Source organism: Nelumbo lutea, chromosome 7 (assembly GCF_056320005.1).
Source record: "Nelumbo lutea isolate HS-2025 chromosome 7, American lotus-T2T, whole genome shotgun sequence".
Taxonomy (NCBI): domain Eukaryota; kingdom Viridiplantae; phylum Streptophyta; class Magnoliopsida; order Proteales; family Nelumbonaceae; genus Nelumbo; species Nelumbo lutea.
Window position 1 is genome coordinate 60,451,228 of NC_142690.1, and position 71,172 is coordinate 60,522,399.

The 71,172-nt window shown below is 34.1% G+C and overlaps 3 protein-coding genes across 3 annotated transcripts; 1 reads left to right on the top strand and 2 right to left on the bottom strand.

The window, feature by feature from the left end:
* Positions 1-12,559: 12,559 nt before the first annotated feature.
* On the top strand, positions 12,560-14,987 carry OCT3 (organic cation/carnitine transporter 3). Its single transcript, XM_088953274.1, has one exon. It carries the CDS (start codon positions 13,280-13,282, stop codon positions 14,849-14,851), a length of 1,572 nt encoding a protein of 523 aa, XP_088809400.1. The 5' UTR covers positions 12,560-13,279; the 3' UTR covers positions 14,852-14,987.
* Positions 14,988-37,372: 22,385 nt separating this feature from the next.
* VSR7 (VACUOLAR SORTING RECEPTOR 7) lies at positions 37,373-46,660 on the bottom strand. The gene is made up of 12 exons (XM_088955987.1): positions 46,030-46,660; positions 44,648-45,340; positions 44,464-44,552; positions 44,172-44,241; positions 42,409-42,492; positions 42,227-42,303; positions 41,727-41,808; positions 39,206-39,288; positions 38,895-39,065; positions 38,128-38,253; positions 37,903-38,008; positions 37,373-37,774 (listed from the first exon to the last, which is right to left on the bottom strand). Exons 1-11 carry the CDS (start codon positions 46,322-46,324, stop codon positions 37,907-37,909), a joined length of 1,872 nt encoding a protein of 623 aa, XP_088812113.1. The 5' UTR covers positions 46,325-46,660; the 3' UTR covers positions 37,373-37,774; positions 37,903-37,906.
* Positions 46,661-58,430: 11,770 nt separating this feature from the next.
* Positions 58,431-59,726, bottom strand: LOC148846630 (uncharacterized). Its single transcript, XM_088956228.1, has 2 exons — positions 58,957-59,726; positions 58,431-58,731 (listed from the first exon to the last, which is right to left on the bottom strand). The coding sequence occupies exons 1-2, from the start codon at positions 59,656-59,658 to the stop codon at positions 58,585-58,587; spliced, it is 849 nt and encodes a 282-aa protein (XP_088812354.1). The 5' UTR covers positions 59,659-59,726; the 3' UTR covers positions 58,431-58,584.
* Between the last annotated feature and the right edge of the window lie 11,446 nt (positions 59,727-71,172).

Sequence of the window (71,172 nt, forward strand, 5' to 3'; positions counted from 1 at the left end):
CCCCCTCTTGACAAGTATGATGGGTCGTTTGACCCAAATGATCACGTAGATGTCTTTCAGTCACAGATGCACCTGGCGCGAGCTAGTGAGTCGTGCATGTGTGTGGCCTTCTCCACTACTTTTAGGGGAGCAGCCCGTACATGGTACCAGAACTTGGCACCCGGGTTGATAAGAAGTTGGGCGCAGTTCGCACAAACCTTCTTGTCCCACTTCGTTACCAGCAAGTGGTGTCCGTGAACTGATGAAAGTCTCCTCAGCATAGTACAGAGAGAGGGAGAATCCATCCGAAGCTATATTAAGCGGTTCAACGATGCCTGTATGTAGATACCGCGCTTGGACCCCGCCGTACGCCTTGTAGCAGCTAAGAAGGGCGTGACACACAAAGAGTTTAAATGACACATGGTCATCAACCAACCAGCGACCATAACCGAGTTCCTGAAGCTTGCGGACAGGTTCATAACCACCGAAGAGGAGACCAACCAAAAGGGCGAGGGTGCGCCCAAAAAAAAGAAAGAGGGAAGGAGAGCTCTCCAGTCAAGGAGACAGCCGAAAGAAAAAGGACACAGCTCGGGGGCAAGGCTGGGTCAATTATTCTGACCTTCTGTAGCGGACCAAGCCGATTACACCCCACTGAACGCGAAGAGGGCTGAAATTCTGATGGCGATCAAGGATGCCCCGTACGTGAAGTGGCCACCCCGTCTGAGGGGGAATCCCAATGAAAGAAATAAGAAGCTGTATTGCAGTTTTCACAAAGATCACGGTCATAGTACTGAGAGTTGTAAAAACCTCCGCGATGAGATAGAGGAGCTCATCCGTCGTGGGTATCTAAGAAACTTTGTACAGAATAATAATAATAGTAGTAAAACGGGTCGGCAAGGAAAGCACGGTAAGGATGCTCCCGAGTCCAGCAGCAGGCCGGCCAAATAGCCGTAGAGTCAGCCTCTAGAGGAGAGGCCAGTCCGGGGAACCATCCACATGATTGTGGGAGGTTCTATCGTCGTGGGTTGCACTTCAGCACCAGTTCGGACTTCGGTTCGTGAAGCCACTCGGGAGGAGCAGAACCTCCCAAAGTAGTTGAGGACAAAAGAGTCAATTTTCTTCATAGAAGATGATGCGCGGGGAGTCCACTACCCCCACGACGACGCACTCGTAATAAAGCTAAGAATCGACGACTTTGAGGTCAGGCGTGTACTCGTCAACTCAGGCATCTCAGCCGACATCCTCTTCAAAGCTGCGTTTGACCAGCTCCAGTTGCTAAGAAGCGACCTGAAGCCCGCAGACACTCCTTTGGTGGGCTTCAGTGGAGAAGAAGTCCGGCCCCTTGGGAAAATAATAGTACCTATGGAAGTTGGCACGTGGCCTTGTGTGGTCAGATTCAAGCACGACTTCTTGGTGGTCGCGACCCCCTCCCCCTACAATGCCATAGTAGGTCGACCGATCACCCATGTCCTATGGGTGGTGGTCTCCACCTACCATCTGGCTATGAAGTTCCCTACAGATTTCGGTGTGGGGGTAGTGCGGGGTGACCAGCTCGAGTCCCGCAAGTGCTATGTTGTTGCCCTGAAGGGAAAGACCAAGGTAGCCAACGACCTAGAACTGGAGCGACCTACGGAGCAAGGCGAAGAACGAGCCGCGCCCACAGAAGAAACTGTCGCAATCCCTACCTCAGTGGCAGACCCAACTCGGACGCTTCAAATCGACGCTTCCGTCCAGGAACCTTTACGATCTGAACTGGTAAGCTTCTTACTTCAAAATTTAGATATTTTTGCATGGTCCGCGACAGAGATGCCCGATATAGACCCCAAACTCATAACTCACAAGCTGAATATTGATCCTGTAGTTAGGCCCGTTAGACAGAAGAAACGCAACCTAGCCCTGGAGCTGTGGGAAGCGGTCGACGAGGAGGTCGAGAAGCTCATCGTAGCTGACTTCATAAGAGAAGTCCATTACCCGAGCTGGATAGTCAACCCCATTCTGGTAAAGAAGGCTAACAGCAAGTGGCGCATGTGCGTCGACTACATTGACCTAAACCGAGCCTGCCCGAAAGACTGCTTCCCGCTCACTAGAATTGACCATTTGGTGGATGCGACCTCAGAGCACGAGTAGTTGAGTTTCTTAGATGCCTATTTAGGCTATAACCAAATCAAGATGGACCCGGTGAACGAAGAAAAGACTGCCTTCATCACGGAGTTCGGCCTATACTATTACAAGGTTATGCCCTTCGGGTTGAAAAACACAGGGGCAACCTTTCAAAGGCTTGTAAATAAGTTGTTTGCACCGTTAATCGATAGAAAAGTAGAATGCTATGTAGACGACATGGTCATCAAAACTCAATTCTCACATGAATTAATATAAGATTTGCATTCTATTTTTGAAATTCTGCGTAAGTTTAATATGAGACTGAACCCAAACAAGTGTGTGTTTGGTGTGATCTCGGGCAAGTTCCTAGGATACATCGTTAACCGGCGCGTCATTGTAGCCAACCCGGATAAAATTAAGGCCATTTTAGATATGACACCACCTCGGAAGTTGAAGCAGGTTCAAAGGTTGAATGGCTGCATAGCCGCCCTGAGCCGCTTCATGTCTAAATCGGCGGACCGCTGTCTACCGTTCTTTAACGCAATCAAGAGTAGAGGGTTCGAAACCCAAGACTGCTAGCTCGCGTTTGACGAGCTCAAGAAATACCTCACTATTGTGCTGACCTTAACCCGGCCCAATAAGGGCATTGTTTTAGAACTGTACCTCTCAGCGAGCGACGAAGTGGTCGGTTCAGTACTAATAAAGGAAGTAGATCGAGTCCAATGACCCATCAATTATGTTAGTAAAGTATTGCAGGGAGCAGAAACGAGATACCGGAGATGGAAAAGCTAGCATATACACTGATAATCGCAGCTTGGAAGCTCCGCCCGTACTTCCAAGCTCATACTATTATCGTCCTCACTAACAAACCTCTGAGGCAAGTGTTGCTTAAACCCGCGGTCTCTAGTCGGTTGACGAAGTGGGCCGTTGAGCACGAGGCTTTAGCAGATTTTATAGCCAAATGTACATTCAACTCCAAAGTTCCCAGGCCGGTTGAGCACGAGGCTCCCAACTCGGATGAGCCCGAAGCTCCCAGGCCGGTCGAGTCCGAACCCTGTGAAGTAGCAGCCAGTGTGGCATCTCTCCTAGCTCGGCCAATCGCGAGCTGGGATGAGGAGCCCTGAATCCTTCACGTAGATGGCTCCTCGAACCAACAGGGCAGCGGAGCCGGAATTGTTCTACATGGCCCAAGCGGCACGAAACTGGAATACGCGCTATGCTTCGAGTTCGCGGCGTCTAACAATGAAACAGAGTACGAGGCGTTGATAGCTGGACTAGCCCTAGCTAGAGAAGTAAAAGCAAAGCACATTGTTATCTGCAGCGACTCCCAACTTGTGGTTAACCAGGCCACCGACGAATATGAAGCTCGCGAGCCAACCATGATTGCCTACTTGACCAAGGTTAGAGAGGCCCTGCTTGACTTTCAGTCACACTTCATCAGACAGATCCCTAGGTCGAAGAACGCTGAGGCTGACACCCTGTCCAAGTTCGCCAGCACTAGCGACATCACCATGAGAACCGTGTACATAGAGGACCTGTCTTGGCCTAGCATTCTCAGGGGGGCAGAGGAGGTCGCTCCCGTCGTTCAGGAAGAGCCTAGCTGGATTGAACCGCTTGCGAGCTTCTTGCTACACGGGACCCTCCCTGCAGATCGCAATGCAGCCAGAAGGGTGCAGTGCCAGGCAGCCAAATACGTCATCATAGACGAGCGATTGTACAGAAGATCCTACACGCTCCCCTATCTGCGTTGCTTGTGGCCTATCAAAGCTGAACTCGTACTCCGCGACACTCATGAGGGGTTGTGCGGCGGGCACTTGGGGGCAGAGCTCTTACCCAGAAAGCGCTTCGACAAGGGTATTATTGGCCAACAATGAAGGCATATGCCATTGAACTCGTTAGAAAATGTGACAAATGCCAGAGACATGCCAATATTCACCACCAACCTGCTGCCAACCTCAAGTATCTCACCAATCCGTGGCCCTTTACACAATGAGGGATTGATCTACTCAGGCCATTCCTGCCAGCAACAGGTGGAAGGAAGTTCTTAGTAGTGGCAGTGGAATATTTTACCAAGTGGGTAGAAGCCGAACCCCTCATGACGATCACAACCCGAAATGTCCAAAACTTCTTTTGGAAGAACATCGTGTGCCGCTTCGGAGACATCAAATTCCAAGACATCAAATTCCAAGACTGGTGCCAAGACATCAAATTCCAAGACAACGGCAAACAGTTCGAAGACATCAAATTCCAAGACTGGTGCCAAGACATGGGAATCCGATAGAACTTTACTTCAGTCTCACACCCTCAGGCAAACGGTCAGGCAGAAGTAACGAATAGAGCCATCCTTCGCGGATTAAAGCACGGTTGGACCGAGCTAATGAATTGTGGGCAGATGACTGCTACGGGAGAAACACCCTTCAATCTCACCTACGACACCGAAGTAGTAATCCCTGCAGAGATCGAAGTGCCTATGCTGTGACTAGAAGCATACAGTGATCAAACGAACGAAGATGAGCTGTGCATCAACCTCGATCTACTCGATGAAGTAAAGGACCTCGTGTACATCAGGACCGCAACCTACCAACAGAGAGTAGCTCGGTACTATAATGCCAAGGTCAAGAGGCGGAACCTCCGTGTCGGCAACTTGGTCCTTTGTAAAGTTATGGTACCCGAGCCTGGCGCTGGCAAGCTCGGGTCCAACTGGGAAGGTCCCTACCGAGTGAAGCAAGTGCTCGAGGAAGGAACTTACGAGCTCGAGACCCTCGAAGGGAAACAAGTACCTCGGGCATGGAATATTGTCAACTTAAGACAATACTATCTGTAGCAACCGAGTAGGCTATGAGCCGCTCCCAAAGCCCAAGGGCAAAAATGCCGAGCTAACATGACCTCGACACAATAAGACCCGGTTGCCTTTGAGGCACGGGCAAACCTCAAAAATAGACTATAAGTCACCCCTAGAGCCTAAGGGCAAAGAACGCCGAGCTGACATGACTTTGGCACAACAAGACCCAGCCGCCTCTATGGCATGGGCAGACTCTAAGAGTGGGCCACGATCCACTTCTCCAGCCTAAGGGCTAGAACACTGAGATAATGAAAAGACCTCGGCAGCATACAATATCTAGTTCTCATTGGCATAGGCAAAATGCTTGCAAAACCTAAGGCACAGGCACTTCGGCCAAGAACCCTGTGACGGATAGCCCGTCCTGGCATGCGACAAGTTAAACCCGTAAGAGACAACCAAATGCCAACTTAACCCGAGTGTAGACAGGTCGGGCATGTACCCTACTATGTCACTCACCTCGGTGTACACAAGGCTACCCCTACTAAGTGTCTGAATACAGTTCGGGACCACGATGGTTGAGGAACCCACACTCCGGGTAATTAGCCTAGTAGCCTAACAGTTCAGAGTAAGACAACCACTTCGGCAAGTAAAAGAAAATTACGCAAGTATTTGGTGAAAAATATTCTCCATTATATAGGCTCCATTACACTACATAAATACATTCAATACAAAAGAGAGGGAAACCAAGCTCGCAGGCCCAGAATACAAGGAGCGCCTGACTACTAGGGAGGCTCATCGGCCTTACTCGGGGTTTCATCAGGGGTTTCCTTAGAAGAATTAGTCAGATCGGTGGCATCAGCCTCCCCGTTGCCGCCGTCGTCTTCAGAGTCTGGGTCATCCGCGGCCTGGCGTGCCATGTCATCTGTGATGTTGAAAGAAGTGAAGGCACTTATATCCAAATCGGGGTAGGTATGCCTTATCCACCATCGGCCAAGCTTGAACCCCCTGCGGTAGGCCTTTAACATCACGTTGTCGAACCTCGAGGACTTGACGTAGTCGACGACGGAATGAACCTTTGTCTGTTCCAGAGCATCGTGAAAGATTTTCGTCTTCTCCTCGATATCGGCCTTGAAAGACTCCACCTCGTGCTCTGGGGCCTCCTTGGTTCCCTTGAGGGTCTGCATCTCGAGTTGTGAAGCCTTCTGGGCCATTTTGAGGCTTTCCACCTCAAACTTTAGGGCTTCCTGACCAACTCGAAGCCCGTTCACCTCTGCCTTCAGCCTGTCTCGTTCCCGGGCCAGCTCCTCCCTCTCTTGTCCCAAGGTGTCATTCAGATCTTTCTGGGCAGCGGCAACACTCTCCAATTGATGGACCTTGTCCTGTGTTGCCTTTAGCTCAGCATGGGCCACACGGGATGACTCCTCAGCAGCCAAAGCATGCCTCAGGTGTTTATCAGATTGGAAAGTTAAGGCATGCACCAGTGTTTGCCTAACAGAAGGAAACTAGTCAGCTAAAAAAAAAAGAACTTACCACCATGATGTGGGTTGTCGCGCGACCTCCGAGCTGACCTGGGGTGAGTTCGGCCTAGCTCATGACTTCTGCATTGATGACACCCCTCTTGCTTCGGTCGAGGCTGACCTCGGGATCGAAGATGGACTCCTCCTCTTCGGTCCCCGAGCTGGACGCCGTGGCGTTTGTAGTATGCTGAGTCAATCCCTCTGTAGCCTCAGCGGCCGCCCTAGCTGAGCTCGGAGCCTCAGTAGTAACCCTTGCTGGCTCGTTCTCCAACCCCCTCGCAGCCTCAGGCCTTTGGGGTGGAAAGTCACCCTCCAGATCTATTACCGGAGGGGCGCTGTTGAGTCCGGTCTCAGGGGCAGGAGCCCGGGAATGATCCAATTCGGGGGAGGAAAACCTCATTGACTCCACATGAGCCCTTTTGGCGACCTTCTTCGCGGTCTGCTTCTTCCTCCTCTTCATTTGGTTAAGGAGCCGGGTGGCCGTGATTCTCTCTTCTTCGTCCATGGGGCCTACAACAAAGTTGACCCACTCGAGCTCAAATCGGCCTGAGTGAGCTTCTCTTCAGTGATGTACTCCCGATGATCAAGCTCAGCTTGAGCCCACGAGTGGAAGGCCTCCCATGTCTACTGGTCGAGGGCAATGTTGTTCGCCTGGGTAGCCACCCTCCAACTGGTAAGGAAGGGCCATCTTGTGTTGGCCCAGACCACAAAGTAGTCCCGCTTCCAAGCCGATACCTTGCTCGGGAACTTATGCAGTAACTTAAAACCTGGGCGAGGAGATAAGTAGTAGACCTGCCTGTGCTCACGGGGAGCGCTAGATGCACTCTTTTTTATCAGCAATATGGAGCAGAGTATGTCCGCGTCCAAAGAGAACCGCTTTTCATGACAAAGAGAAATGGTCCCCACTAAATTCTGAATGGAGTTGGGGTGGAGCTGATCCAGCGTGATATTTAAACGCCTTAACACCTCAGGGATAAGGGGTAAAGAGGGAGACGAAGCCCGCCGATGAGCTATTCCCTGAAAATCACGACCTCATCCGGACCGTGCTCCCAGGGGAAGTTACCGGTGGGAAGGTTGTAGTTGTACTCAGAAGGAAGGTTGAACTGCTGGATGAAGTATCGAAGCCTCTCTGGTGTCAGAGTAGAGGGATCGAACTGGTCCGGCACCCGACCACGATGGGAGGTGGACGCCAACTTACCTAAAGCTGCCCGTGCTTCGCGGGCAAGTCGGGCTGGGGAAGGGTCACCATGACCCGAAGTACCAACCTCGGGATCATCGATGAGACTGTCCACACTAGACGACATACCGAACTAAAAGAAAGAAACAAACTAGAAGGTAAAAGGAAGCTCGGGAGGACTCACCAAAGAAACGCAACCGGACTGGAAGAACAAAACGAATTGGGGGACCCGAGCTAAGAGACCCCTGGCACGAGCTCAAACTCTAATGACGACTGCTTTGTGGTGAAGAAAATGGCCAAGGGACCCCCTATTTATAGCCGCGACCGCGGGTTCTTCAAGGCGAAAACGATTTAGCACATTTTTGATGTCCGCGAAGTCCAAGTCGCGTGAAGTCCGCACGTAATCTGGACGCGACTCGAATCTCTTTTCGGTCGAGCTGGGCATTAGACCGGTACAGTTAGACGGAACACGCGACAACGCAGCTTAAATACCGACGCCAAATCCACCCAGCGCGTCATGACCTCCCCACGCTGGGTCACCGCTGCCAGCGCAGGGAGTGGGGGGCAATTGATGGAGGGTGATTTGGCCCGACCTTATAGTTCAGGTACACGTGGGCGTGACCTTACTCAAACAGTGACTTTACATGACAGCGCAACGGACATGAGCACAACTCGGAGGGAAAATCCCGCCGAGTTCAGCACAACAACTCGGTAGGCAAACTACTTGTCGAAAGCCACCTTGCCCGCACCTCCTCCCCGGGGTTAAGGCATTTCGAGGGGTCCTGAGTTTAGGGCACCCTAACTTCTTTTGAGGCCCGAGCTCCTCCCAACGGACCTCGGGCCACTCCCAAGCAAGAACGCACCGATTCTTCTCCAAACGCCCTGAGGCACAAACACTTCAGGTTGGCTAGCTCGGCATAACCGGCTACAGGCAACCCGTCACTCAAAGGACAACCCAGTTCAGGGTAATTCACAGGAGAACAGTTTGGTATACCATAGGAGAGCTTCCTGCCCGACCGCCGTACCCGACAAACATGTGGACAGCAGGCATGTCCCCCTCGCCGCGCCTGCCACGTTTAGAAAGGCGTCCCACACCTGACAGGCATGTACCTTGCACGACGGCCCCGCGCGTGCCACCTCAGCCCTTCCTGTAACGATTGTGGCAGACTGACAGTGGTAGTTATACCTGCCCTGTCAGAGGTTAGAGGGCCTGAAGCAAAGGAATTTAGTTATAAGGGGCTCAAGGAAAAAGGTATCTTCAAATCACTTGCGTAACTTGCACTCTTAGCCTTCGTTCTCCTTTCGCTTCTTGCACTCAATACTAACTTAAGCATCGGAGTGTTCCCGCCGAAAAACCCCCCGGGAGTTCTTCCTCTTTCCTCTCGTCTCAGGTACCTCTTAGGAGCCACGCGAGCGCCAATTAGGAGTGATTGGATTGCACTACATCATTTTATATTAGGGAAAATTTTTAATCAGTTGGCTCCATCGATAATTTGGTCCTCTAACTTTAAAATGCGAGAATCCAATACCCGAATTTTTAAAATGTGATAATCCAGTATCCGGATTTTCAAAATGTGACAATCTAATACTTGTCGTTAATCAGTCTATTAATCAGCCGTTAAGTGACATTTGGAAAGTAAAAAATACTCTAAGAATGCAATTTAATTCTCTTTATCAAGCATCTAAACATTGACAATAAAATGAACAGTCCTGAATTCTAGATTCTTCTAAACAGTCACCAACTTTTTTTAATAGAACATGATAGGATTTGGGACTCTTCAGTTTTTTGTCAATGACTGAATAGTTCATAAATAGAATTAGATGCCATTCAAAGAGTATTTTTGACTCTTCAAATATCTCCTAATGGCTGACTAATGGATTAATTAACGGCAGATTCTGGATTGTCACATTTTGAAAGTTAGAGCACTGGACTGATGCATTTTAAAATTTGAGATCAAATTATCACTCGAGCCAAAATACAGGGTATTGATCGAGAATTTTCTATTTATATTATTTTATATGTATTTATATTTTATATATTTCTATTTATACTACTTCCAAACTGACCCTTAACATCAACTCCCGTTAAAAGCATATGGTTCAGTAGTTGAAATGATCACTCATGAAAGGAGATGTCGAATCAAAGTCTCAAAACTGTCGGAACTGTAGGCTCTCTTTGAAATGGCACTCTGCTCTGCCCAAAAGAACTCTGTCTCAAACCGTAGAATTTATATTTTGTTTTTTCATCCAGATAAAGGAAACTTATAACCGGAGATAAATAACTCTGTTGAATTTCTAATTTGAAAGATCAGCAATAACTGTGAGAACCACACGCAAAATGGAATATATTGGTGGATATGAGCTGTGACCAATCCAGTAGAAGGCATGTGATAGATGACATAGTAGTGAGGATGGAATAACATAGCATAGTGGGCAGAGTGATGAGGCGGTTGGAGTTTGGATCGGTATATATATATATATATATATATTTATTTATTTATTTATATATTTTATATATATTTATATATATTATATAATATAAATATATATTTATAATATATGATATATTATTTATTATTTATAATATAATATTACATATATTTATAATTTTTTATTATATATTTATATATACTTTTTATAATATATATTATAAAAATAATAATGAAAAATCAAACTGATCAATCAGTTGATCGATTGGTTTTGATTTAATTTTGATTACTAGTTTTTTAAAAACCGATATTATTAATTCGTTTAAAAAAAACCCAATATTTAATTAACCAAACCGTAAACACTCCTACCCAAAGTTACATCGGTAACCTCATGTCCTTTAGGCCGAATTGGAATTTCTTTCCAACATGCTTTCAATATGATGTGTCTACACATCTTACCATACAACCGAAACCCACTATGTATTATATGGAAACACATCATGTTTTTTATTGGAAGGAGATCAAAAAAAGAAAAGCACAAACAGTAGTCAAACTAGTCATACTGGATAGACCCCTTGCTGAAAGGAGAAACCGAGCTTATCTTCTATTGTTGAAAAAAAAAAAAAAAACATCTCTTGTCAAAACCTATAAGCATAGCCCACATATATTTGCAAGTTGCAGCGATGAAATTTCATAAATATGAACCACCGCCAACTCTATGATATACCGTGGACTGTATTTTCTTTTGCTATTGAGTACCATGATTTCTCATCTTAGCGACTTTGCCCACCTTTGCATCCAATTGAAACTATTGCAGCCATGGAATTCCCTTAAATAAATTATGTGATGAAAGAAACACGTAATTATTCCATGAGTGTGAGCTTATCTTATATTCCTGATCCCAAATTCGGATAAAGGAGATGGGTTGATGAGGTTGGCAGCTAGACGTATATAATGTGGGTCATGCTATGTTAGTGCCTGCCTAGTTTCAAATCCCCCAAAAGGGTTGTGCCAAGAATTAGGGCAACTATTTTTTCAGAAAATTTGAAAAAATAATAATAAATTAAATATATAAAAATAATTTATATTTACGTGGGCCATGTTTTGGACTGGTGATGTAGCGCGTTCCCATAGACGGCGCCAATTGATGTAACCGGTTCTGGTCACGTACCAATTTTTTGTGATGTATCAATTTTTTTGGCCAAGTACTTCGTCATTTGCCTTAGTGGTGAAGTACTTGGTGGTGAGCTACCTGGTGACGAGCTCCCTGGTGGTGAGCTACCTGGATGGACTTGTCATTTGACCTGCTCCTAGGCGGCCTGTAACTCAAGAGGGTGGTGGAACTCCCTGGTGTAGCGCAACCCGACTGCCCTCTGCATGAGGTGATCTTCTCTCCTTTGTAGGCGACGGGAGCTGAGAGACCTGCGAGAACTCCATCTTTTCCTCCTCTCTGTAGGCGGCGGGAACTGAGGAACCTGCCAGAACTGAATCAGAGGACCCGGGGGTATTTACCCAGCGGGGACTCTTCAATGCCTAAGTTATCATTCTGATTGCAGAGAGCTTGGAGAGAAATGAGAGAGTTAGAGAGCAGGGATTACCTCAATTTTTTCATCCTCCCCCCCCCCTGTCTTTGGGGGTCGGAATCCTTATATAGTGGTGTCCTGTCAAATCAAGCATAACAGCCTTTGTCAAGTCAGGTGTAACTGCCTCTGTCTCTCTGCCGCAACCGTTACTGCCAGAGCTGAGGTGGCGGGTGCAGGCGGCTGCTACAGAGTACGGTTCTGCCAGTCAAGGGACAACTCCCAGGACTGGCAGGCACGGCGCCGCCTAGCGAGAGACGTGGGTGCAGGCCTCAGGATCTGTCGGGTACGGTTGTCAGGCAGGAGATCTTCCTGCGATACGCCAAGTTGCCCCTAAGTGCCGAAGTACCTATGCCGAGCTACCTGTAAGTGTCGAGCTGCCCTTAAATGGCGAGCTCTTTGTAAGATGCCAGACTGCCTGCGGAGTGGCCAGTTGCTTGTGGCGAGCTGCCTATGCCAAGCTACCTGTAAGTGCCGAGTTGCCCCTAAGTGGCGAGCTCTTTGTAAGACGTCAGGTTGCCTGCAGAGTGGCCAACTGCCTATGGTGAACTACCTATGCCGAACTGCCCGAACTGCCCAATTGTCAAAAAGCTGCACTTGATTTACATGAGGTGCCAGATGTCACAATTTCATTAGAAGACCAAATCCACCCTTATCAAATGGCATGACCTGACTAGACCATGCCATGCATGGACCAAATCTCTAATACTCGTACTCTGAATCATACACTATTGATTATTGGACTTGTTTTCCATTTTACTGTATTCATACGGGCAAAAAGTAGATAAGTTATTAAAATAGGAAATATCAAATGCACCACTAATAATGGATATGAATGGCAAAAGCAAGATTCATGTGGCCTACCCCAATTAATTATTGGGATAAATCTTTAATAATAATAATAATAATAATAATAATAATGTTTTTTTTTAATTTCAAAATAATATAAAATAATAATTAGGGTTGATAAAGAAGAATTAATATTTGGATAATCATGGTATAATAATAAGAAGGAGAGAGACAGAGGGCAGAAAAAGACAAATCAGAAAACAACTATACTAGAGCATTCCAACAGCTCAATACCATGGGCAGTTTCCAGTGTCCGGAGAGATCTTCTCTGTCCGATGGCCGCATCTCCAACAACTATACTAGAACATCCTTGCCTGATGCGGTGATGCCCCTCATCCTCCTTTCTTCCACGTGCATTCGTGCAGCCTCAATCCATATAAAATTACTTTCCTATTACATGTTGTAATTTATTACACTACACCGAAATACAATCTGTTAGAGATGCAAATCCGGATTATCATCAGATGGCTTTGCTTCTTGTGAGGCCATCTTTTTTATCTCTATTTTCAATTCTGTGACCACGATTTTGAGTTCAAAAGTGGGAACCTTTGAATCTTAAATGAATGCAGTGTACAACTCCAACTCGCATATGGATTATCCGAGTATGGACTGGACACGTCTTTCTCCTTGTCTTGGCTCCACCATAAATCTAAACCTACATATAACGTGGGACCCAGTAATGTGGCCACCTCAGATTGACATCATTCGGTCGGTCTCACACTCTCACTCTAACACTCCTCGCCCCTCGATGTAGCCAGCGGTGCACTATAAAACCGAATCCCTCCACGCTTTCTGCTTGCTCAACTCAACACAGTAGCCGTTGTATAAGTGTATTATATCACTCAAATATCAAATCTCAACAATCGATGGCCGATTCAACAACGCCGCTTCTCTCCCGATCCAACTCGGAAGCTGAACCAGAAACCCCACGACTCGAGAAGCAAGTTCCCTCTCTAGACGACACCATCGAACGGTGTATAGGAAGTTTCGGGTGGGCTCAGCTACTGCAAGCCGTCCTGGTCTCCCTCGCGTGGGTCTTCGACGCCCAGCAGACCTTCATCAGCGTCTTCACCGACGCCGAGCCCACCTGGCACTGCTCTCGCCCCGACGACCCCTCCTGCAACTCTTCCGCCAACCTCTGCTTACTTCCCAAGGATGCATGGGCTTGGGATAAGCCGTCACGGACATCCGTCCTGTCGGAATGGAACCTCGCCTGCGCCGGCCCCGTCATCGCCGGGTTACCGGCGTCGTCATTCTTTGTGGGCTGCCTCGCTGGTGGACTCGTTCTCGCCACATTGGCTGATTCGTCTCTCGGTCGCAAAAATATGCTCGTCCTCTCATGCCTGATGATGTCCGTAACTTCTACTTTAACGGCCTTTTCTCCCAACATTTGGGTCTACGCCGCCTTGAGATTCGTTAGTGGGTTCGGTCGCGCTACGATCGGAACTTGTGCGCTTGTCCTCTCGACAGAAATCGTTGGAAAACGATGGCGAGGTGAGGTGGGTGTCATCGGATTCTTTTTATTCACATTCGGTTTCTTGTCGTTACCGATCATGGCTTACATCAACCGAGAGTCTTCATGGAGGACCCTCTATCTGTGGACGTCCGTGCCAGCCATCTTTTACTGTATAATTATCCACTTCGCAGTGCGCGAATCACCAAGATGGCTCCTGGTGAAAGGACGCAAAGACGAAGCAATAGAGACGTTAAGAACCATAACCACGAGGAATCAAAGTAGCTTCAGGTTAAGCGTGAGCTTCTCCGGCATATCCATCGTACCGGAGACGTTCGACGGCAATCTCTACTCTGCTATCAAGGCATTGGTGGAGAAAAAGTGGGCCTTTCGACGGTTAATGGCAGTGATGACCGTCGGTTTCGGCATCGGAATGGTGTACTACGGGATGCCTTTGGGGGTCGGAAACCTGGCCTTCAATCTCTACTTGAGCGTCACCTTCAACGCCTTATCAGAGCTGCCGTCGTCGTTGCTGACGTTCTTTCTTATCGGAAAATTGAACAGGAGAAGTTCGCTGCTGGTGTTCACGATTATAAGCGGGATTTGTAGTATAATGTGCGTGGTGGTGGGTGAGTCACGGCAGGTATTGCAGGTGGCGGTAGAGCTGGTGAGCTTCTTTAGCGCGTGCACGGCATTCAGCGTGTTGCTGATATATACGCTGGAATTGTTCCCGACGTGTGTGAGGAACTCGGCATTATCGATGGTTAGGCAGGCGTTGGTGTTCGGCGGGGTGTTCAGCCCGGTGTTGGTGGCCGCCGGGAGGAAAGATGGGTTTTTATCTTACGGGGTGTTTGGGTTGGTAATCGGGTGTTGTGGTTTGTTCGTGGTTTGCTTGCCGGAGACCAGAGGTGGGACCCTTTGTGATACGATGGATGAACAGGAGTACAAGGAGATCATAGCATCTAACGGTGGTGATGATGTTTGAATTCAAACGAATCCAGTTGCCTTGTATTCATTTACTCGATTGATGATTGATGTAAGTCGGTATCCAATCCAACGGTGGTGCGGATGGGACGAATGGTAACGCCTATAAATAAGAATTTTTGTTTCAGCTTTATTAAGAATTTTTTTATAGGTCAGGTAGGAGAAAGGTGGTAATTTTTACATCTATTTTTGGATTCGAAATTTGCATTTTCAATATTCAATATGTAGAACGAGACAAACATGGTTAATAATTACTATTAATGGTTAATATTTTTATCATTTTATATTAATTTACTAATGAAATTTAATATTGAGACTGTTCCAAATCCTGATCTAAATCTGATATAAATGAGATTTGATTATAATCCAAATATTAACATTATCAAATTTGGGTATTATAATCCAAATATTAACGGATCAAATTTAGGTTTCATATTCAATCAGTCCTTTTGCAACCCTACATATGTCGTGCATTCGTGAATCAGAGCATGTTAATTTATAAGGATTTTTGGACTGCAATCCCTCTCAAAAATCTAATTTGCAGCCCCCTAATTTATAAGACAGAATTGACAGGACAATTTTTCCGACCAAATCCCTTGGATTATCTCCCTTGGATTTGAAAATCACCCCATACATGAAAATCTTCGAGAAATTGATCAGCCTAAAAAATGAAAACTTTCAAAGTGAATTACCAAATCGGTTGGGAGGGTAAGACCGAAAGTGGTATTGGCAAATCAGTTTCTCTTATCATTTATTCTTTCTCAAAAACCATAAGATATTGCTGCTGTGGTTTTGGTTTTCTATGTACAAATAGATTTGGAATTAATATTGTCTGAGACAATTAATAATGAAATCCTTTAGACAAACAACCCCTTAATTTTTCAAGTGATAGGAAAAATCTATTTTGATAGAGGTCTCTAATCGAAATGGGTCATTCCAAGAACAAAAATCACATTGCATTTAAAATGGAATGGCATTCCCCATTTAAGGGAATGACCATCCCTCCTCCATTGAGGATGAAATCCCATTCCAGTATTCTTATTCCGGCTTAGATTCATATCTGAATCAAGCTGTAGGCTGTATTCCCTTTTTTGGATTAGAACCGATAAGGATAAATTTTGGGTGTTATTATTAATAAAAATAATTTTTTTAACATAATTTGTAGAATAAAATAACTTTAAAAAAAAATATCAAGGTAGAAGCAAGGTTCAAAAAACCGATCGGATGTATGTATCTCTTTTGTGTCCCCATTCGGAACCCACCCTTTTTTAATAAAAATCCATTTTTAATTCTCAAAAAACCAAAATTAAAAAAACTAAAAAAATGCATTTTCGTGTATTTGTATCATACTTTGAACCATGGGTAAAAGACAATGCACATTATCTTCTTTCGAATGATAGTTTTGATATTTTTAACATATAATTGAAATTTGGTTAATGATATGTTCAAAAGTTCGGGGTATTAACTTGTTACTACCCCAAAAAATTCAGAGTACTAAAGTGAAATTTTCTGTTTTATTCTTTTCCTAAATATCTCCAGTTCCACTAGACTAGAATTGACTAGAATTGAAGAAAGGCTTAACTTTTTGCTACTACATCTTATTCAAGGTCATTGGTGTATTGCAGCGTTACCACCAAATACGTTCCTTCATCTTATTCAAGGTGGGCCATAACAAGACATCAAAGGCCTTTGATTTCGTTGATAATACTAGTAAATATGGATGTATGTGTTGAAATTTTAAATTACAATTATTATTATTATTACCATTATTACTATTATTATTATTATTATTATTATTATTATTATTATTATTATTATTTAATTTTGTATTCTATTTTCATCATAAATAAAAATATTTTTTATTTTAATAAATTTTTATTTAATATGATGAATATATAACATTAGAAATGTCTCCAAATATTTTCGATAAAATTGTATATTTTTCATTTTTTGTGTTTTATCTTTTTTAAATATTTATTATTCATTGTTAATAAAAATATTTCTTACATTTCATACTTAATTTTATTTAATATAATGAATATATAATATTATAGATATGCTCAATTCTTTTTTTTTTGTATTTTTATATATTATTTATTTTGATTTTTTATTATTTTATTATGACATTATTGGTTAACCCATTTGACCAAAATCATTGAATTGCTTACCCACCATTGGGAGGGAAGAAAGTGGTTTCATTTTCAAATTATTTTTCAAAATATTTATTTTTATATTATTAAATCAATGTTGTGGATTTAATTAATATAATTTAATGATGAGAAAAATATTTCTTAAATATAGGATTTAAGGAGAGAATATACCTTAGATATGAGACTTAATGAGAGAGAGTATGAAAATAATTTTATTTGCAATTGGTTTTAATTTTATATTCCATTTTCATCATTAATTAAAGTATTTCTTATTTATCATACTTATTCTTGTCTAATATGATGAATATGTGATATTAAAGATGTTCCAAAATTTTTCTTTAATTTCTATATTTTTTGCGTTTTATCAAGTTTTAATTTTTTTATTTAATTGTGGCAACAATGCAACATGGGTTGGCCTATTTGACCCAAAATTGTTTAATTTCTTACCACCACATAAAAATACTGTTTTTCCAAGTCAATTTCAAAAGTACAAGTTTTTATGTTATTGGAATTATTTATGTATGGATTTAGTTAGTGAAATTTAGTAATTAAAAGAAAAAAAATGCCTTAAATGTATGGTTAAATGAGGGCGAATGAGAGTTAATACCTTGAATGGAATTCAATGAGAGAGAATTGAATGCAATGAATAATAGTATTTAAATTACTTTCTCAGCCCTCATAATAGATAGGGACCCTATTTCAAAAAAGGGTATTTTAGTTCAAAAAAATTCTAGATATCTTAGACATGTACCTTAATTTCTATATTTTTTTTGCATTTTATCAAGTTTTAATTTGTTATTAGGGTTGGTCTATTTGACCCAAAATTGTTTAATTTCTTACCACCACATAAAAGTATTGTTTTTAGTACTTAAAAGAAACAAAAATGCCTTAACTATATGGTTAAATGAGGGTGAATGAGAATTAATACCTTAAATGAAATTTAATGAGAGGGAATTGAATGCAATGAATAATAGTATTCAAATTACATTTTCAGCCCTCATAATAAATAGGGACTCTATTTCAAAAAAGGGGTATTTTAGTCCAAAAAAAATCCAGAGTCTTAGACCCTATTCGTACTTTTTATAGTAGCATAGATTAATATGCAAAGGAACATATGATGTGGATAACAATGGTCTTTCCGTCCTATTTCTTTAGGCCTCATTTGGTTTGTGGAAATAGGAGTTCGGAATCGGAATTGGAATATACTATTCTAAGTATTTGGTTGGGTAGAATTGGAATTCTATTCCCATTCCCCGTGGAATGGTTATTCTCTTCCCCCTCCCTTCGGAATGAAATCTCTTTCCAGTTGATAATGGGAATAGACCATTCTGATTCCGATTCCAAAGGATTTCAATTTTGACTCTGACAATAAACTAAGTAGACCTTTAAAAATTGAACATTTTAAAATATATATTTTTTAAGCTTAGTTTGGAAAGAATACAAATACAAATATATACAATGCAAATACATAAAAAACATAAGATTTTGCAGTTTATGTATTTGTAGTTATACACTTTCCAAACTGAGCCTGAGTGTCACTAGCACTCTACATATTTGCAAGGTTCTAAATATTGATACGCCTGATACATCGGTAGGGGTTTATCGGGCAATATCGGTCTTTTTTTTTTATTTTTTCAAAACCGATTTAGGGGTGGTTTAAGGCTCTTCCACCCCTGAAACCGGTCAGAAACCTGATACACCCAATGTAGGGGCGTATTAGGGTGCTCCTGACATGATACGTATCGGCTGATACGGGCCAATACATGTTGATACTTTGGAGTTTTGAACCTTACATATTTGTACGCTTTCCAAATATAAATGGATTGGGAATATATTTACCTTTTGGGTTTAAGTTGATGCATTTTCAAGATTGAGGGACATCAATTTTCTGAGCTTTGATGGGATGTTTACATCCAAGAAGATAGCCGGGTTCAAATCTTAGACCCTGTTTGGTTTGTGGGAATAGGGGTCTGAAATTGGAATCAATATAGGTTATTTTAATTCCAACTGTTTGGTTGGGTGGAATTGAAATTCTATTCTCATTCCTCTTGGAATGGCCTTTCTTTGCCTCTCCCTTGAGAACAAAATCCCATTCCTACTAATTCAATTTCTCATTTTCATTCAATTCTGGACCAATCAAACTATGGGAGTAAACCATTCCGATTTCGATTCTGATTCTGACTATGAAACTAACACCTTTAATTTTTAGGGTAAATTATTTAAACTTCCTCTGAACTTTCTTAAGAAGCTGTAATTAGTTGATGGGTCTTTGACCAAGTCAATGGTTTGACCAATTCTTGGGTTTAGAGTAAACCTGGACTGGAATTGACATCAGTAATGGTTCAAATGGTTCATCAACCTCGATCAACATTCAACAACAATTTGGAAACACTACTTTTAGATGCCTCTTGGAATCATCCCTTTTGACATTCTCTATTAAAAAAAACAATTTCTATTAAATTATTATAATGTGACAGGATTCCTTACAAGCAAAAACTCTGCAACGATTTTGAAAGCACTAGTTTTAAATGCCTCTTGGAATCATCCCTTTTGACATCTTCTATTAAAAAATAAACAATTTCTATTAAATTATTATAATGTGATAGGATTCCTTACAAGTAAAAACTCTGCGCATACCTTTAAATCATGAGAATCCTGTCACACATTGGGAACATCTCCCATTAATTTAACATAAATATTCTAGAGATATTCCTTAATGTGATGTTGGATACTATTATGATTCGGCCTGCCTTGGATTTCAATTTGTCTGAGATCAGTCACATAGAGAGAGGTAGAAAGGTGGAAGAAAGAGAGAGAGAGAGAGAGAAAAGGAGAAAGTCTGGTTCGAACTGGAAGTAAAAAAACCTAACTCCCATTCGACCAGACATGTGTTTTTATTATTAAAATAATGAAAAAGACATATGTACCCTTATTTAAGTAAGGAGCACTGGTTCTAACATAATATTACAGATTAACAACCTTAATAGAAGTATAAAGACAGAAATACCCCTACACTAACACTCCCCTCAAGCTGGTGAGTATATATCATATAATCCTAGCTTGTTACATATGTAGTCCACTCTTCCCCGACTCAACCCTTTTGTAAATAAGTCTGCCCACTGGTTTCCTGTATTAACGTATGTAGTGTCTAGCTCTCCACTCAGCACCTTCTCCCTCACAAAGTAACAGTCAACCTCAATGTGCTTGGTTCTTTCATGAAACACTGGATTAGAAGAAATATGAATTACAGCCTAATTGTCACAATAGAGTTTCGTTGGAGTATTGATGTTGTACCCTACTTCCTGTAGAAAGTTCCTTAGCCACACTAACTCACAAGCAGTATGCGCCATATCCCTATATTCTGCATTTGCACTACTTCTTACCACGACTGTCTGCTTCTTACTTTTCCATGTCACCAGGTTAGCCCCCAGGAAAGTGCAATAGCCTGTGCTAGACCGCCTATCAAACATAGGACTGGCCCAGTCAACATCAGAATACCCTTCTATTTCAAGTTTTCTACCACTTTTGTATATCAAACCGTGACCTGGAGCCCCTTTTAAATACCTCACAATTCTCAGAACTGCATTCCAATGAGGAATCAGAGGTTTCTGCATGAACTGACTTACCATACTAACCACAAATGAGATGTCTGGCCTAGTAATGGTTAAGTAGTTTAGTTTACCAACAAGTCGTCGGTATCTGCCAGGGTCTTCAAACAATTCACCCATATCACTGCTTAGCCTAGTATTTGTGTCCATAGGTGTTTCAGTTGGTTTAGCACCCAACAAGCCTATTTCTTCTAGCAAATCAAACACATATTTCCTCTGGCACATATTAATACCATACTTAGATCTCGCTACCCCTATCTGTAAGAAATATTTCAGTTTACCAAGATCCTTTGTCTGAAAATGATTATGTAGATATGTCTTCAGCCTGTCAATACCCATGTTATCATTCCCGGTAATAACAACATCATCTACATACACCACCAATAGTATTTTTCCTCCCGGAGAGTCATGACTGAATACAAAATGATCAACTTGGCACTGTTTCATACCAAACTTCTTTACCACCTCACTGAACCTACCAAACCATGCTCGTGGAGGCTGTTTAAGCCCATATATAGCCTTCCTTAGTCTGCACACCTTACCATCCTCCCCCTGAGCAACAAACCTTGGAGGTTGCTCCATGTAGACCTCAAGTAAATCACCATGCAAAAAAGCATTTTTTATATCAAGCTGATATAGCGGCCAATCATACATAGCTACACGAGAGATCACAACACAGACTGACCCTATGTTAGCAACTGGTGAGAAGGTCTCTATGTAGTCAATACCATAGGTTTGGGAGTACCCTTTTGCAACCAATCGCGCTTTCAAGCGTTCAACACTACCATCAAACAGATACTTAACTGTATAAACCCATTTACAACCAACAACTTGTTTCACAGGAGGAAGAACGGTGATGTCCCAAGTTTGATTATGATGAAAGGCTAAAAGTTCTTCTTCCATCGCACGACACCACCCTAGATAGGCAAGGGCTTCCTGGACATCCTTAGGGACAACAACTGATGATAATAAGGTGACAAGATGGCGATGGAAGGCGGAAAGGTGAGTAAGTGAAACATAATTAGAAATAGGATGAAGGGTGCAAGTGTGTTTACCTTTCCGCAAGGCAATGGGAAGATCAAGATCAGATGCTGGGTTCGGGTCTAGAGCCGAATCTGTCGACGGTGATGTAACCGGAGGAGTAGTAGCAGGTACGTGTGGGTGATGTGTAAACACATGACAGATAGGTGGGCGTTCAATAGGTGGTGGCACTGGAGGCAAGGATTTGGTCACGACTGGAACAAGGGGAAGAGGGTCGGCAACGGGAAGTGGAAGAGGAGGAGGTGACGAGGAGGAAGAAGCATTACCGGACCCCAAAAAGAATGGAGTAGACTCAAAGAAGGTGACATCAGCACACACAAAGGACCGTCGAGAACTAGGATGGTAACACTTATACCCTTTCTAGGTCTGAGAATAGCCAAGGAATATGCCCTTGAGAGAATGGGCATCGAACTTGTCGTTCCTGGGACCCAGATTATGGACGAAGCAGACACACCCAAATACCCTAGGAGTAAGAGAAAACGAAGACAAGGTGGGAAACAAGATCGTAAATGGAAAATGACCATCAATGATGGACGTGGGCATCCAATTAATCAGAAAGCAAGAGGTAAGCACCGCATCACTTTAAAAGGGTTTGAGAACATTCATGTGATGCATGTGGGATCCTGCTATTTCCAAGAGCTGGCGATTCTTTCTCTCAGCCACCCCATTTTGTTGTGGGGTGTAGGTACATGAGGTCTGATGTATAATGCCATGTCGGTCCAGGTATTCTTGAAATGATGAGGATAAATATTCACGACCATTATCAGAACGGAAAACTTTAATGTGAATACCAAATGACAAAATATCTATATCCATTATATGACATCACTTTATAAGCAACTCAAACATCGGAGTGAATCAAGGAAAAAGAACTCGACACACGGTTATCAACCCTAGAACTAAAGGGAACACAATGGTGTTTCCCAAACTGACACGACTCAATCTAAAACAGAAAGTTGACTCAAAGATGGAACCAAAGACATCAAAACTTTCAGCGACGGATGACCAAACCGATAGTGCCACTGGAGAGGAGAAAGAGATGACTAGGGAGCTGTTGAAGTTTTTCCACCACCGTCAAGGTAATACAGCCCACCAGCTTTAGGCCCTCCACCAATCTTCATCCTCGTCTTGAGATCCTGAAAAACATAAATAGAATGATAAAAAGTAATGGAGCAATTAAGTGATTTGGTCAACTTACTAACAAACATAAGATTAAAAGGCAATTTAGGAACATACAAAACTGAGGATAAGGATACAGGGTCTAGGTCAACATTACCAACTCCACAAATTGAGGACGTGGAACCATTAGGAAGGGTGATAGATTGTGATGTCGAGCAATGAGATAGGGAAGAAAACACACCTGGAGTTCCATTCATGTGATCAAAGGCTCCAGAGTCAATGATCCAGGGATTGGGTGTGGATGCCAAACAAGCCATACCTGAGGGAGCGAAAGTAGCATTGTTCTGTTGTGATGTGGATTGGACAAACCTCTCATATTCATCACGGGGAACACTCACCATCTCCTTCACAGGACCATCTGTGGATGTAGGAGGTATCTGATCAGATGAGCGATTCTCATGTCTAAAGATGGAACTTGTGTCACTAGTCACAACATGATTGGCCCAGGTTGAGGGTGGACCATGTAGATTATAACAATAGTTAATGGTATGTCCATCCATACCACAATGAGTGCACCTCCTCGGGCCTGAGTCACGTCTTCTACCATGGGCTCCCTTTGAATCTCTGCCCCTAATACGACAACCACCACGATTATAAGTAGACCCACCATTGCCACTTTGGCCATACACCGGACCACTACTACCACCATGGCCAGACTGAGCTCCCTGAGCTCCACCTCTAGCACCACAACCTCTCGACATAGCAAAGGCAAATCTATATGAGATATTAGAGTTCTTAGTAGATCCAATAGAAGTCCTCCGGAGTCGAGCAAATACCTCTTCTAAAGAAGGGAGAGCTGATCCTCCTAGTATCTGAGCCTGTATTGGTTCATATTCCGATTTCAGTCCCACAAAAAATCGAGTCACATCAAATTGTTCTTTCTATTGTTGCTGAATTTTGACATTAGAAGTGAGAGGGTGATAGACATTCAACTCATTACGTATGTTTCTCATACTGGCATAGTATTCCTCAAGACTCTGATTACCCTGTTGCAGATTAAAGTACTCCTGATACAACTGATACACTCTGGTTGTATTGTCTTGACCCGAATACAATTTCTTCGCATGGTCCCACACATCTTTGGTAGTGTCAAGAAACATGAAATTTACACTAATCCTGAGTTCCATACTATTCCATAACCGTGTGATGATCTGAGCATCCTCTTGCTCTTAGTCTTCTTACTCGTGAGAGTCAATGGAGGGTTTCTCCTCTCTTATGTGTTTTACCATCTTCTTTGCCTTCAAAAAGACTTCGACGGATTTAGCCCAAGGCACGTAATTCTCTCCATTTAGTTTAATGGAGGTCATCTGAACATTCAAGTAGTATGTAAGCACCATCACATTAGGTTTACAATCACTGTTATCTCCCATTCTGTTATCACCGATTCTGCACACTTGCTGAATTCTATTATCACTGAATTCTGCACATTACACACGACTAGATCACACTCGTCACACTGATTTCAGCACTTGTTGTTGCTGAATAATGTGCTCTTTACACCAGAAACCCTACTCCTATGGCTACCTGAAATCTCACCACTATATGATCACAACTCTTCCTTCGAAATACACAAAAACAGCAAAAACCCTAGCACGCTACTGTCTGAAACCCCAGCATATGATCTGAAACATACTTCCTATTTGATCCATAACAGAAATCATGCATAGAAATCTCTTACCTTATCACTGAATGAACAACTACACGAGCAGAAAATCAATCCACACAAGACAACCACTGCACCACACAGATTGGCCCTCTTCTTTTCATCGATTAAAGGAGGGCTTCTTAGAAACCACAGCAATCGACCACACAAGACATGACTGGAGGCATAGAAACCTCCAAGGGGAGAGGGCAATCACTCCTTTTCAGCCATTTCCCTTATCTCCAATTGAATGCAGGAAAATCAAGGGAAACCCTAGATTAGGTGTGCAGAGAATAGAAATCTAGGTAGACAAAAATCTAGGCAAATTCGAGTTGCTCTGATACCATGTTATGATTCGACCTGCCTTGGAGTTCTATTTGTCTGAGATCAATCATGTAGAGAGAGGTAGAAAGGCGGAAGAAAGAGAGAGAGAGAGAAAAGGAGAAAGTCTAGTTCGAATTGGAAGTCAAAAAACCTAACTCCCATTCGGCCAAACATGAGCTTTTATTATTAAAATAATGGAAAAGACATATGTGCCCTTATTTAAGTAAGGAGAACTGGTTCTAACATAATATTACAGATCAACAACCTTAATATAAGTATAAAGACAAAAATACCCCTACGCTAACAGATACTATTTTGCTTCAAGGAGATCTGGCTTCTATTATAATACCTCTGTGTTTATCTTGGGCCTTTAAACCATAACCATCTGCTTGATCTGAATTCTGAAGATGAAGGGTAATCAGAGGTTGGCGCATAATCCAAACTTTGTCTCCTCTTTTACAAAAAAAAAATAATGGATATAAATTATTAGATATGGTATTTCGCTTACATGATTAATTTATAGAGGGAAGTTTAGTGACTATCGTGCAACCTAACAAATAGATGATGTACATGAAGACACTGTAGGAATGAAGAAGAAAAGTAATAATTTTTATATAAAAATTAGAATAGGGAAAAAAAATCAAATAAGGCACTGCCAACCCTCTGTATCTCTCTGTTGTTTACCGCTACTTGCTCTATTTGTTTTTTCATTTTCTTTTTTTTTTAATTTAAGCAAAGTTGCATCGTCTTCTTTTGTTTTTTCTCACCCGAAACCTATGTATCTCTCTTGAAGCCCTCACTTTATCCTTCTCCTTCCAATGATCTTCACTAAATCCTCAACTTCTTTTCCCTGCAAAAAAGTCAAATATCAAATAAATCAGGCTCTTGGCTTAGTGTTGTTTCCATCGATGGAAAGGGTGTCTTTCTCAGATGATTCTTGCTTTGGGTTGCTAGTCCTCCAACAGGGACAGCCTTCGTGGAATATGATCAAGAATCAATCCGAGTAGTGTGAGCCTTTTAAGAGTGAAAATATAGGTCACTCTGCTCAAGCCTTCCGATGTAGTAGTGGAATATGATAAGGACGGTCTTCAACTTTTTCACGCGATTTCCACTGCTGTAGTCGACTCTACTCAACCAATGAACGAAATAGGGGACAAAGGGAGATCGGTAAATGGTTGGGGAGGTCGTCAATAACACAGAGGAACAATTTGATGTGGCTGTGCCGGGCCGGCACAGCACGGCCTGCGGGCGGCCCGTGGGCCATTACGGGTCGTGCTGTGCTGGCCCATGGGCCGTGTCACCCTCCTGGTGAAAATTTTGGGGGTCGGCCCGATACGGCCCACGGCTCAGATCCATGTGGGCCTGTGTTATGCTGTGCCATGCCGCGGGTCGGGAGGGCCGAGCCTTGGGTCAAGTCAGGTCATGCATCGGGTTAAAGTTATTTATTTAAAAAATAATAATTTTACATGAATTTTGTGCATACAATTGCTTATATGTACAATAATTAAATAAATTAATATAATAAAATTAAAAAATATATATTTATTTTATTAATATATTATATACTATATATTATTATATAATTATAATTTATATAATATTATATAAATATATAAATAATATATATGGAATGACGAGGAAAAATAAATAAATAAATAAAAGAAAATGAAAAACAAAGATATTCACCGATGATGAGAATGGAGAAAGTGGATAAAATATTCGCTGCTAAGGAGTCGATGTTCTCGTCGAGAAGACGATTAACAGTGGTCAAAATGGGGAGGGGAATAGATAGGGAATGAGAGAGGGTAAGAGAGAAGAAGAAGAAGAAGGAGAAAATGAATGAGAGAAATGGAGTCGTGGCGGAGAGTTCTCACTGGGATTCCACCCCTGCGTCGAGTCGAGAGAGGGTAGACGATGAACAAGGGACGACCAGGTGGTTTGGTTCGGCAAGAGAGATAAAGGAGGCAGTAGGAATGAAGAAGAAAAGAAAAGAAAAAGAGAAAATGGGGAAGAGAGCTCAGGGGTCACAGCCATCTCTACTTGGTGTTGCGATCGGGAAGAAGATGAACAGTACATATTCAGTCTGATTCAAAGAAGAAAAAAAACAGAAAAACGGTGTATATTTAATCGTGACTGGGAATCGGTACATACATTGCCCTTATTTTGATATATTTTTAAGAAAATTAGCTTATACTGGTTATTATATAAAAGGCCTTACTTTTATCGATATTAGGGATGAAAACTTGAAAATTTACCTTTACCGGATTGAATCACTAAATAATTTTATGAATATTTAATAAATATTGAGCATCTTGATCAATTTGATTTAAAGTCAACCCAAAAAGGGGGTATTATTGGGATTTTTTGTATTACTCTGATGTGTCAGTTGAAATACGTGAAGGTGGTTTGTGTCCGGTAGGGATCTGCTACCAACAAAGTGTTCCTAACACTAGAAAATGTTTTCAATGTACAGCTGTAATAATTTGTTGGGACAGAGACTGTTGAGAGCAACGTGATAAAAGATCTGAACTCGTTTTTGTTGGTATAAACATTATATAATGCAAAATCTCTATCTTCTCAAGTCAATATACTATCATATTAATTACCTTGATCCCCATGCGGATCATAAAAAGTTTAATCACATGTGTGGCAGGTAGGTATCTGCTACTGCTAGACTTGTGTAGCAGGTAGGGATCTGCCACCAATAAAACACGCCACTGCAGTTAATGTCAATTTGGAATGAGTATAAATACAAATATATAGTGCAAAAATTTATGTTTTGTATTATTTTTTATATATTTGCATTCTACATATTTGTAATTGTATTTCTTTCAAACCGAGCCTTAGAAACATCTTTCTTGTCATTCCCAATGGCTGATTGGAACATTGTTGGCACTATGTATCTATTTATCTGTTTATACACTAGTGGGAATTCGTGCATCACACGGGTTTTGTTAAGTGAAAGTGAAAGAACGAAACACATAAGAATAGAAAATTTTTGTATATTTTCCATTGTGACATTATAAACTGATACCATCATAGGGAAGGATTATAGTTTCTACTAAGCTATGATATTTTTTTTTGTATTTATTGTTATTTTTCTACTAATTTCTATTATTTTTTCGTAATTACTGTTCAATATTTTGATAATTTGAAAAATTGATTATTTAATTTAAACAATCATTTATGTAAAGAAATTATTATTTAAACCAAAAGTCACTAATTACTGTTCTTTAATATTTATTATTAACTGTGAATCAATAATTTTTATAGAATATATTTGATAATTTACACTATGTATGACAGTTATTGGTAATTTATGGTAAATAATGAAATTTTATTTTGGTTATACTATTAGAAGATTTAAGGTTGTTCATTAGACCGACAAAACCAACCAACCCAACCCAACTTGACCTGAGATGATTGGTTTTATACTATTTCCAATTTGCTTCGACCTAGCAATTTTCCAACCCAATCAAGTTGGATAAGTTTTGGTTTGGCCATTTGTAAACCAACCCAACCATAGATATATATTAATATAAAATATATTATAAAATATTCTATATTGTAAATTCAAATTTTTATAATTTATTTTTTAATAATACCATTATAATTTTTTAAACTTAAATTTAATTTTTTAAGTTTAAATCTTTTAAACTGACCGACCAAATCGATACAACCCAAGTTGGTCGGCTCTCACTAACGGTTAGTCAGTTTCGAGCGACCAACTCCTTAACCTGACATGATAGATTTGGTTAGTCAAACAATTTGCAACCAAACCGAACCAACCCGTGAATACTTCTAATTTCATCTAAATTAATAGTCTAATATCTAATACATAATAATAGTTTAATGTCCAATAATTATTAAAAATTTATAGCAAAAATAGACAATTATTGAATAATTTATTTCCAAAATGACAATAATTTATATTTTATTTTACAATATAAATGAATCAATAATTCCCTTTTCCCAAAATTAAACTAATTTATCTTAATAACGAAAATAATTTGTTTGATAATTGGTTAAAATTATAGTTTTACAAAATAAATTCCTAAAAATAAATAAATAATTTCGTTATTAATTGAAAAAAATAAATTTAATAATTAAGAATGAAAATTACACAAAAGTTTCAAGAATTTCACAAATTTATAATTTTTTTTTCTAAAATTTCCAAATTTTTTAAAAAGTGCACTAATTTATCTTTTTTTCTTCCAAAATGTGAGTACTTTACTATAAAATAATTCAAAATAATATTGGTGTAATAGTATTTGAATTATTTGAATACTAACGAGGGGTCATGCAATGCATGGGATGGGGCACCCCTCCTTGTCCCTCACCCTCGTAAATCAAGACACTCTACTCCTCGATTCCAATGGTCGGGTGGGTTTGGGGTGAGGCACCCATTCCCCTTTAGGGATGGGGAATCCCCAAATTTTCCCCACCTTGAGGCAACCACTAAAAAAAATCTAATTTATGGATATTTTACATATAGGATTATGGAAATTTAGATATATTTTAGGAATTGGCTTATAATAATTTAGGGGTATATTATAAATGAAATTATGAGATCCTGGGTTATAAGAATACGAGGAAAACTTAGAGACATTTTAAAAATCAATATTAAACATACAAATATTTTACTAATTTACCATATGGTTCGGGGAATTATATGCAAAATCGATCCCTAATTTGGGGCAAAAATATTTTCCTTGTCCCCACCCCGTCTCTGCCCAGTCCCCGTTTAAGATTTGAGAAAACTTGCCTTGTTCATGGTGGGGCAAGGTAGGGCCCTAGTTTTATAGGGAAAATTGTCATCCCTACCATTCTAATAATTTTCTATAACTATTTAACTAATAGTAAATTAAATAACAATAAATAACAACATTTTATGATAATTTCCAAAAAAAATATTGAATTGCTATTGATTAGAAGTAATATATAGTAAATTAATTTTTTACAATAACAATAAGTTAATGTAAATTATTTACTATTAATCAAAGTAAATGTAATTATAGTAAATTAATGTAATTATGGTAAATCACATTACTTTTAATTAAAAGTAAACCATTTGTTGTTAATTAATGTAAAATCAGGTATGATCAAAGTCAACCAAGTGTTCTAAATTGGTGTGGATATACTTAATAGTTTTCCTAATTCGTTTAATAATTATTCATTGAAATAATGATAACGGAATGTTATTTAAATAATTATAAAACACTTTCTGATAGATTAATTTCCTAATTTAATTTTCCTAGATTTTTTAATAATAATTTAGTTGAATAATAATGGATTATTATTTAAATAGATTTGGAGAATATTTTTCCATAGATTAATTTCTTAATTTTTAATTACTTATTTAAAAATAATTATGGATTATTAGTTAAAGAGTTTCCGTAAATTATTCGATAATTGTTAACTATTATTATTGATTATATAGAAATTAGTATATTACACTAATTAGTAATATCTTTTATCAATAAATTATTTTTATAAAAATTTAATAAAATTTTATTAAGTTACAATTATTAATGTAAATTATGCTAAATGTTGAAATTTTGAACATGTATTAATAACAAAAAATTATTAAATAATGGATTGTTTATTAGTTTTTGTAGATTATTAAATTATTTAATATTTGTTAAATAATGGATTGTTTCTAAAATAATTATTTCATAATTTTTGGTAGACTGTTTAACAATAGATTATTATTTAAGAATAGATTATTTAACAACAATGGAAAATACCATGAATATATAGGAAACATTGAATTCCCCTTATTCCCCTCTTTGCTTGAAATCATGCCTATAGATATAAATATTGTTTGATTTGAAGATCCAAATCTTAATAAATTACTAGTGAGGGACCCATGTGATGCGCAGAATTTGTTAAGTTAAAGATAAACAATAGAAAAATCTAAGAGTATACAATTGTTTTATATAATAATTAATAATCATTTATATTTTATATACAACATTTAATATTTTTTATAATACAAAAATAACAATAAATAGTTTTTGATTGGGTTGTTTATCAACCTTAGGGATGGCAATTTTCCCCATTTCCCTGATCCTCGTGGGGATCCGCCCCGAATGGGGTAGGGATGGGGATGATTTTCCCTCCACAGGGACGGAGATGGGAAAAGTTTCATCTTCGTTGGTGGGGATGATGTGGGGACGAGAAGAGCACTCCCTTCTCCGTGGTGACCCCGATCCCCATCCCATGGGATCCCTGCTAATATATATGTATATACACTCATATGTTTATATATGTATATGTACACATAGGTCTATATGTTAATGTTTTAAAAAATATGGTTGAATATGTTTGAATATTTTCTAATAGTATTGTAAATTTTAATTATTTTGTTTTTACTTTTAAATAAAATAAAAAACAAAAGTATAATGGTTGACATTATAAAGAATCATAGGGATGGGGATCCTCGTGGAAACGAGGATGGGGATAACTTTGCCCCATTAGCAAGGATGGGGATGGGGATGAGGAGAGGCTCATCATCCCTGCCTCGCCCCATTGCCAGTCCTAATCAAACTAATGAAATTGACTAACCCGAATTCTGGTATTTCTAGTCAGCTTTGGTTCAACAACTTCCCAACCCGACTAAATTGGACCAGTTTCGCTTTTGCCAATTGTAAACCAACTAAAATCAAATGGCCCAGCCATAGATATATATTAATATTTTATATTTTAAATATATTTTTCACACAGAAAAGTGGGAAAATTCTATATTTCTTAGGCTAAAATATTTTATATCACAAATTTATTTTTTAATAATACCATTATATTTTTTTAATTTAAACTTATTTTTTTAGTTTAAATCTTTTGAACTGACCTACCAAACCAAAAATTGACTCAAACCGATATAACTTGAGTATGAGTGACCAACTCTCCAACCTGACCACTACAATTGAACCGAACCAACTTATGAACAATAGTTTAATCTCCAATAATTATTAAAAAATTATAGTGAAAATATACAATAAATTAAATTTAAAAAGGCAAATAATAATTGTTTAAACTCCAATAATTATTGAAAACTTTCTATTAAACAACAAAACAAAAATAGATTTATACATAATTATTGAAAATATATTTATCAAAAAACAACAAATAATTATTGAAATACAATAAATACTAATTTTAGTATATATAAATATATAATAAATATAGCTTAAGTTTCTAAAACTATTATTAATAAACATTAATTTTTTTTGAAAGTTATTCTCCTAGAATTATTAATTGCTGTAAATGAAATTAGTTATTTACAACAAACATTGTTGGTATAAACTCCAACAAATATTATTTATTTGTTAGAATAATATCATTATTTAAATTTTAAAATATTGATTCCTTGTTGAGTTTAATAATATGTAAAATAATAGTACTATTAATGCATAATTTTGTTATTTTAACTATTTAAAATTTAATTATGTTAAAAATTTTGTTTTTTAAAAAATTAGTTATTTAACTAAATATTTAAAATCATAATCTATTTATTATAATTGAAAGTTTTCAGTAACTATTTAAAATATATTATTATTTTTAATATTTTGTTATTTAAGATATTTAGTTATTGAAATATTTGAATATTATTTCATTTTTTAATGTTAAACTTTTATTATTTGTATAACATTTAGATTGAATAATCTATAAAAATCATAATTTATATGTTTGTAGTTTGTACATAATTTTGTGGTGAGTTTTGTAAAAATATATAATTATGAATAATATGAATATTATTAAATCAATTATAATTTTTTCTTTTTAATAAATATTTTAATGTTATTATATAATTTTATTAGAATATTTAAGTAATTATTAAATTTTTTAATTCAAACTTTCTTTAGATAGACGTAAATAAAAAGTGGGGAAAAGATAAATAAGAATTAGAGATAATTTAGGAGAGAAACTCTCTACTAAATTAGAGATAACTTAGGAGAAAGTTGGGGATAGTGGGAGAGGTTGTTTAGGAGAAATTTTAGGATATTAGATTATTTAGGCTATTGGAACGTGTGGGAGAGGGAAAAACTTTAGCTATTGGGGGCCAACAACCTATGATGTTGAGAGAATTTCTGGAAATGCCACATTACCATGAGAATGGGTAAATTAGTAATTACATCTTAATTTATTTTGACTAAAAACCAAAGCATGGGCATGAATATGTGAATTGCACAGAACGTGCCCAACCCAGAAACTATCTCAATAGCTTATGCTGTTGGGCCCCAATAGCTAGAGTTAACCCATGAGAGGGAGATTTTAGGAAGATTTTTTTTGGGAAAGTAGAGTTTGGAATTGGTAGTTTCAAAAATGATATGGATTAAAAATAGGGCTGCAAGTCAGGTTGGGTTAGGTCGAGTTGAGGCCAACCCTAGCCCGACCCTAAGTTCTAAACCCCAACTCTAACCCTAACCCAACCTGACCTTCAACCCGACCAACCCAACCCTAACCCTAACCTAACTAAATTCCTTCAACCCTAACCCAATCCAACCCAAAGTCAATTTCGGGTTGGGTTGGGGGCCAAACCCAACCTTTTTCCCATCTCTTAAAACCTCATAGAATTTCTCAATTTTATATCTTAACTCAACTTTCACTACATATATTAATTGTATGTTTCATTAGTATTTGTTTGTTGACGTTTTTTTTTTTTTTGTACTTTTGGTACAAAATTCAGAAAAACAAGTGTTAAAATGACTATAATTTATCATGAGTTAGGACTTAAGATAGATCTTTCTTGGGCAGCAAACAACATAGAGGAGATGAAGAATAAAATTATCAAAAAACATAAAATAAATTTATTAAGGTTTTAGTCTTTCCGATTAGGATTAAGTAAAGTGATTATCTTAAAATAAATACATAATACTATGTGGTGGGGCTATACAAATATCATGAATCTAAACAAATCAATGTATGACATATATTACATATAACATATATTTATTTATATATGACATGTACTCTAGAGTCAGGTTTGGGTTGGCTAAGGGGTCAACCCTAACCCAACTCGAAATAAAGTCAAGTTCATGAATTTCAACCCTAACCCTAACCCAAACATCGACCCGACCCAACCCAACCTAACTTTTTTGGGTTGGGTTCGGGCCAACCCGACACAAGTTGCAACCTCAATTAAAAATAGGGATACAAAGTGAAAGATAGGATAAAACATATATTGAACCAAGGTTTAAAATTTTGTCACGTATCGATTAATATGTATCGGTTTTTCGACTTACTTGCACGAGAGATGGTCCTAAATCGAAGATACTGTCTCTTTTCGCTGTGCCAAAACAATATCAACTTCGTATCAGGCTGGTATCGGCCCGTTTTGATATGTTTCGACCGAGTATCGGTTGATATGCAACGAATTCACTGTTACAAGTAGAACAACCTTCGAAAGAGGGCTTCTAAACCCATTTTAGAAGCCCTCTTTCTTCCCCAAACACCTACAAAATTGAAATATTCACCAAGTTTTTCAAGGTTGTTTAAAAAGTACTGAAAATAGGATGTTTTTTCAAAATTTTTTACATTTTTAGCCAATGTTTTTGGCCCTTTTTTTTTTAGTTTGGATGCTTGAAAACATCTTTATGTATGTTGATCTTCTATTCTTGTGCAAAAAAATCCCACTTATTTAGCTGCTATATGTAAATATTTGTGAAATTGATTATGTTGTAGATCTACCTATAGAAATTGATTATGTTGTAGATCTACGGATGATCTACCATGCCCATAGATCAATTGAATTTTTTCTAAATAATTGATTTTTTTATTTTTTTATTTTTAGAATAAGTAAAATATATATAATTTCTTTAATTTTATGTGATAGATTTACAGCATACTAACCCTATAGGCTGAGTACGTTGTGGATCTATGGACGATCTACCATGTCTATATATCAATTGAGTTTTTTTCTAAATAATTGATTTTTTTTAGAATAATATATATAATTTCTTTAATTTTATATGATCTAACCCTATAGGCTGAGTATGTTATAGATCTATGGATGATCTACCATGTCCATGAATCAATTGAATTTTTTGATAAACAATTGATTTTTTATATATTTATAATTTTTTTAATTTTATGTAATTTTACCCTATAAGCTGAGTATGTTTGTAGATCTATGGATGATTTACCCTGTCCATAGATCAAATCCATTCAATTTTTCTGTTACATATTTGTTTTTCTTAATTTTAGAATAAAGCATGAAAAATAATTATTTGAATAAAAATAAATAATTATTTAGTTTTTAGAAAACTAGAATGAAACATCCAAAATAATTACTTGATCTATTATGTCCATAAATCCATTCAATTTTTCTGTTACATATTTACTTTTCTTAATTTTAATTTAATTTTTAGAATAAAAGAAGCAAAATAATTATTTGAATAAAAATAAATAACTATTCAGTTTTTAGAAAATTAGAATGAAACATGCAAAACAATTACTTGATATATTATCCATAATCTGTTACATATTTACTTTTCTTAGTTATAATTTAATATTTAGAATAAAACATCTAAAATAATTATTTGAATAGAAATAAATAATTATTCAGTTTTTACAAAATTAGAATGAAACATGCAAAATAATTACTTGATCTTTTATGTTAACAGAAAATAATTTTTCTGTTACATATTTACTTTTCTTAATTTTAATTTAATATTTAGAATAAAACATCCAAAATAATTATTCGAATAAAAATAAATAATTATTCAGCTTTTAGAAAATTAGAATGAAACATGCAAAATAATTACTTGACCTATTATGCCCATAAATCCATTAAATTTTTCTATTATATATTTACTTTTCTTATTTTTAATTTAATTTTTAAAATAAAACATCCAAAATAATTATTTGAATAAAAATAAATAATTGTTCAGTTTTTAGAAAATTAGAAAGAAACATGCAAAATAACTACTTGATCTAATATGTCCATAAATTCATTTAATTTTTCTGTTACATATTTTCTTTTCTTAATTTTAATTTAATATTTAGAATAAATTAATAAAACATCCAAAATAATTATTTGAATAAAAATAAATAATTATTTGGTTTTTAGAAAATTAGAATGAAACATACAAAATAATTACTTGACCTATTATGTCCAAAAAGCCATTCAATTTTGATATTACATATTTACATTTCTTAATTTTAATTTAATTTTTAAAATAAAACAAGCAAACACATTGGAACTAAATTAAGTACTTTATTAAATAGTATGTTTTTGTCACTGTGTGTTGACTATAATATGTTTTTCATAAAACACACTAAAACATGTTATTTTTATGCATAAATATCCCATCTATGTCTTATATTTAGTGATACTAATGTTTATTTATAATTTATTAAAGTATTTATAGCATTTTCATGCATATATGTATCTTAATTTTACGTCCGTATCCATGTGTATCCAAGGTGTATCCCAATACGTCTCTTAAATTTACCTTTCCGATACGCATAGCGTTTCCAACACTTTAAACCTTGTATTTAACTAATTAAGAAATTATGTTGTTATAGAGAGTGAAAGACGTGAGTTGTGAGAAGAGAGAGGGAACCTAATGGGAAGGGAGAAGAATGAAGAGAGAGGGTGCTGAGATGGCAAACTAGGAGGGGTGGGAAGGGAGAGATGAGAGAGTCAAGAAGATTGCAAGGTTGGAGTAATGGAACAAGGAAAATCACAGTGATGTGGACTGTCTTGCTATATATATATATAGGTTCAAATCTAAAGTGGTTGTCGTTTAGCTGAACTGTTGATGGAACCATCCTAATTGTTGGTTCTTGGGTCCAACCTCTAAAGGATGACTGCGTCAGCGTGCCCATAATTTGATGAAGAAACATTTGATAATATGGAAATTCTTGTACCAACAAAGCCTTTGAATTGAGTCTGCTTTTCCATTCTCTCTCTACTTCCCCTCCCTTCACTGGATAATATTCCTAGATATTATTTCATGGTTAACAGGCAATTGAGTGATGACCTACCTTATTAGGTCGGTTAAGCTTTAATTTGAATATATTATACAGAGATCAAACCATTCATTAGACAGGAACCCTCTGGTCGTCTATACCCAACAAGTAATAGGAGGTTTCCTCAAGTGACACCACCAACCGTTGAAAGTTGAACTTCTTTTAGTTCTAAACATTTGCCCCATTGAAGGGTTTATTCTAGCCACGTGGCTAGGATTCTGCGCCACCATAGAACATGGTAGAGCGAACACATGAAGCCCTTGTGGACTAACTTTCGAATGCAGAAAGATCTTAAGAGGAGTTCTGAGTGGTGAAGGACTGAAGGTTATTAGGGTCGGTTTTGGTTTGGAGATTTAAGCCTCTTAGGGAGAATTTTTTGGGCTTTGAGGTTTTTTGGGTCTTGAGAGTGAATTCTACCTCTTCTTTGTAAGGTTAGGGAAAGAAAAATCTCGTATTTAAAAGGGATTGGTGGGTTATGGGCTTTTGCCTTTTATAGCTTATCACCTTGTTGTATTCTTCTTTTCTTTAATAAAATTCCTTATTTATTTATTTACAAAAAAAAAGAAAAAAAAATCTAAGTATCGTCCCAACAAACCAAAAACTAAACCCTCAAGCATGAAAGCCGGGTAGTCAACATTGCTAGTTCTGCAGCATTAGTCCAACACAACCTTCAGTTGCTTTTCCCTTTAAAGGCATCTGTATCTCTTTCTTTCTCTTTTCTTACTTACACTACCAATCTGTATTATTCATTAACACTACAATTACACAGTTTATTTTCATCTACACTAAAAAGAAGAACGAAATGGACTTTGTGAGGACTTCCATCTTTGACTCTATCTCCGATATTTCACAGATTTTTTTTTTTTCTGTAAGTTTGGCGTGCAGGAAAACAGTTGGAGCTCTTTGGAACAACTGAGAATGGTAAACATATAAGAAAATTGACAGTATATCCACTTAGCTCTCTGATGAAAGCATGCTGCACTGGTTTTAAAGTCGTTTCACTTCTTCAAATAACAAAAACCAAAATTAAACATCTGATTAGATGGTGAAAGAATTATAGATGGAAACTGTTAGAGCACTAAAAGATGATAATCTAATGGAAGAAAAGAGATTAATATTAGAAGACAAATACCTCCTTATACTGATGAACCTTGTCGCAGTGGCTGGGCCTCATTTTGTTGGTTGTCGAGTGGCATGTATTGTGACATGATAGCCATGATCTCCGAGTCCATGTATGACTACAATGAAAGTGATAACCAAAAGTTCAGAAGGGAACATGTAACTGATAAAAATAATCATACAGATAGAAGATGCACATGCGAAAATATGGAAATAAGGTTTCTTCTGTTTGACATACCCGAAGCCTGTACTTGTAGAATATATAACCTGCTGAACCAGCCCCCGCAATACATGCTAGAACCAAGAATGTAAGGAACCATGCGTATTTTGATGAATTCCTAGCTGTACAATGGATGGACAAGGATTAAAAGCAAATTACATGGTAAATTTTAAAAGGGATCAAACGAAGTTAGTTTCGTGAATTTGAGATTTTATATTTGCTGGAAACATTACTCTGAGAACAAGTGGATCTGAAAATCCCAATTCCAGATCTGACCCCACTGAATTAAATCAAATTTTACACACATAACTAATGAAAACCAAAATGAACCATGCCAGTCTTGTATCTTCAACTTTCAAAGTGGTGATTCAAAACATTTAAATCAATTTAAATACTAATATTTGTTCTTTGAGGTCATGTACCATAGCCAAGTATCTGACCATACAAGTTTTATAAGGCATAGTTGAGTTGAGTTGAGAAACATTTGGAATGAAGAACATAGAAACTATTTGAAAAGCTGAATCCTTAATGTTCTGCACCATAGCTACATCAAAAAACCAATATGGATTTTCATGATTATAGATTGGATATCCATCGACAGCAAATCAAGTCGGATCTCAGTGACTAGACTCTAGGAGAACCCCAAGGTGGGATCCATAGAATGGTTAGTTAGAGGAATAGAGTTAACGAGGACTGCAAAAGTTGTCCTTCCTAGGATGACAATGCACCTCAATCTTGAAAGCCACTCTTGACAAAATGCTAAATTAATTCATTAATGTCTGTACATTCAAAAGCTCTGTTAGATTAGGGATCAGAGAATTTAATATCAAATGTGCCAAATAGTTATATGGAAGTATCCAATAGGAATCAAATTGGGATCTTTGGAAAGCACCTTCACAAGTATGACCATCCCCTCGGAATCCTGGTGGGCAGTGACATCCTTTTACCTCAGACTCCTAATTCATATAAATAAAAGAATGAATAAGACATGAACAAAAAAGAAAATAAGATATTTTCAAGTCTCTGACCAGCCATGCTGAAAATGGTAGAATGGTAGAATCATAAAGGAAAAGTATAGGGGACAATGTGACGGAACTGAGCATGCTGAAAAGGTCTTCCCATTTCTAGTCTCTGACCAGCAGCCACCGTTGTTCATCATACACCTTGCAGGTCCCACAGCTGTTAATCAAAGAAAAGAAGAAAAAATGTCAGCTCCAAAGGTGATTGCCTACAATAACAATTATCTCCATTCAATAGGAGACACCAACTGGCTCTTGGTAAAGTCAGTGGATGTATCTCCCACAGACCTGGGGGCAAACCTCATCTTCACCTCCCCATCCCCCCACCCCTCCACAAATTTGAAAAAAAAAAGGTTCCGTTCTATCCATAAAGGGTAGGGAGCTGGTTGTAATCCTAGATAAAGCATAAAATTTGAAATCGTTTTTTATATCAATGATGGAATTAGTAGGGTGGACTAATCTAAGTTTAAATATTCTGTTCTCTTAGGCCCAAGAAAAAATCCAGATCCTTTTCCTAAATTTCATCTATGCAAAGTGTGAGTTCATTAACAACATGGAAAGAGATACTGCTAGTGAACTAGCCAGGAAGCAATCAAAGCAACCATTTTCTAAACTTCCAATTTATTATCCATGAGGTCATATCAAGGGCCATATTTCCCATGGGACTAGAGCAGCAAGGTTAAGTGAACATGTTCTTCCAAAACCCAAATTTCTATGTGTATATTACATACCAAAGAGAAGGGAAAAGTATTAATTTTATGGAGTGCCATGCTAGACAATCGTGAAGCACATCAAAAGGATTATGTTTAGTTGATACAAAGGAATTAATTAATTTAAATTTATAAATAAGTATGAAGCCTGGGAAAGACATAATCATAAAAAATCAGATCCTTGTGATACTTGACTATAGCCACCATAGGTGAATATGATAAGAAGGATGAACTCAGATGGTATGGGCATGTAAAACAGAAGAATTATGGGAAAAAACACTATGATACAGGTTGAAGGCTCATAAAGGATGAAACAATATCTCTAGAAGACGGTTGTAGATAGTGATATAACATTTGAATTAGATGGCATAATGTGTTGATGATGATGACTATTCTTTTTTTTTTATTGAAACCTGATTCTAACCTTAAGAACTATGAAAACAAGTTTAAATGTGATATTTCTTGAGTACATGAAACTGCTATGAATCAAGCTTAAACTATCAATAGGATATTGAAAGTCTTGCTTGCATAACAGAGTTTCTAAATTCATTTGTAGATTAAGAAGCCAGAGGCAATACTTATGTGTATGCATTGCATTGCAGGTTCCTAGAATCCATCTTATTAAGGTGAATTCTGAAATATCTTAAGAACAATAAATTATATTTTTTAAATGATCACCTAGTAAGTCACCACGAACCAGTAAACCACTATTAAAATTCTAGGAGATGGTTAAATCTCTTTTTAAAATGGACTGCTAGAAGATGGTTAAAAAAATTGTATCTTGATTGGGTCCTAATCTTTTCCTATAATACCTGGATTCAGATGAGAAATTGGGATATGATTCTCTGTTTCCTTGGATCCTGTATATGGATTAAGGATACGAGTATCACATCTATTATGCCTATATTATGCTTCTCTATCTTGATTTTGAAGTTGTCATTTCATAGTATGAATATCTTGCTAAATTAATTAAACCTCTAACATATACATATTTTTGTGGTATAATTTGTTTAAATATATCATTTTATATGTTCTAAAGTTTAATACTATAAAGTGTAATAGTGCCCATGCAGCTCCTGGTGTTGTATTGGGTATAAACTGTGTTTGGCACTGGTATGCTAGGTATGAATAGGTATTTGGATATCTTATACTTTTCCTGGCTTATTTATTTATTTTTCTTCTCTTTTATTTCTTATGTTTTAAGTTTTTCCTAATTTTTATTGATTTATTAATGGATCAGACAGTTTAAAGTAGACAGTTGATCCATTGGTTAGGCATCCAGTTTGGTTTTTAAGAAGTTGACAAGTCTCTAAAACTTAAAATATAATTTGGTGCATGAGGAACAAGATAGAAGAGTTCAACTCTGAAAAAATAATTGCAATGTAGCGTAGGGGATCCTCATATTGTAGGTACAAGCATTGTCTCTACGTTCTATGATGGTTGTACAGGAACAACCAGTGTTTCATGGACTCTCTTAAATGGATGATGTGTCTTTGTCTAACACAGTTGGAGTTTGAAACCCCACAGATTCTTGAGGACACTACTATGTAACAGTTTGACTTATTATCTCCATGCTTGTTTTGACGTAAATGAATAGCTAATTTAATGCCATTTTTCATATCAAACATTTCTTGGTGACAAAGGCACTATTTTAGATCCCCTTTTGAAGTTAAATAATGTTAGAACTCAAAAAATATGAATTATTTTAATAGTATATACTCATCCCATAAGCATAACCTCAAGTTCATTTTTTCTCATATTGCCATGTCAGACTCTTGGACTTGCTTTGGATTCCAAGTCCCATCTCTAAGTACAAGCAAAACTGGTCACAACTAAATTTCATACACTTCTTTTTCTCAGTAGGAGGGGGGGAGGGGAGATGATGTACCTTCACAAGATGTATAACCATCTCCATGATACTGAACACCATTCACCACAGGGCATTCACAAACTCTTCCTCTGAATGTATCCTAATCAAGGAGAAGCAACACAAAAATCCATTAAAAATGAGAACTTCTAGAATCTTAAATTCTGTAAGCAAATAGAAGTGGCAGAAGTACAAGTGAACAATTAATTGGATTTGACTACAACTAGGATCAATTCAAAAACTCACTCACTGAGAATGTGAATGTGAGGGGCATATTTTACAATTACTATCTGCAGTTACAAAAATTAACTAGCATACCCTGGTATTTCTTTCCCAGATTAATTGGGATAACAAATTTAAAAAAATTATGAACCTTTTTTATAACAGAATTTCATTAATGTAAACAAGCTACCCTAACAGAAGTAAAAGTCTGATAGTTACAAAGCCTTCTTGGATTACCACAAACTATTCAGAATTATGAACCTTACTTCCTTGTGGCTAAAATATAAATTTTTAAATACCTTGCAAGCACTAATATTAGATCGAGAATCCATCCAACATCCACCATTCCTTTCCTGGCACTCATTAGTCTCAATATCTGTAGAAATGACAGAAGCCAATGTAATATCCAATCCTATTTAAATTTCAAGTTCAGTAGCCAGGATAAAACAATATAGATTTGGAAAAGAATAGGGATGCTGACCTGCACTTAAACAAACCCGGGGCTCTGTTGTCTCTTTAAATCCCGCACATATAGCCTTCAGAACTGCAGTCCTCTCCAATTTACCTTCAGAATAAGCAGTACAACAACTTGTAAAATCCCAATTTGATCGTTCAGTTTCAAATATTTTGTGATCATCCTGAAGTATAGTATCATGTCACAATCATATTCAAAATTACCGAGGCTTTTGCAAGGATTTAAATTTCGTTATCAGAGTGTGTTTTAAATATAGGTATTCTCTTATGTTTCTTGTTTTTTCCCTATTTCTTTTTAAACCTTCATCTAAACTTCCTATGTATTCTATAATTCATTATTTCTTCTCTTCTTCACTCATCTGTTTATTTCATACAAATCTCCCTCTATATTGTGATCCATACATATTTCATTTCATTCTATCGAAACTGAAACAAAACCTAAGTTCTGGATTTCTTGTCAAAATTTAAACCCTTGAACCTAGGTGATTGAATCAGTAAAACTAAAAAGGACAGGGTTAGAAGTGAAGTCATATGAAGGAATTCAGGAGTAGCTCTAATAGGTCATAAAATGAGAGAAAGTAGATTGAGATGGTTTGCTCACATGCATAGAAGGCCATCTACAGCACCTGTTAGGAAAAGTGATCTGTTACAAGCTGAAGGAGCTAGAAGAGATGGGGGCAGGAGAAAAAAAAAAGACTTTGGTGGATGTCATAAGAAACAATGATGATAATGATATTTACATAAAGCAATGTGTCTCCACAAGTATGAGATGAAAAACCAAATATGGTGATTCATCAAAACAAACCAAATACGGCGATTTCAAGGGTTACATAAAACATTTTGATACTAAGGATGTTAGTTCAGAATCTGTCTGTAGGACAGCACTAAACCACTAACCCCCTTCCTGAGACACACACATAGCACATGCACATTTCCACCTGTCCATCCACAAACACCTTCATCTCATCATAGCTATCACCTGCTTTATGGCACCCAGAAGTTGGCAGTATGAATCCTGTTCGTCTTTCTGAACTCTAAAGGTTGCATCTTCTGTTAAATAATTGGCTTGCAAATCCCTCCTTTATTCATATTACCTCAATGAAGGCTCCTTTTTTCCTCCACCTTTCCCTTTTAAGGCTTCGAACTTATGCTAGATCACTCCTTTTTGAACATGCAGGCATGTATAAACACACACACATAATGGTATGCAACAACAACCATCAGCACATTAAATGACATGTTGATGAGAAAACCACCTCAAACCATAACTAAGAAAAAGTAGTAAAAGAAATAAAGCTATATGTAAGTTCAGAAACCATAATCTTTTTATTTCTAGAGACGGAGACCTAAGAAAAATGCTTACACATTGTTAACAATTAAAACCATGGTAGTTTAATGACTAAGCTTGACAACTTCAATAATTCCTTGTAGTTACCTTCTTATACTACACAATGCTGTTTTTTATTCATAAGAATTCTAAAGGCCATTACCCAATGATGGTCCCATCTATTCAGGGTATTGGGAGGGGTTGACCGGATAACGACCTAACTATGGTTTTTTTTTTTTGGCACAAAGTGGCGGTTCTCAGGCTTAAACCTGCTTTCTCAACTTGTTAGACTGAGATTTTACCATTACACCAAGCGATGGCTCCTAATAAATAATACGAGCAATGAGTGCAAACATGCAAACATTATGACTCATTGACAAGAAACAAGAGCAAGAAATAAGTAAAATTTATAGTACTCCCATAGAAAGTGTCAAGTAACAAACCTCGATATTGGACATTATTAATAACCAAGGTTGGCAAAATGGTAACATCACCACGAGATCCTCGACCAACCTAGATTTTAAAAATTGAAATACATAATGAGTTTGCATAGTCCTGTGAATGAAGATAAGAAACCCATGTCTTTTTTGCATCAAGATTTAGAGATCGCTTTTGTTCAGATAGTTACTTCACAATGACATGATAGACAAGTATGCTCATGGGGGGTTTCTAATTGTTATCATCAATAAGTATGATAAAGCAAAAAAAAAAAAAGTAGATATAGAAAAAAGAGACCTGGAGATCTTGCTCAATCTTCAAAACTTCATTCTCCACATCAGCATCAGGATCACCCATGCATTTTTTGACCTTCTCAATAGGCAAACCTAACAAATAGAATGGCATACATTAAAAAGAAATGAAAAAGAAAACTACGTTTATATTGTATATTGTTTCATTGAATGTACACAGCAGCACCCACCAAGTGATTTAATAATATCCTCAGCACAATCTTTGCTATATTTCTTCTCCTTCATTGAACACCTGATATGGAAATCTGTAACAAAGTCCCACCAAACCCAAGAACGATTGCTTTCATTAGCAACTCTGTGCACACAAATCTGCCGCAGGTTCTCAATCACCACGTCCTTCCCTTCATACCCTTCTCCAAAATCCTGTTCTGGGTCTGGTGCACAGTACCTCCCATGATTTATACATTGAGATTTGCATTGCTTACTAAGTATGAAGGCCTCTGGACAGTACCAAGTTATATAATGGGGTGTAAATTGGGTATAACCTCCCTTCTCAAGAATCTGAGCGTGACCCCTAAAATTCTTCACAAAATCCATCTGCTCATCACAACGAACCCCACATTCATCATTGCTGTTGGTCCAGAGCTCATACTCAACCCTCTCATCAGGGTGGGGCATGGATTCTGTCCAATCTAACCTTATAACAACATCATCACCCTTCAGTAAAGCCTTCTTCAAACTCTCACCAAAGGACTTCTCTATTAAAACTGATGGGATTGTGATCTTCTCTATATAACCTTGCGAATCGGTGTTCTCCTCTGGAGAATCCATGGTTATCAAAGGTTCATCTATACTATCAGCCACTAAAACTGCCGCAGCCCCACCCTGTTGAGCATTCCATACCTTCAAAGCAAAGTAGCAATCTGAAGGCAAATGAAAATAAATCATTATACATCCATCTTTGAGATATCAATCAAAAATAATTTGGAGATACCAGTTACAGTCTTACAGAGTACCAATCAATTATTTATACCTACAGATGATTAAATCAATACTACAGGAAGCTTCATAACAAAATAATAAAAATAGAAATACAATAAAAATTCCACGATGTGACAAAACATTTAGATCCATTAAATCAACATTTATGGCATTATACCCTTAACTTCTAAATAGAAGAACCACTTCAAAAGGAACCAATTCTATCAACACACACACAGGCGTAAACGTACTAAGCACATACCAGAATCAGAAGGCAGGAATCAGATAATCCAAATGAGAATTCAGAAATAGAAAACTACCCATCACAGGAAATAGCTTGCTTTCTAGACTATTTAAACAAAACCATTAGAAAAGAAGATTAAAACGGAAAAAACTAACACCTAATCATTAGTAACTGCCACATGTAAAAATTGAACGAAAAAGATCCACCTCAAATTACATAACTGCACATAAATACCAAAAAAATTTACAAAACTGCACACCAGTGAAAATCATAAAATTTCGTTCATAACAAGCTCAATCAATAAAAAGTAGCAGCTAACCATCACAGAAGTGATCCCAATTATCGCAGGTAATCAAATTACAAAGATGGCAGAACTGAATTAATTACCTCCACGATCGAGGAGAACAATGGTGGGATGAGAAGACCTGGGCTTGAAAGGCTTGTCGCCCTCGAATGAATTACAACCATTGGTGCCCTTATCAGGGTAAAGAACAGATCCCATCATCGTTCCTCCATAGTCTGGAACACCGAAGTTTCCGATCGAACCATCATGCTTCGAGCGAAGACGCTCGGGTGACAGGACAGTAATACTGTTCTTCTCCACAACGAATCTAGCATACACAGAGCTATCTAATACCGTCAATAGCAGCAACAAAACTAGGAATTCTCTGCCAAACGCCATTGAAATCTGAAACTTTCTTCGTTTTGTGTATATGGGAGCCGAGACTGAGAGAATCGGGTGTTCTGAAGAACAAGTACCCGAGGATAAGAAAATTTCGGATGAGCGTGTGAGGATTATTCACAACGGAATCCAAGTGAAGAGGGAGAGAGAGAAGACTTTTCTTCTCGTCTACATCTCCCTGGTAACGTAAAATAAACGACATGGAGAGGTTGACGGAGTAAGCGGAACAACCATGGACGAGACATCAGAGAGAGAGAAGAGCGAAGGGAGAATCTTGTTTCCACTGATTGCACTAATTCTTTATTCAATGTCCAATAAGTCCCCGATCAATGATCATGACATCACGTTGCCTTAATAGCTAAGAATCAAGAGGAGTGTCAACTACGCATCAAGTTTAGCAGTGAATCAGTGATATCAAGATCAGATGGTTCTGAAGAAGAGATGGTGGGTCCTACTGTCCGGCAAATTACTCCATCTGATTGTATCATCAGTATCTCATCTAGGATAACTCAATCAGTCCAATCAGATCGTTCAATTAAAATCACGTGGGCCCTACCTTGAATTACCATGTTATTTACCTTCTTCCACCATGGGCAAAGCATTGTTATTTGGTAGGTAATATAAATAAAGAATAAATAAAAATAAAAATATTAGATAATACTACTACTACCAATCAAAATTATGTGGGCCCCCAGCCCCCCATTGGTAAATCAATTAATTTTAGAGTAATTTACGAAGACGCCCCTGAACTTTAATCATTAAACAAAGACCCCCTTTCGTTAACGTTCTGTTGGTTAAATTCAAAAAAAAAAATTTATTCGATTGTTTAAAGTTTTTTAAATATCTAAACTATCCTTTTTATACTATTCATCGTCTTCTCCATTGATGTTAGGTGAAATGGCTTAAAAAAAACAACGGTTTTGAAACTGGTCATTCTCCATGTAGAATCTAATGTGCTTGAATCCCTTATTGAGCCAATGATTCTCCATCATTTCTGGAATTATTATTTTGGTCAGGGGGTTTGTGTGAGAAGACAAGAAAGGAGCTAAATAAGCTCCGGGGTGAACCAACAAAGGCACTGGAATTCATCCTTGTAAATCTTCTTGTACATGGTCATGATGTTTTGGTCATGGAAAAGAAAATAACAAACAATTAAAACAAACAAAATCACTCTAGAAGATTAGATTTCAATTTCCTAGGTTAAATAGGTTTGAAGAGAAAAATGACAAGAAAAAGAAAATAAAAAAAATTAGTAGGGTATTTTGATAATTTAACACTTTCTGCCATTTGACTTAACGGCTAAGACTAGAGGAGTCTTTATTGCAATAAAATATATAATATATAGGGGAGACTTTGTTACTGACCTCATAATACAAGGGGAATTTTTGTAATTTACCTTTAATTTTAATTTAATTTAATCCAGATAAACAATTTGATTAATTAAGAGAGATTAGGTAAGTGATTGAGCAATAAGTCGTTGCCCCATTCTTTAAGTAATATCGAGAGATGATGATGTATGCCTCTGAGATGAGCAATTTCATTCACCCATATAATATCTACTAGTATTAATTACTTATTTATACACTATGCATTTTGTACATATCCTGGGCTTTCAAAATCAACTTATACCTTCGTTGACCAGTTCCACATATGACTTCTGTCATTTTACCGTTTAAAACTATTAATAATTCACTTCCGAAAAATTTATAATACCAAAGTTATCCTTTAGACTTCATTTTGAAGGATTACAAATATAAATATGTACAACATAAAATATTGTATTTTGTATCATTTTATATGTATTTTTAATTACATATATTTATATTTATATTTGCACTCCTAACAGTCATAACGATCATTCGATAAAGCTGATGGTACTCTTTGAAAATTTATTCGAAAGATAATAAAAGATAAAAGTCCTTTTCTATCAATTCTGTAAAATATAATGGCATCTCATCTGAATAGGGACAAAAATTTTTAGCAATTTTTACACTGTATTCCACTTTAGAATTTTAATTTGAACTGCAGACCTACAATAATTTAAATTTATGAACACCTCCACCTATAACACTCATATCCATTTGTAAATTGGCATCAATTCTGAGCTGGCACCTACCCCCAACCGTACGATAGAACTAAAATTTCAATGGCCCACTGAACAATAAAAACCCCAAAATTTTAATAAATTCAACCAATATCATAAAAGTGGTAGACAATGATATTTGGAGATGAGATGGTTTGATTGGTCAAATCTTTTTTGATGCCGTCTTTTTAGCAGCATAGGTTTTTCATAACAAAAGTTATAAATCATGAAACTTTTATATATTATTAATTATAGGGTAAATTCCTGAAACCTCTCCTAAAGTTTGTTAACTTCAATCACCTCCCCTGAACTTTTAATATACATAATTGTAAGTAAACCCCATAAAATAGGCATGAAATGTCCAAAATACACATGCAATTACTTTGACCAAAATATTTATTTAACAAGTTTTCTCTAAACATGATTCGTTACCCCAAACCCTTTTGAAATTTGATTTATTTTCCAAAAATTGCCCTTCATATCAATCACTCGGTAAAGGTGCAACTTTAAAATTCTCTTTTTTTGTTTTCATAATATTTGTATTGCTTTTTTTTTTCTGTAGAAGCCCATGTAAGTGCATTTACTCATGTTCTTTAATATCCCAAATAAACAATACCATAACAATTTTAGCCATAAAAATTAATTATTAAAATGGGCATTTTTATCCCATCCAAGTGTTGACAACTTTCCCCAAAGTGGGAAAGTTATTCATCCACTTGGGAAATGGATGGTAAGTGATACCATGGAAAATAAATTTCCCCTGGTCCCCACACAATCCCATTGACCAAATTTTCCTCGTCTCAAAATCCAAAAAAAAAAAAAAAAGAAAAAACAAATGCCCTCTTAGATAATTCTAAGGGAGGGGGTTTACTTGCAACTTCATTTCAGCAATTTACCTTTAATTATTAATCAATTTAGGATCGGTTCAAAACAGTAAAAACTAGTGCTGTCAATGAATCAGGTTTGGTCGAAAACAGCTAGAACCAAAACCGGCCCAACATTAAACATTTATGTTTAATATATATATATTAAATATTCTATATATATTATACATTATATTTTATATATATTTAATATATTATATATTATACATTAGGTCGGAACAGACCCATTGCCAGCCTAGTAAAAACAAGTCCTGGACACAAACCCGATCAATAGAGGTTTGCTCGGTTCGGTTGAGTAGACCCGAACCCGATCCGTTGACAGTTCTTAAGGAAAGGCATCTGACCGAGTCTGATAATCTGTGTGGGACCCGGAAATTTTTGACATTGACATTCACTGGATAGATGATGGATGGACGTATGATTTGGTGCAACGTTATGGTGGGCCATGCATTCTGTTTGTATCCAAGTCAAGGTCTACCCTCCAATTGGACCAATTCTAGCATTGACTTGAGAGAAATTGAGATTGCGCTAGTACTTGCAGTCCCAGGCCATCGCCAAAGTAGAAAAGAACGAATCATTTGATGGCTAGTTTCGTTTCATCAGATTCGGAGGAGCCCATAATGGTCTTTATGTTATCCACGTGTACAAGGCAAGGCATAGGGAATAAAAGGGCATTATTGTCCAAGAGAACTGGAAAAAGGAAAGTAGGCCGGATCATTTTCGTTTTCTTTTTCTATAATAAATAATTAGTTGGAACCCATGTGATGCATAGGATTTTTTAATCGAATTGTAAATTAGAGTTAATGGGTTTTTAAAGAACCCTATGTACTTATAAACAATTTACCACAAAATTTCATCACAATATCCTCATTCAATTCTTCACCGCACTAAGATTTTAATTTGGTCTATCTCATTGGCTAAGATATTTATTTCTTAAATGCCCTTTATCATACCACTTATGGACCAATCAAACCCCACCAAATAATACAAGAGACCATTTACCTCTAGAAATCTCATTGTCAACACATGATTTTTGCTCAATTTGTTGTCGAAATCATAATTTACCTCGAGCACCAAATCAGACTATTCTGATCCTTCCGAAGTACCTAAAAATCCTCAAAATTTTAGCCTAAGATTCCCCTCCGTTTATTCTTTTATTAAACCAAGATTCTCTTTTGAACCCTCTCATTTGCTTGAAGCATCCACAACCCAAATCTCCTTGATTCTAACACCTGTGAATTAATTAGACCATACAATTGAACCCTAGACACACCAAAACATTTACCCATAAATTTTCAACATAAAATTCCCCCATTTGCCCCATCGAACAAATATTCCATTTTGAATGCTCTCATTCACCCAAATTTTCATGATTTTGGCCCTCTAAAATCAATAAGATGTTTCCATAAGATTCTAAACACCATAAAAACCCTACCCACAAAAATTCAACCCAAAATACCTTTCTTTACCCCTCCATCACACCAAGATTCTATTTCAAAGCTTTGCATTAATTGAATCAAGTCCTTTTCTAATCTGCTCAATATTTGCATAATTGGGCCAATCTGATGCTACCAATCAACCCATAATGCTAAAAAACACCACCCTATCAAATTGCAACAAAAAATTCCCTCATTTTCCCTTCCATTATACCAAGATTCTATTTCAAAGTTAATAAATTAACCAAATCACTATCCCTCTAGATTTACCTAATCTGATCCTATTTAGGCCAATCTAACCCCACCAATCATTTCAAAATGCCTAAAAACCCCAACTTGTAAAATTTCAGTCAAAAATACTTTTGTTTTCCCTCCATATAAAAAGATTCCATTTTAGCCAATCTTATTGGCCTATACATGCAAAACCACTGTATATACTCAAATCTATCTCAACCCTTCATTTTTTTTAACCCAAAATACCCACCATTAAATTAGAATTTTGTTTTGGCCTCCTTAGACCTGAATTGACTAAAATACCCCTGAGCTTACTAAAATTACCAAAATACCTAAATTAAATTAAATAAACAAATAAATACCATAATTATTTACAATATTTTTAATGATATTTTTGTTATTAATTATGGTATTTATTTAATAATTTAATTTATTTAACTAATAAACATTATTTATGAAAATACTATAATTAATTAATGGTATTTTGATATAGTTAATTAGTAATTCATTAATTAACAATATTTTATTAATTATGGTATTTATTTAATTATTTAATAATATTAGATGTGTTTTTTGTAAAGCTAGGGCCCTACCCTGCCCCATCCTGAATGGGGCAAGTTTTCTCGAATCTTAAATAAGGATGGGGAAGAGACAAGGTGGGGATGGGAAAAATATTTTTGCTCCAAATTAGGGATGGGGAAGAGACGGGGTTTGCATATAATTCCCCAAAACTAATGGTAAATTAGTAAATAATTAGTAGATTTAATATTGACTTTTAAAATATCTCTAAGTTTTCCTTCATATTCTTATAATCCTAGGATGCCACAATTCCATTTATAAAATACCCTCAAATTGTTATAATCCAATTCCTAAAATTCCCCAAATTCTCATAATCCTATTTGTAAAGTATCCACAAATTAGATTATTTTTAGGTCATTGCCTTGGGGTGGGGAAAATTTGGGGATTCCCCATCTCCAACGAGGAATGGGTGCCTCGCATCTAACCTATCCCGCCACTAGTGATGAGGTAGGGATGGGATAGAGTGACTTGACTACTAGGACGAGGGACAAGGAGGGGTGCCACATCCCATGCATTGCATGGGGCCCGCTAGTTATAATTACTTTTGTTCTTTTGATAATTTTTTTAATGTTAACATAATTTTGTTATTTAATCTATTTTTTGTTTCTGAAATAATATATAAGATATGATTTAGTCATTAATATTTTGACATGTAAAGTATTTAAAAATTAGTTTTTATAATATTATTTAATTATTTAAATAATACCATTATGCAAAATTTTAAAATATTAATTATTTATTAAATTTAATAATCCATGAAATTATAATTTATACTATTATTACATAATTCTGTTATGTTTAACTAATTAAGTATTTAAATAATATGTAAAATGTTTAATCTTTTTTGTTATTTAAATTTTATTTTTATAAATTTATTATGTAGTTTTAAATATTTTGTTACATAATTATTTAGTTATTTTTAATATTTTTTTATTTATGTTTTTAAAATATTGGTAAGTTATAATTTATATTTTTATTATATAATTTCATTATAAATTAATAAGTTTCATAAAAATATAAAATTATTAATAATATGAATATTATTAAACCTATTACAATTATTTTTTGTGTTCTTAATAAATATTTTAAAGTTATTACATAATTTCATTATAATATTTAAATAATTGTTAAATGTTTTAATTGAAAATTTCTTTAGATAGATATAGATGAAAAGTGGGAGAGGATAAAGAGGAATTAGAGATAATTTAGGAAAAAGTGGGGAATAGTTAGTTTCCTAATAAAAAGGAAAGGAAAAAAAAAAAAAAAAGATAAGTCGTGTGTTAGGTGGTGGCAACTCCTAGTCTTTTAGAGGGAATCATGCACCCCATTTAGTATATATATATAGATATAGATAATATTTTATGTTTTATTTAAAAATTTGTTTTTTCTACTTGATTTAAAGAATTAAAGTGGTTAGATGAACCTGATTGGTTCATTCATTTATTTATAATTATTAACTAGTAGGGACCCATGTGATGCACGAAAAAATCTAAAAGAATTAATAATTTTATTTTTCATTTAATGTTGATTTATAAAATATAATTTATTATTTTTAATTGAATATGAACAATTTTTTTTATAAATTTAGTTTTATTAATAATTTGTAGTTATTTTAATAATTTTTAGTTTTTTTATTATTTTTAAATGAAATTTTGATTAATTTTAAATAAATAAAAATAATTATAAAAGCTAACATTTTATTAATTCCACTAATAATTAACAATTATATAGGAATGACAATAGGGTCGGTTTAGGCAGGGCACCCCATCCCTTTCCCTGTCCCATAGTCAAGACATTCTACCCCCACTCTGTCCCCAATGTTACGCGGGTTCAGGGCAAGGTAACCACACCTCAATGTCGGGCAAGTTCAGGGGCAAGGTACCCCACTCCTCATTAAGGATGGACAATCCTTGAATTTCCCTACCCCGTCTCTAATATTGGACGGGTTCAACTAGAGGTGTAAATTAGGTCATGCTAGGTTGGCACGACACGATCTGCATGTGGCCCGCACAAAGTGTGAGTCGTGTCGTGCTAACCCACAAGGCGTCTTGGGCCATGCCTCCCTCCTCTAGGATAATTTCGGGGGTCTGTTCAACACGGCCCATGGCTCAACCCTGCATAGGCTCATGCCATGTCGTGGGTCAAGTTGGTTTATGGGTCAGGCCTTGGGCCAAGCCATGCCGCACACCAAGCCAAGCTCAAGGCAAGGCACCCACTCCCCGTAAAAATAAAAAATTATAAAAACAAAAAAAGGCCAAAAATTGTTATAGGGGTTGACGGTTCGACTACACATGTCAGCGGTTCTTTAACCAAATAAGGGATTTTTGGACAAAAAGTGGTTTTAAGGTGAAACGGTGTCCGGTTCCTAATTTTTCTGGTCTAACCATCTGGTTTGATCTAGTTTTAAGAATACTGTCCTGTCAACCCAATATTCAATTTTATGATAGAAATGATCGAAGGAATATATTGAGTATCAACCACATGGTAAATTTCTAAAAGTACATTAAATTGCCTTTAATATTCAAAAATGTAATTTTATGAAAATTTTGGAAAATTTATTGTACTTGCGTAATTTTGAAAATTTATTTAAATTGTTAGTAAATAATTTATTTTCTTTTTAAATGGTTTACTTACGGAATTATACTAATATAACTTATAATTTCTAATATAAACTAACCAATAATTTTCTAATAATATACAAATTTATCTTAAGAATTTGTGTAATTATTTGTTCAAATTATAGTTTCCCATTTCCCATAATCATTTATCTTTAATAATTTTCAATAATTTGCAATGAAAAATACATAATTTTTCAATGGCTTTCCAAAATCTATCAAATGTAATAAGTTTTCCTAAAATTTCCAAAATATTCTAATAATTTTCAATAAGTATTTAATGCACTTTAAATAAACTTTCAAATGCTTTATATCTTTTAATTTGAAAAATGTTATTTTACGAAAATGTAGTTTTATGAAAATTTTTGAAAAATTTATTACATTTGTGTAACTATGGGGCTTTATTGAACTTTTTTTAAGTTGTTATTAAATATATTTTTTTATTTGGTAGTTTACTAACAAAATTACACTAATTGATCTTTTATTTTTCAATATAAAATAATTAATAATTTTATTTTCTAACATTATAATATTTTGTTCCACAATTTGTATTTGGTTATTAATTATAATAATAACAATAACTAAAATTTTATACTTTTGATAATTGTTAAATATAATTCTCAATTTTATAGAAATTAGTTAAAGAGTTTTCAATTTCTATAAAATGTTGTTAATGAGTTAATTAATAATAATATTTATTAATTTTTGTTAATTTACTAATCGTACTAATAAGAATATTTAACTTTTGGTAATTTACTAACCATATTTATTACTTTTGGTAATAACACTATTTAATACTAATTGAATATGGGTGGGATTAAATATTAATTGTATTTAACTATTTATTAATCAATATGAATATTAAATGAGGGAGAGTGGATATAGATTGGGGGGGATGGGATGCAATTTAGGAATTGATTAGGGAGTGGGGCAACATGATAATTTCCTATTGGTTTAAATGAGATACCTTAGGAGAGAGATTATAGGAATATTTTTAGGTAGTTGGGTGACATTTCTTTATGGGAGTGGTGGGAAGGGGAGAGAAGAGAAAGTCAAAGAGAATGCAGGGTGGGGATAATGGAGCAAGGAGAGGCATGGTGATGGGACCCGTGCATTTGTTAAGCGAAAGTTAAACTATAGAAATACATAAGAGTATATAATTGTTTTATATTTCAACTTTTTAATAAACAGTCTGATCAAAATCAACCTGAGTTGGTCAGTTTTCTAATATTTCAAATAAGCTTTGGTTTAATAAATATATTAATATATTAAATATTTTAAATTTTATTTTTTAATACAAGAAAGTATGAAAATTCTCATATTTTTTAGTCTAAAATATTTTATAATCTATATTTAGTTTTTGTAATTTAATTTTTAATAATATCATTGTAATTTATGAAATTTAAAGTTAATTTTTAAGTTTAAATATTTTGAACAAACAAACTAAACCGAAAGTAGATCCAGATCGATACAACTCGAGTTGGTGTGTTTTCACTAATGGTCTCGATTTTGAGTGACAAACAACGGATTTGACCATATCGATTTGGTTGGTGAAACAGCCTGCAACTAAACTGAACCAATCATTGAACACTCCTAATTTCAACTAAACTTATAGTCTAATCTCTAATAAATAACAATAGTTTAATCTCCAATAATTATTGAAAATTTATAGAAAATGTACACAATCATTGAAAATAAGATTATAATGAAAATATAATAGGTATATAATAAAAATACAATAATTACAAAAATATAATAAATACTAAAAATATACTAAACTAGTCAATAAATAGTGTAATCTCAAATAATAGTTTAATCTCTAATAATTATAAATCAATAAATTATAGAAAATATATAATTACTAAAAATAAATTTATAACAAAAATCCAATAAATACGATAAATTAAATTTCAAAAGTTAAATAATAGTTCTTTAATCTCCAATAATTATTTATAATTTTCTATTAAATAAAAAATAAAAATATATTTATAAATAATTATTGAAAGCATATTCATAAAAAACAATAAATAATTACTGAAAATAAATATTAATTATATATATACAAATATATAATGAATATACACTATTGTTTTAAAATTATTACTAATAAATATAATTTTGTTGATAGTTATTTTCTATAATTATTAATTGATATAAGTGAAATTAGTTATTTACAATATTATTTAATTATTGAAATAATATTGTTAATTAAATTCTTAAAATATTAATTATTTATTGAATTCATAATCCATAAAATTATAATTGTACTATTATTACATAATTTCTCATTCATTTTGTAAAATATTAATTTTTTTATTACTATGAATATTAAGAATTTTATTATAATTATTTTTCTACTTTTATGATTTTTTTTAATTTATAACATAATTTCGTTATTTTAACTATTTAAAATTTTGTCATGTTAAATATTTAAATATTATGTAAAATATTTAAAATTTTCCTTATTTGAATTTTATTTATTTTAATGTTATTACGTAATATTAAATATTTTGTTATATTATTCAGCTACTTTTAATGTTTTTTATTTAAGATTTTTAGTTATTAAAATATTTAAATAATGTTTTATTTTGTAATGTTAAATTTTTATTATTTGAATAGCATTTAAATTGAATAATTCGTAAAATTATAAGTTATATTGTTCCTACATAAATTCATGATGAATTTTGTAAAAATATCGAATTATTAATAATATGAATATTATTAAATCTATTAATTTTTTGTGTTTTGAATAAATATTTTAAATTTAATATATAATTTTGTTATATTTAAATAGTTCTGAATTTTTTTAATTGAAACTTTCTTTAGATAGGTATAGATAAAAAGTGGGGGAGAGGATAAATAGGAATTAGAGATAGTTTAAGAGATAATCTCTCTACTAAATTAGAGATAATTTAAGAGATAAATAGGAGTTAGAGATAATTTAGGAGATAAATAGGAATTAGAGACAATTTAGGAGGAAGTGGTGCCACTTAACTAAATATCAGAAAAGGAAATCCCTGTTTCTTTATGGTTGTTAGAAGTATTTAAACATATATATATATATATATATATATATATATATATATATATATATATATATATATATATTTTTTTTTTTTTATTAAAATATTAATCTTTCTTTTTAGTGGAAAACTCAAAAAAGGCTCCAATGTATGATCAGATCAATAATCAATTCTACTTGCATGTATGCCACGTAGGTAATACTTCCTTTGATGGGACCCACATGCGTAGGTTTTACTATTAAAAGTCATAGTTTGTGTGTCCGATAAAAATTCTGAAAATCTTTTAAGCAAAAAAGAAAGAAATATGTTTGATTTCCTGAGTTTCCTTACCCTTTCTATTCAATTGAAACTTGTAGGCTATGCATAACTTGGTCATGTCAACCGATGGGACAAAAAATGTCCCTTTAAATAATTGATTCTTATGGTTAAAATAGTTATCTTATTTATATTGGAAATAAATTATTTAGATAAATAATTTATCAAAAAACGAACAAAGCCTAATAATCTATTTTAAAATTATAACAATTTTAATCCTAAAAAAAAAACGCAAAATTAAAATTGGGGCAATGTGATTTTGGAGCTTTAAACACACAAATCCTGAAGCTTATCGAAACACAACCTAGGTTGAGGTGGACTCTTTAAGCTGTGTAACTGTGTTTGGTTTGAAAGGAAAAGGTAGCTAGGGAACCCAGACATGGTTTGTACAGGTTTTGCTACCTGTTTCCTGCAAATCAAACACAACCTTAGTGTCTCCAATAAAGATTAATTCTGATAGTTGAAACCAATGTTTTTAAAATCGACCTGGAGAACGGATCGGTCAAGGGTCCGGTTTTTGGGTCGAAAGGTCCAACCATTCGAATCAAATGGTCAGTTCATTCTGGCAAAAAATAAAATAAAATAAATTAAAATGGTCAAAACCATTGAACGATTCAAACGGTTTAACTGCCTAGGTCAGTGGTTTGCTGACCAAATCAATGTTTTTGGCAAAAATCCGATTTTGAGAAAAAAAAAAGAACCGATCACCTGATCAATTCCCGATTTTTCCGGTCCGACCATCCGGTCCAATTTAGTTTAGAAAAACATGGTTGAAACTAATTAACCACATAGGCCTTTAGCTGAGGATAAATTCCTATTTCCCTCAATTATCTTGAATATAAGTGATTGTTGAGGCCCTAAATTACAAAATTTAGCTTGTGGGGGCGGATTCCCCGGCCCTAGGCTTGTTTTCCAGTTAACAATGCAAGTTGCTTGCTTTCAAATAAAAGGAGGAAATTTGGATCACTAAATAAATAAGTGGAATACATTAAGGAGCCAAACAATATTGGAAACAAAATTAAACTAAACTATCTACTTGGACACAAACCAAAAGCCTCAATTCGTAGTCTCTATTGACACATTAAATGGAGCTAACGGTTCACTTCTATCCAAGCTGAAGCCGGGTCCAACTCTTGGTCAGCTTTTTTGTAACTTGACTGAACTCCTTCATCGTTTCTAAGGAAAACATCCGTTAGAACTGACTTTGATTGTAATGAAGCTCTCAACAAATGTAACGCCTGAAAGAAAAAGGGATGATTAGGGACTCTATACACACATACACAGAAAGAAAGAATGTAGTGATTTTGTATTGATGTATCTATGTGATATTGTTAGAAATGGTATTTTAATCAAGTGGTCTAGTGTTTGATCTTTGCTCCTTTCGTTGGGTTTACCCATGCTTCAAGCCCAATGAGCTTTCACGTGAGGATATTCAGGTGTGAAAGATCTAGAGAAAGAATTACCTCTTGGGTTCCTACATGTACCACCATATCTTCAAGGAGCCCAATGTCCTTGACACCAAATCTGTTGAGGATGGCAATGCTAGAGATGGTAGACATTGGCTTCACCTCCAAATCATCCGTTATCATGTATGTCACCACCTCCTTCACATAACCTCCTTCTTCTCCTCCTCCCTTAGTCGCTGCTGTTGGACGGATGAGGTGCATTTCAGAGGTCATTTGACAACCACAAGTACAGAGGCAACCTTTGGTATTGGTTACACTTCTGGCGCACTGCGAACTGAATTGGGATCGTGGGCACCCATAAAACTTCCATGTCGTGGGCTGTATGTCGACTTCTTTTTCTTCTTGTTGCAGTAGAAGCTGCAGAGTAGTACTGGTGGGAGCCTTGGTGAACAGCGTTGATGCACATTCAATCCTGGGCTGTAAGAGTGAGGTCTTATCGACGTCGGGTTGCAGGTAGGCTTTGTTCAGAGTGTCGACACTCCGGTGCAGATTGCCGATGGATCCGGTGGTTGGGTGTCGTGGGTGGAGGAGATTCACCATGCAACCAATAGGCAGTATGAGGAGGCTGAAGAGGAGATCCACAAACTCTTTTCCTGCTTCTGCGAATAACACCTTGTTCTTGCTCTTGTCCACAAGAAGCTTCAACTCCATCTCCATCTCCATCTCTATCTTATTGTCTGTCATTCTTTGCACTGCCATTAATTAATGGATACCCATCGATCCATCCATTCACAAATCTTTCAAATCAACTTCGTTTCCTACTACTGATCACCAACTCAACCCAGAATATATATATATATATATATATCTCACATCTCTTCCTTGCTAGCTACACAACCGACGCCATTAAAGAAGGTAACAGCTAGCTTTCTGCTGGGAGTTCGGATCAGCTACCAAGTACCAACTCAATTCTACACCATGTATGCCACGTAAGTGAGGGGGATCCACATTTCAGATTTTTCCTTTTCATATCCCAGATTTTTCTCCATTACCCAATGCGTAGGTTTTACTCTCAAGAGTTTGGGTTCTGGGCCAATCTTTGCCAAGTCAGCTTCTTGTCCGGATCTCATGCACTTTGAAACGTAAGTGAAATTTCAGGAGGGGTTGTGATTAGTGTGATTTAATCAGATGTAATTGCAAAATTTGAATCCAATCCGATTATACAAATAAATAAATATAAAGAAAGAAGCCTAAAAATTCTCTTTTTTTGAATTTTTATTTTTTAATTCTATTGTCTTTTTTGAAACAACCAATGAGATGTTTTCATTCCCCATAAAAATTACCTAAAATTTCTCTCTCTATATATCTCTCTCACCTTCCCAATAACCTAAATAATTTCCTACTAAAATTTATTCTAACTAATTCCTCCACTTTCTCCTAAATTATCTCTAGTTTCTATTTATCTTCTACTTATCTCTAATTCTTATTTATCTCCTAAATTATCTCTAATTTAATAAAGATTTTCTCTCCTAAATTACCTTAATTCCTATTCATCCTCTCCCCCACTTTTTATCTATGGCCCTGTTTGGCGTGTCTTTCCGCACGGTCTGTCGGCTATTTAGAAGCCCGACAGACCTTGATTTGGTATTTTCCCGTTTGGTTGGTGGTAGATCTATTTGCCAAAAGCCGATGTGCCGAAAAGATGTAAGAAGCCTAAAGCCAGCAATTTTCGGGAACCTCCAAATGGAGCTTTTGTGTTTTTTTATTCGTTTTCGTGCGAAAAGATGCGCGAAAAGACACACCTTAACCAAACAGGCTTCAGATCTTAATGCAAAAGCTCAATGCGTCTTTTGACTGCCAGAACTACTAGAAGATGTTCCCAAAAATATTTGCCAAACAACCCTATATCTATCTAAAGAAAATTTCAATTAAAAAATTAAGAATTATCTAAAATTCTAACAGAATTATATAATAAATTTAAAATATTTATTAAAAACACAAAAAATAATTCTAATAGAAGGTGCATTTTTTCTAGGAAAGATGCATTTATGTTTTTGGATATCGTTACTCTTTTCCTTGACTAAACTTTTTTTTTTTTTTTTTATTTTAGGTTTCTAAGATTCCTTGTGAGTGAATGGTGAGAGAACATACAACAAATTATAAATCATTACTTTTCAGTTTTCACCCTCCCCTTTTTCTAGAAAATGGTTTAGTTACCTATCACTAGCCCCTGCAATGCAGGGGTTCTTCCCCACTTTTTATCTACATCTATCTAAATAAGTTTGAATTAAAAAATTTAAGAATTATTTAAATATTTTAACAAAATTCTATAATATACTTAAAATATTTATTAAAAAGACAAAAAATAATTATAATAGATTTAGTAATATTTATATTATTAATAATTATATATTCCTACAAAATTCATCACGAAATTATGTACAAATAATAGAAATTATAATTTTCTGGATTATTCAATCTAAATGTTATTCAAATAATAAAAATCTAGCATTAAAAATGAAATATTATTTAAATATTTCAATAACTAAATATCTTCAAAAACAAAATATTAAAATTAATATTTTAAATCAATTAATAATATATTTTAAATAGTTAATAAAAAACTTTCAATTATAATAAATAGATTAATATTTTAACTATTTAATTAAATAACTAAATATTTTAAATAACAAAATATTTAACATAATTAGATTTTAAATAGTTAAAGTAACAAAATTATGCATTAATAGTACTATAATTTTATGGATTATTAAATTCAACAAGTAATTAATATTTTAAAATTTAAATAATGATATTATTTCAATAAATAAATAATATTGTAAATAACTAATTTCATTTATACCAATTAATAATTCTAGTAATTATTTATTATTTTTTATGATGAATATATTTAAGTAATTATTTCATTTATACTAAAATTAATATTTATTTTATTTTAGTAATTATTAATTGTTTTTTATGATAAATATATTTTTAGTAATTATGTATAAATATATTTTTACTTGTTATTTAATAGAAAATTTTCAATAATTGTTAGAGTTTAAATTGTTGTTATTTAGCTTTTTAAATTTAATTTATTGTGTATTTTCACTATAAATTTTTAATAACTATTAGAGATTAAACTATTGTTCACAGGTTTGCTCGATTCAGTTGTAGGTTGTTTGGCCAGCCAAATCGACCTGCTCACGTTGGGGGGTTAGTCACTTAGGGTATATCGATTTGGGTCAATTTTTGGTTTGGTCGGTCGGTTCAAAAGATTTAAACTTAAAAAAATTAAATTTAAATTTTAAAAAATTACAATGGCATTATTAAAATAAATAAATTTAAAAATTATAATTATAATATAAACTATTTTAGCCTAGGAAATATTGGAATTTTCCCACTTTCCTGTATTAAAAAATATATTTAAAATATAAAATATTAATATATATCTATGGTTAGGTCATTCGATTTTAGTTAGTTTACAAATGGTCAAAGCGAAATTGATACAACCCAATCGGGTTGTGAAATTCTTGAACCGAAGCCAACTAGAAATACTAAAAATCGAGTTGGTTAGTTTCATTAGTTTGATGCAGAATGGCAATGGGGTAGGGTGGGAACGAGGAGCCTCTCCCCGTCCCCACTAACTAGGACAAATTTATCCCCATCCTTGTGTGGATCCCCACTCCCCGTGATTCTTTATAATGTCAACAACCATTATGTTTTTGTTTTTTATTTTATTTAAAAATAAAATAAAATAATTGAAATTTACAATCCTATTAGAAAAGATTCAAACATACTCAACCTTAATTTTTTAAAAATTAACATATAGACGTATGTATACGTATATACATATATAAATGTATGCATATATACATACATACATACATACATACATATATAAATATATATATTACAATTTATCCATCTCCATCCCCACGGGGAGAAAATCATCCCCATCCCTGCCAACGAGGATGAAAATTTCTCCATCTCCATCCCTGCCCCTTTTGGGGCAGATCCCCACGGGGGTCAAGGAAATGGAGAAAACTGTTGTCCCTAAGTTTGATAAACAACCCTATCAAAAATTAATTATAGTTACTTCTGTAATAATTATTATTATTATGCAATATTTATATATATATATAATATTTATTAATAATAATTTTAAACTCTTAATTTGTATTTATTATATAATTGTATATATTAAAATTAATATTTATTATATTTAAGTAATTATTTATTATTTTCGTGATAGATGTATTTTCATTGATTATGTATAAATTTATTTTGTTTTTTTATATAACAGAAAAATTCAATAATTATTAGAGATTAAACTACTATTATTGATTTTTTAATTTAGTTTATTATATTGATTATGTATATATATATATAGATAATTAATATTTATTAATAATAATTTTAAACTCTTTGTCTATATTTATTATATAATTATATATATTAAAATTAATATGTTTAGTATTTAAGTAATTATTTATTATTTTCGTGATGGATGTATTTTATTTAACATAAAATTTCTATAATTATTGGAGATTAAATTACTATTATTGAATTTTTTTTTAAATTTAATTTATTGTACTTATTGTATTTTAGTTATAACTTATTTATTAATTATAATTTATTAGAGATTAAACTATTATTTGATATTATACTATTTATTGACTAAGTTAATATATTTTTAGTACTTATTGTATTTTTGTAATTTTTGTAGTTATTGTATTTTTTCATTACCAATATATTTTCAATAATTGTGTATTTTTGCTATAAAATTTCAATAATTATTGGAGATTAAACCATTGTTATTTATCGAAGATAAGGAGTGCTCATGAGTTAGTTCGGTCTGGCCATAGGCTATTTGGCTAACCAAATTGACCTGGTCACATTAGGGAGTTGGTCAGTTGAAACCGATTGACCTTTTGTGAAAACCAACCCACTCAATTTGTATCGGTTTGGGTTGGTTTTCACAAAAGGTCAGTCAATTCAAACGATTTAAACTTAAAAATTAAATTAAATTTTAAAAATTACAGTGTAGTTATTAAAAAATAAATTTAAAAATTACATTTATGAAATAAAACATTTTAGACTAAGAAATAAGGGAAATTTCTCATGCTTTCATTTTAAAAATTATATTTAAAATATAAAATATTAGTATAAAATTAATAATGAAGTTATGTAATAATAGTATAAATTATGATTTTATGGATAAATAAATTCAATAAATATTAATTTTTTAAATTTTAAATATTTTACATATTATTTAAGTATATATTTAAATAACTAAATATTTAACAAAAATAGATTTTAATAGTTAAAATAAAGAAATTATGTAATAAATTTAAAAAACATATGAAAAGTAGAAAAATAATTATAACATAATATTGAAATTAATAATAATTTAATATTTTTACATAATATTGTAAATAACTAATTTCACTTATATCAAGTGATTTTAAACTCTTAATCTATATTTATTATATAATCATATATACTAAAATTAATATTTATTGTATTTCAGTAATTATTTATTTTTTATTGTGATACATGTATTTTAAATGATTGTGTATAAATTTATTTTGTTTTCTTATTTAACAAAAACCTTTCAATAATTATTGGAGATGAAACTACTACTATTGAATTGTTTTAAATTTAATTTATTGTGCATATTGTATTTTTGTTATAACTTATTGATTAATTAATATTTATTAGAGATTAAACTATTATTTGAGATTATACTATTTATTGACTAAGTTAATATATTTTTTGTACTGATTATATTTTTGTAATTATTGTAATTATTGTGTTTTTTTCATTACCAATATGTTTTCAAAAATTGTGTATTTTTGCTATAAATTTTCAATAATTATTGGAGATTAAACTATTGTTTTTTATCGGAGATAAGACTATTAATTTAGCTAAAATTATGAGTGTTCATGAGTTGGTTCGGTCCGGCTGTAGGCTATTTGGCCAACCAAATTTACCTAGTCAAGTTAGGGAGTTGGTCAGTTGAAACCGACTAACCTTTTGTGAAAATCGTTCCACTCAAGTTGTATCGATTTGAGTTGGTTTTCACAAAAGGTCAGTCAGTTCAAAAGATTTAAACTTAAAAATTAAAGTTAATTTTAGAAATTTAAATGCAATTATTAAAAAATAAATTTAAAAATTAGATTTATGAAATAAAATATTTTAGACTAAGAAATATGGAAATTTCTCAATTTTTCATACTAAAAATTATATTTAAAATATAATATATATATATATATATATCCATGGTTAGGTTGTTCGATTTTTGTCAGTTTACAAATGGCCAAAGTATGAAATTGATCCAAGTCGGTCGAATTGGGAAATTTTTTAACCAAAGCCAACCTAAAATACTAGAAAACCGACAACTCGGGTCGAGTTGATCGGGTTGGTCGGTTTCATAAGTTTGATGAATAAACCTAACTGAAATTAATTATTGTTATTTTTGTATTATAAATTTTTTTTTAAAGTAGTATATAAAATATGAATAATTATTAATTATTTAAAAAGTTGAAAATATAAAATAATTGTATACTCTTATGTGTCTATTAGGGTCATTTACTAGAACACACCTTATAGTTTTATATATTTACTTAAACCTACCTTATAGTTTTCATTTTACTAAATCATCCCATATATTTGATAACTTATTTACTTAGTCCACCTTTCATTAAGGATTGTTCGTTTTGCCATTAGGCCCATGATTTTTTATTCCAAAAATACCCTTAACACTTTTTTATACAGAAAACTAAATTGGCCAAATATAGCTAATACAGTGGTTGCCCATGTCTTCTTAAAGGCAAGAATGGTATTTTTATTTCTATTTTCTTTTTATTAAATTTATTTAAATGAGCATTAGTGTCAACACTGTCATTTTCCACTATCATCCAATGGAAGATTGATTAAATCCGTTGCAAATTATAAGTGGTGTTTTAATAAAATGCTAATTATATGGTAGATTTTAGTAAATCCATGAAATTATAAGGATATTTTAGTAAATGACCCTTTCTATTATTTATCTTTCATTTAATAAATCATGTGCATCACATGGGTCCCTGCTAGTATTATCATATTTGATGCTTTCAAACAATCAAATTACCATATGTTCTGAAACTAGTAAATTGGGTTAGAGGCCTAGACAAGCTTTTGCTTTTAGGATGGCACTGGTTAGTTTTTACATGATCAAGATTCTCTCCAAACACAGCCTCCTCAAATGAGTTAACATCTGTGCCCTACAGGGGGGCACCCCACAACGTCCCACAGCACATTCCCACCGTGTATTGGGAACATCTCCCGATGATAGTACCAGAACCGATGATGTCATCATCGGGAGATGTTCCCAATACATGGTGGGGATGTGTTGTGGGACATTGTGGGGAGCTCTCTTGTGGGGCACAGATGTGAACTCTCCTCAAATACGTTTGCATTCTACACTTTGTCTGTATTGGGACTTGAGAACTAACCTATTCATGAGTTGCGCTCAGCCTTAACTTTTGCTAAAAGTTGAATGAGCCCAGCCCAAAACCTAAGACCGAGTAGAGTAAAATATTCATGGTCCGAGTCCCAAAACCAGGCTCGTGAACAAATTTACGTGGGAATTGGGAGCAAGAGTAGAGGCGAGTAGAAGGGACAAACAATCAAGCCTCCATTGTGATTATTATGAAAGTCTAGATCTCATGCCCACAAGAATTCTGCCCACGTCTACCCACATAACATCACAACTACACATAGAGAACATCTCAAAAATTACGTATAGGGAGATGTTTCCAGGGTAATGTGTTGTGGCCTTGTGGGTACAGTTCTTGTATCTATATAGGGAAAGTGCTCATTGGTTGTTTCAAAAATTATTAATAATAATTTAGTATCTTACAAAATTAACAATGAAATTATGTATTAATAGTATAAAATTTAATGGATTATTTAATTTAGTAAATAACAAAAAAATTAAAAAAATTTACATATTATTTAAATATTTAACATAACTAGAATTTAAATAGTTAAAATAACAAAATAATGTAATAAATTTAAAAATAAAAATAAATATATAGTTATAGCATTAAAAAAATTCTTAAAAGTAGAAAAATAATTATAGCATAATATTGAAATTAATAATAATTCAATATCTTACAAAATTAACAATAAAATAATGTAATAATAGTATAAATTATAATTTTATGGATTATTAATTTTAATAAATAATTAAAAAAGAAGTTATGTAACAAAATTAAAAATATATATATATGAAAAGTAGAAAAACAATTATAATATAATATTGAAATTAATAATAATTTAATATTTTTACATAATATTGTAAGTAACTAATTTCACTTATATCAATTAATAATTTGATAAAATAAATTTCATAAAAATTAATATTTATTAATAAAAATTGTAAACTCTTAATATATATTTATTATATAAATATATATTCTATTATTCCAAAAATACCCTTAACACTTTTTTGTACAGAAAACAAAAGTGACCAAATATAGCCAATAGAGTGGTTGTTCATGTCTTATTAGGAGAAAAATGATATTTTTATTTTTATTTTATTTTTATTAAATTTATTTAAATGAACATTAGGGTCAACACTATCATTTTCCACTGCCATCTAATGGAAGATTGAATAAATCCATTGCAAATTATAAGTGGTGTTTTAATAAAACACAAACTATTGGATAGATTTTAGTAAATCCATAAAACTCTAGGGGTGTTTTAGTAAATGACCATTTTTATTATTTAGCTTTCACTTAATCCTGTGCATCACACGGGTCCCCGCTAGTATATATTAAAACAAGAAAGTCTAGAAACTTTCTCCTTTTTTTGAATTTTTTAATTTTTTAATCCATACCGTTTTCGAAACTACCAATTAGAAACTTTACTTTCCCCAAAAGAATCTTCCTAAAATCTTTTTCTCTCTCTCTCTCTCTCCCACACACATTCCAATAACCTAAATAATCTAATATCCTAAAATTTCTATTAAAAAACCTCCTCCACTGTCCCCAACTTTCTCCTAAACAATCTCCCCCACTATCCTAAGTTATCTCTAATTTAGTAGAGAGTTTCTATCCTAAATAATCTCTAATTAATATATATATTCTCCCCACCTTTTATCTATATGTATCTAAAGAAAGTTTCAATTTAAAAAATCAAGAATTATTTAAATATTCTAACAAAATTATATAAAAACTTTAAAAAAACTATTAAAAAACAAAAAATATTTATAATCAATTTAATAATGTTCATATTATTAATAATTATATTTTAAAAAAATCATCACAAAACTATGTACAAACAAAATAAATTATGATTTTCTAGATTATTCAATCTAAATGTTATTCAAATAATAAAAAAAAAATCTAACATTAAAAATGAAATATTATTGAAATATTTCAATAACTAAATATCTTAAATAACAAAATATTAAAATTAAAATATTAAATCAATTAATAATATAATTTAAATTACGAAATAATTATCACAACTAGGTTTTAAATAGTTAAAATAACAAAATTATGTATTAATAATATTATAATTTTATGGATTATTAAATTCAACAAGTAATTAATATTTTAAAATTTAAATAATGATATTGTTTCAATGTATAAATAATATTGTAAATAACTAATTTCATTTATACCAATTAATAATTCTAGAAAATAACTTTCAAAAAATTAAATGTTTACTAATAATAATTTTAAAACTTAATCTATATTTATTATATATTTTTATATATTAAAATTAATATTTATTTTATTTTAGTAATTATTTATTATTTTATGATAAATATATTTTCAAAAAATCTATTGTTGTTTTGTTATTTAATAGAAAATTTTCGATAATGTTTGGAATTAAAACTACTATTTTTTAGCATTTTAAATTTAATTATTTTGTGTATTTTCACTATTAATTTTTAATATTTATTGGAGATTAAACTATTGTTCATGGGTTGGTTCGGTTCAGTTATAGGTTGTTTGGCCAACCAAATTGACTTGGTTAGGTTGGGGGGTTGGTCACTCAGGTTATATTGGTTTGGGTCAATTTTTGGTTTGGTCGGTCAGTTCAAAAGATTTAAGCTTAAAAAATACAATTTAAAAATTAAGTTTAAATTAAAAAAACAATGGCATTAATTAAAAATAATTTTTAAAATTAAATTTATGATATAAACTATTTTAGAGTAAGAAATATTGGAATTTTCCCATATTCTCGTATTAAAAATATATTTAAAATACAAAATATTTATATTTATATCTATGGTTGGGTCATTCGATTTTAGTCAATTTACAAATGACCAAAGTGAAACTGATCCAACCCTGACAGGTTGGGAAATTGTTGAACCAAAGCCACCTGAAAATACTAGAAATTGGATTGGTCAATTTCAATAGTTTTATTCGGAATGGCAACGGGGCAGGGTGGGGACAAGGAGCCTCTCCCCATCCCCGCTCCTACGAAAATCCCCATCCCTGCTAACGGGGACAATGTTATCCCTACGGGGATCCCCACTCCCCATGATTCTTTATAATGTCAACTATTAAGTTCTTGTTTTTATTTTATTTAAAAATAAAAATAAAATAATTAAAATTTACAATCTTATTAGAAATATTCAAACATATTCAACCATATTATTAAAAATATTAACACATAGACATATGTGTGTATACATATATACACACACATATATAAATGTGTGTAATATATATACATATATTAGCAAGGATTGGGGTCCACGTGGAACAGGGAGTGCTCTCCCCATCCCCACCAATGGGGATGAAATCATTCCCATCCCCGCCCCATTCGAGGCAAATCCCCACGGGGATCGGGAAAATGGGGAAAATTGCCATCCCTAAGTTTGATAAACAACCTTATCTAAAATTAATTAATGTTATTTTTATATCATAAAAAATATTAAATCTAATATATAAAAAATAAATGATTATTAATTATTATTATATAAAACAATTGTACACTCTTATATGTTTCTATTGAATTAAAAAAATAAGAATTATTTAAATATTGTAACAAAATTATATAATAACTTTATATTAAAAAGACAAAAAACAATTATAATCAATTTAACAATATTCATGTTATCAATAATTATATTTAAAAAATTCATCATGAAATTATGTACAAACAAAATAAATTATGATTTTTTGGATTTTTCAATCTAAATGTTATTCAAATAATAAAAATCTAACATTAAAAATGAAATATTATTGAAGTATTTCAATAACTAAATATCTTAAATAACAAAATATTAAAATTAATATTTTAAATAAATTAATAATATATTTTAACTAGTTACTGAATAACTTAATTATAATAAATAGATTAAGATTTTAACTATTTAGGATAATAACTAAATAGTTTAAATAACGAAATATTTAACATAACTAGATTTTGAATAGTTAAAATAACAAAATTATGTATTAATAGTATTATAATTTTATGGATTATTAAATTCAACAAGTAATTAATATTTTAAAATTTAAATAATGATATTATTTCTATAAATAAATAATATTGTAAATAACTAATTTCATTTATACCAATTAATAATTCTAGAAAATAAATTTCAAAAAAAATAATGTTTATTAATAATAATTTTAAAACGTAATCTATATTTATTATATATTTTTATATACTAAACTTAATATTTATTTTATTTTAGTAATTATTTATTATTTTTATGATAAATATATTTTCAATAATTATGTATAAATCTATTTTTGCTTTTTATTGTATAGAAAATTTAGAACAGTGATTTATTATTTAGCATTTTTAATTTCATTATTTTGTGTATTTTCACTATTAGTTTTTAATAATTATTGGAGATTAAACTATTATTCATGGGTTGGTTCGGTTCAGTTGTTGGTTGTTTGACCAACCAAATCGACCTGGTTAGGTTGGGGGCTTGGTCATTCAGGTTATATCGGTTTCGGTCGATTTTTGGTTTGGTCGGTCAGTTCAAAAGATTTCAACTTAAAAAATAAAATTTAAAAATTAAGTTTAAATTTATTTAAAAAATTACAATAGCATTATTAAAAAATAAATTTATGATGTAAACTATTTTAGCGTAAGAAATATTAGAATTTTCCCATATTCTCGTATTAAAAAATATATTTCAAATATAAAATATTAATATATATATATATGGTCGGGTCGTTCGATTTTAGTCAGTCGGGTTGGGAAATTGTTGAACCAAAGCCGACTAGAAATCGGATTGGTCAATTTCAA

Excerpts from the sequence above, each read along its gene's own strand:
- VSR7 (XM_088955987.1), bottom strand. The coding sequence starts at position 46,324 with ATGGCGTTTGGCAGAGAATTCCTAGTTTTGTTGCTGCTATTGACGGTA. Across the intron at positions 45,341-46,029 it reads TGTTCTCCTCGATCGTGGAG|ATTGCTACTTTGCTTTGAAG; the intron begins GTAATTAATTCA and ends ATTTGCCTTCAG. Across the intron at positions 44,553-44,647 it reads GGATATTATTAAATCACTTG|GTTTGCCTATTGAGAAGGTC; the intron begins GTGGGTGCTGCT and ends TCTATTTGTTAG.
- LOC148846630 (XM_088956228.1), bottom strand. The coding sequence starts at position 59,658 with ATGGCAGTGCAAAGAATGACAGACAATAAGATAGAGATGGAGATGGAG. Across the intron at positions 58,732-58,956 it reads TACATGTAGGAACCCAAGAG|GCGTTACATTTGTTGAGAGC; the intron begins GTAATTCTTTCT and ends TTTTTCTTTCAG.
- OCT3 (XM_088953274.1), top strand. The coding sequence starts at position 13,280 with ATGGCCGATTCAACAACGCCGCTTCTCTCCCGATCCAACTCGGAAGCT.